Below are 72,089 nucleotides of genomic sequence, written 5' to 3' on the forward strand. Positions count from 1 at the left end.
ATCAAAAAGCTTGTCTACATGTTATTATAATTACATATAATTACGAGACTTTATTATGTTTTACTTTAAAATTTTAAGCATTGAAATTGTATTGGATTAGTGGTTAAACTCTCATATTTCATTTCAAGAATTGTGTGTTCAAATCCTAGTAACTATACATTGTTAATATTTTTGATTGAGATTATAACCATGTGTATTAGAATCTTGAGAAGAGTGCCACGTGACACCGTTCTTTTGATAGGAACACCTTTTAATATATTTGTATAGATGTGCTATTTTTTACTCACTACTTCTCCAATTTATTTATTTTTTCTTATTTCACCCAAAAACTTAAACTATGTTTAGTTTACTCTATTTTTACTAATCTGAATTTGTATTTTTTTGATTTAATCTGAATTTGTTTTTTTTTATTTAATCTGATTTGAACTTATTTTTTTCTGATCTGATTCGAACTAATATGAATTTATCTAATATGATTTGATCTGAACTTATTTGATGTGAACATATATGATTAGAACGTATCTTTTATAAAACATGTTATCACTAATATTTTTATTACTCTGTATCTCATTACTAGTAATCTAGTATTACTATTACGATATTACTATCATTTTATTACTATGCACAACTTTTAATAATAATAGCATAATTAGTTTTTTTTTTAAACGAACACATAGTATATGACCATATAATTAAAATATAAGAATAGATATGTTAGGTTAAAAAACATATTGTTCATTAGGGAAAAAAAACATATTGTTCATGTTTAAGATTCGTTTCACACAAGAATTTAGGAAGTAATGAAAAGAACATATAATGAATAACACTAAACGAACATATATTGAAAGAGCACACAAAATCTATTTAAAGAACACGTTCTAAAAATAAAATATAGGGTTTTTTTTATATTGATGACATGTTTGGATTTAACCAGCAACATATTTCTTGTTATATCAATCAATTGTTCTTAATTATTATAAATAAACCTATAAATATATATAAGTCTTGAAAAAAATTGTTAAATATTCTTCTTATATGGTTATCCATATCTATATAAACTTTATTTTTAAAGATAAGTTGAAATCCCTTATAGGGGAAAATTTGAAGGTGATACCAACATCATTAAGTTATACCATACTACTCATGTTTTATAATATTCAAATAAAATTTGTTAAAAACAATAAACATCATATACTATTGTCATGTTCTTTACATGTACAACATCAGAAAGAACATCGCATATCAAAGTGTTAATTATAACAAATATAAAAAAGAGCATGTTCAAATATCAAAAGAACATTCTTCTTCTTGAACACAAATAGCTTGAGATAGTGATATCAATGACATTTATAATAATAACAAGGACATTAATAATAATTACTAATATTAATAATTAATAAATACAACAACGACAATAAGTAATCCTTTTGAACAAATATACATACTAGTAAATAGTAGTATTAATAATAATTGTAATCGTATAAAGTAATACTAATAATAATAACAATAGCACTAGTAATACAATAATCATAATAATCATCATCATAATCATGATACCAATAACAATAGTAACAATAATAACAATAATAATAAGTTTTTTAATATAAGCATGATCTGCACTTATTTTAATCGATCTGATTTGAACTTATCTGATCAAAACTTATTTTTTCTGATCTTATTGATATGATCTGAAATATATAAAAATAAAGTAAACTGAACATAACCTTACAAAATCAGTACTAAGATATTTTGACTATTCCAACTTATTGATGACTCCAGTGGTTTAACCATTATATTAAATCTTAGTTTTGATTGAAGAAAAAAATCTACATGGTATTCCTATATTTTAGACTTTCGTATCCGCCTATTATACTCCATTTGTTTCCAAATATAAAGTATGAAAAACATTTTTACGCATATAAATTATTTAGTTAGAATTAGTTATATTTACATTGGTAATATGCGTCGACAATGTTTTTCTAAAATCCATGCATTATCTTTGTGGTATTGAAGTCCTCAAAGATGAAAATTTTAAGAGATGATCAATCTCCAAATATGTAACAGCTCGAAAAATTTCAACCTTAAAAAAAAAATATATATATATATATATATTTCGACCATTCTACCTGTGCGCACCAACAATATCATATGTGCATATTCGTAATGTTATCATAATTAAAATTATCATATGATCATTGAAAGACAAATGAAAGTGTACAATTACCTAGGGTAAAGGGGTAGTAATTTTTCCTCGGAGGATGGAAGGAGTAAATGAACTCTAGGAAAAAGAAAGGGGAACCAAGTTCTATCTTAGATTTGAGACCTTGAAGTAACACCACTATAAGGCCCATGAATAAAGGAAGAAAACTCTAAAACTACTTGTAATATACCCTACCATGTGTGGGCTACTAGTGTACATCTTTTGGTTGGGTTAGGAAGGGATTTTTAGGGCCCAAACACATGGTCAAGTGAGTTAGGAGCTGCTGGACAGCAACCTATAGAATAGAGGATATCTCATTTAATCTTATGAGAAAAGTGAAAATTGGTATTACAAATGAGTGGGAAACAACCCTAAGTTGACAACCCAACTTCCAAAGCCTCTAAATTGGACTGAAATAACATTGCCCACTCCTCTTCTTTCCTTGCATGCAGCACGCCAGATTAGGAGGTTCATCTCCTCCTTCTTTTTCCTTCTTCTCTTCTTCCCTTAAGCTCATTTCTTTGGAAAAATTACTTCAAGGGACTCTAATTTAGTATTTGAATGAAAATTTTGCAGAAAAAGGAGTCTTGGAGTGAAGATCCTTGTAGGAGAATAAGAAGATTTTGAAGAATCATCCTCATAAAAGGTAAGAAAAATTTAAAGGAAGTAGAAGAGTATATTTAAAGTTGGGATGTAAGCTTAGCTCATGAAATTAATTGCATGCATTGATAAAACTATGTAGGAACTTGGATTTTGAAGTCTTTGGAGGTAACAGGAGCTTAGAAAAAAGGATTCAAGTGATAAATTAAGAAGATTAAGGTACATAAGAACATCCTTTTTACTTACTCTTTTTAGTTTTGGTGAAATTTTGATGCGTGGTATTTCAATTATGTTTTTTTGGATCAAATTGATGAAAATAGTTCATGCATGTTAAATTTTGAGTTAAGATTTCACTTGCATGTGGTTGATTTTGAATTATAAATAATCTTGATGTTCATCCATCAAAAGGGGGAATTAAGGAAGTCACTCAATATTATAGTGGAATTTGAATTTTGATAAAAGTATGTATTATTATGCAAATATGTGGATAAATGAAAGTATATATTTTATTTTATAGGTGATAACTTTCTTTTACATATTTAGAAGCCTTTTCTTCATTCATATTTTAATAAAGAAGTTCTCTTTAAAGAAAAGGAAAAATTGTTTTAAATAAGCCAACCTTTGCGTGGTCTTCCAATTTCAAGTCTAACTTTTGATTATTCCTAGTCAAGTTAGGCTTGTAGGGCTATTTTCTTCTTTTAAGTTTTAACCTGTTTGTGACCTATTTAGCAGGTTACATGTGCCTTGTGTCGCCAAATGATTGGTTTGTTTTTTTTTTCTCACTAACCCATCCTCTTGTCATCTTTCTCTTCCCTCTTCCTTAGACCACCCTCACCCCTCCCCTCCCCCTGCACTCCCACCAACAGCGTCCCCCACCCCATTCCTCCCCTCCCCTGCCCCTGCTACCTTTCCACCAGCAGCACCCCCACCCCACCCCTCTCCCACCTCGCCCACGAGCACCCTTCCTCCTCCCCACGCACCCCCACCCCCACCCCCACCACCACTCCTCCCCCCATCTCGCCCAATAGCACCCTTCCTCCTCCCCACGCACCCCCCGTGCCTCCCCCTCCCTCACTCTCGCCGGCACACTCATCTCCGTCCTCCTCCCTCACTCTGGCCGGAAGCCCGCAGCCGTAGTCCTTTAGATCAGCCGCCTCCTCCGTGTCTTTCTGGGCAGAAACGAGGGTGGGAGAGGGGGAGGCGCGGGATTCGATTCGAAGGGGTGAGGACGGGGAGGCGCGGTCGGAGCGGTGGGGGAAGGGAAGCGATTTTACGGTAAGGAGGGGGAGGTGCCTGATTCGAAGGGGGAAGGGAAGGGGGAGCGATTTTCCGGCAGGGGAGGGGGAGGCGCGGGATTCGAAGGGGAAGGGGAGGGGAGCGATTTTCCGGCGGGGGAGGGGGAGGCACGGGATTCGAAGGGGGAGGGGGAATGATTTTCCGGCAGGGGAGGGGGTGGCGCGGGATTCGAAGGGGGAAGGGGATGGGGTGGTTGGGCTGTTTGTGGGTGGGGTGGGGATGGTGTTGTTGTGGGTTAATGGGTGGTTTTCAGTTTTTGGGTGGGTTAATGGGTGGGTTATCAGTTTTTGGGTGGGTTAATGGGTGGGTTAATTGGTAAACTTTTTTATTTACCAATTTATCAGGTTACCGGTCATTTATCCTAATTAAAGTTAATGGTGCTACAAAGTTGACTTGACTAGGAATAATCAAAAGTTAGACTTGAAATTGGAAGATCACGCAAAGGTTGACTTAATTAAAACAATTTTTCCTAAAGAAAATTCTTAGGAGTGTAGTAAAATGATGAGTATTGTTTTCGGATTTCATGTGACCTGCTACTGTAAAACGAAGTTTTGACCCCCGAAACGTGGTTTTTAGCCTTTTACTATTTCACGAGAAAATGTTCGTAATGAAAAACTCTTGAGGATAGGTTCTGAAATTTCTCAATTTGGACTCCTGAGCAGAAAGTTAGACCCATTTTAATTCCACTTATTTATGCTGAAATTTCTGACGAAGGTTTTATATGTTCAAACTAGTTTACTTTGTAAAGGAGGTTTAAATGAGCAAGCTAGGTACTTAGGTATATACATAGTTTGTACAACCAGCAAGGTTTGACTACTTTCTAAAAAGTTTTACCTCTCATCAACATGGAAAATTGCAAATATTAAACGAGAAATTTCACGCAAAGTTTAGGACATTAAAACAATGATAACACTAAGATGAGTGTGACTCCTCCTCCTCCTCTTATGGATGAATACATGTTCTTTTAAGTGTGGTAGTGGTGTACTGTATACTTAAACTACGGATGTAAATTAAATAAACTATAAATGAAAATGGGTAAAGGCCGGTACCTAGTAAGGTATGGTATGAACAACAACCCTTGGAGGATGGGTGATCTCCTTTCGAACCCTCGCTGGGTGGGTGAAGTCCAGCAAATAATAAAAATGGGACATGTCCTAGTTAAGGCTTGCAAGCATAAGATTTAAAACGGTGAGGTGACGACCTCCAATAGTTTAGAGATAGTCGGCTCCTGTGAGGAGCCCTCTCTATCGTGTTCGCTTTACCCAAGTATATTAATGTTTTTATTTAAGGGAGTTGAATGACTCGAGTGGACGAGTGGTGATCTTCATGATGTACATTTTTATCACTCTAAAGTTTTGCACAAGAATAGTAATTCCAGTATTGGTAAATGTATTATTTGTGAAATGCATTGATTTTATTTTAACATGATTGGATTTCATGAAATGTAAGCCACCAAACATGAATTTAGGGGTGGACTTTTGTACTCAACTGTTTGTTGATATTTGTTCTTGAACCTGTCCTGGTGGGGGCAAGATTGTAATTGTTGCAGGAAGATCAAAGGAGGTGGGGGAACTACTTCTTTAAGTTTGCCATGGTCGTGTGGGTCGACACCATTTTGTGGAGTCTTTTGTTGTGTTGCTTCTTAGTCGATCTCCTTCTTTCACTGGAAAGAAATTTGATATATATATATACATATATGTATAATTGTATAAGTATTTTGAGTGGTTTTCTTCTAAGGATATAAATCGGTGGTTTGTAATAATAATGTTTATAAAATGCTCTATCTTAAGTATGCTTGTTACAAATCTAGTATCACCTGCAACTTGTGATAGCTCCACTTGGGTTAAGTACGTGTCCATGACACACAAAAAGGTAATTATGATGTTTGGAATTTGTGGGGCTGTTACAAAATATATGTTTTAACTTGTAATAAGAGCATATTATGTTTATCTAATTCATGTGTTATATTTGTAGTTTTGAATACTGACTCCATTTCAAATTAATCTAAACACTTTACTTTGGGGGAGAACCAAGGAACGAAAAAGTGCAAAAGTATGAGAGATAAACTCAGAAAAGGTGGAGTGAGAAACTGAAAAATGATAGAGAGAAACTAAAAATTGGGTTAAAATATTAAAAAGTGGAAGACATGGGTGGAAAAAGAGGAGAAAGTAGATGTAACATGTTAACAAAAAAAAAAAAAAGCAACAATGTGTATATTAAAAAGAAACAGACTAAACAGGCTAGTAAGTAGATATTAGGATTATTATTTAGGGACATATTATATTATGAATATTTCCAATAAATATTTGATTAAGATTAGGAATAAGATTTTTTAGAGAGAGTCAGCTAATAGGAGTCCTTTTATACTCCTTTATATATTGTACTCGTTGTTGAACAAGACATCAATATAATTATTAAGCTTTTATTATTTTCTCCTCTCATAAACTTAACATGGTATCAGAATTTTCCAAAATTTTGGATTGGTACTACGCTTCAGCACAAAACTCTTACGGCCGGTGGGTGTTCATAAAAATCCACCGGCCGGATTAGATATCTATTCCTAAAATAGATTTTGTCAAAAATCTTACTCCTTTGCTGCTATTGTTTGCGTGGCTTCCATGGTTGTTGATTGTTTATTCAATTCGGTCTTTCTCATTACTTTTGCTACTTTGCTTGCCTTGGGTTTGGCTTCTTCATGGTTCCATCTATTTGACTTCTTGTGCCACTTCAGTGGGTTTGTCAAGCTTTATATTGGTGGCTATGGCTTGCTACGTGGATTCTTGCCCTTTTGTGTTAAGCGTATTCCATGCCTTTGATGGGTGTGTTTTTATTATTGTTGATCCTCAATTTCTTTCTTTGATGGCATAAGTGTTTGCTCGTATCACCTAAATTATTTCGTACAAGGTTCGACAATAATAGTGTCCTCGGCTATTTGGTTTTTTTCGGCTCTCCCAATGTCGTGAGACAAAAATTATTGGTTCTCCTTGTGCCATAAGACCTTATGCCATGTGACAGAGTTTAAATGAGTTGTGAGCGCGGTTTTGCTCTGAAAAACCATTTGAAGCGAGCTCGACTTTGCTCAAGAAAAGTCAATATTTGTTGTGAGCGTGATGCACTCAAAAAAAAAAAAAACATAAACACTACGGGTACGAAATGAATGACGTTTCCGTTTTGTTAAAGTATTTGGTGAGTTCGAAAAGATCGGCATTCTCATCAAGAAGAATAAGCAATTTGCGGGTTTAAAACGAATGGTGTTCCCGTTCAATATATTTGTTTCAGTAATGTTTTTTTTTTTTCAATCGTAACACGATTGTGGGAGTGTATTAGGAATATTAGAGTATCATAAAGATATAATAATATCTTTAGGATATACTATTATTTAGGAATATATTATGTTATGAATATTTCTAATAGATATATGACTAAGATGAGGAATAAGATATTTTTTAGAGATAGTTAGCTAACAGGAGTCCCTTTATACTCCTACATATATTATACTCATTATTGAACAAGACATCAATATAATAATTAAGCTCTTATTATTTTCTCCTCTCATAAACTTAACAGTAGATTAATTTAAAACGGAGGTAGTGTTATATATATTTTAATTTTAAGATTGAAATCGATCAAATAAGAAAATTTTAATGTCTTAGACTATATATTTAGTTCACTTTATTTTTATTTTTTCACTACAAAAAAAAGCTCGTATAGCAACGGAAAGTTAGGGACGGATTAAAATCCGTCCCTAAATTAGGGACGGATTGTAGGATCCGTTTCTAATTAGGGACGGATACATAAAGCCGTCCCTAACTAGCGACGGATCCTAAAATCCGTCCCTAAATTTAGGGACGGATTGTAAAATCCGTCCCTAATTTAGGGACGGATCCAGAAATCCGTCCCTAAGTTAGGGACGGATTTTACAATCCGTCCCTAAACAATTAACTCCTTAAACCTTAGGGAAAACAATTGCCTTTAATGGGAAAATTTAGCTACGGAAATGAAAATCTGTAGCTAATTTAGCTACGGAAATGAAAATCCGTAGCTAATTTAGCTACGGAAATGAAAAACCGTAGCTAAATTATTAGCTACGGATTTTCATTTCCGTCGCTAACTTTAGCAATTTTAGGGACATTCTACGAACTTTCACAAAACAATTTGATTTTGAAAAATTAGCGACGGATTCTGGAATCCGTCCCTAAATTTAGCGACGGATTTTGAAATTCGTCCCTGAATTAGCGACAGATTGTCAAATCCGTCCCTAATTTAGCTACGGATTTTAGAATCCGTCGCTAATTCTTCCAGTACATATAAACAGATTTTACCGATACATATTAACAAGTTCGTATGCAGAGTAATTGGTTGGACCTTTAGCTTATGACTTTGAGGTTACGAGTTCGATTCCGGAGAAGAGCGCATCCAGTTCGATTACGAGTAGGGACGGATAACAGTTAAATCCGTCGCTAGAAATTGGTGATTAAGAGTAAAATCACCACAACATTTTTTTTTAATTTCATTTTAGGGACAGATTTGTAATTTCCGTCCCTAAATTTAGGGACGGAAATGAAAATCCGTAGCTAAATTTAGCTACGGATTTTTATTTCCGTCCCTAAATTTAGCTACAGATTTTTATTTTCCGTCCCTAATTTAGGGACGGATTTAAATTCCGTCCCTAAATTTCCGTCCCTAATTTAGGGACGGAATACAAAGTTCCGTCGCTAAATTGATTTAGCGACGAAGGTTTTAGGGACGGACAGAATCCGTCCCTATATCCGTCGCTAATTCAATTTAGCAACGGATTTTGCCTATTTAGCGACGGATTCTGTCCGTCGCTAAAACGAGTTTTTTTTTGTAGTGTTTTTTGAAAGCTAGTTCACTTTATTTTTACTGATATTATTTGATCATCTAAACTTATTTTTTGTAGTTAGATCTAATCGAAACTTATTTTTCTAATTGATCTAATTTGAAGTTATCTTTTATAAAATATTTTATTATTACTAATATGATTATTATTACTTTTATTTCATTACTATTATGATTATTATTACTATTATCATTTATTACTATCACAACTTATAATAATAATTATTATCATTTTTTTTATTAATTTTATCATTTTTATTATATCATTACAACAACAACAACAACAACAACAACAACAACAACAACAGCAACAACAACAGCAACATCAACAGCAACAGCAGCAGCAGCAGCAGCAACAACAACAACAACAACAACTACAACAACAACAATAATAATACTTAATAGTAATGATATAATAAATAATAATAAGAGTAATTAGTAAAATAAATTATACCAACATAATAATAATATTTAACAAAATGGTTATAAAAGAATGGAGCTGAACTGAACTAAACTAAATTGAACTGAAGTGAACTGAACTGGACTGATTGGATCTGAACTGAACTGAAAATAAACTCGGAAAAGAGGCCCTTATTACCTTACGTTGGTTGGGCTTCATCTTCTAAAATGACAAACAATGGTCCAACCAACTCCAACATCAACTCCAATTTCAATGTCAACAAAATTTCAATCTCTCTTTCTCTCTCAAACACCCAAAATTTGAAGAAAAGAAGAACAATAATCTTCATTTTGTTCCAGTCAATCAAATTAATAAAAGATGACTGCAAATAATGAATCAGAAGCTCCAACTTCTTCATCTTCCACCATTTCAACTACAATTACTGATACTTCTTCACCCCTGATTTTATCAAATACAGAAATCATACGCTCTTTTCTCAACTCGTCATCATCATCATCATCAAATCTCCCTGAAAATCTCCAGCAATCTGCACTTTCTCTCTCCTCCCAACCTTCGATTCCTTACCAATCACTGCGATCCATTTGGGTTTCGTCTGACCCCACAACCAGACCTTCTTTCTCTCTTCTCCTTCGTGGGTCTTCTTTTCTCTTCACCAGCCCTAAACCTCGAGAAAAGGTCTCAATTTTATTTTTTTATTTTCTGGGTACTTCTGTTTTAATGATAATTAAGTAATTTCGTTTCTGGGTATATGTTTTTTTTTTGATTTGGTGAAAGTTGCATGTTATGACTGTATTGGATGTGTATTTTGATAGCTATTGATGTGCAACAAGCTCTACTTTTTCTGATATGATGTTAGTACTCTTGCCCCCAATTTTTTATGGTTTACCTTTCCCCTAATCTACTACTATGTTTTTGGGCTTTCGCTTTTGTATGATAATTGATCGATTTATATCTCTTCATACACTCCTTTCCTCCCTTTTAGTGGGGAGTTTGGTATCTTGAATGAAGTATTTATTATTGGTGCAAATTTTAAGGTTATTGTATATGATTGATAATGCAATCCAAACAGTTTACAGTAATTAGAGGTTGTGATTTTTTGGCTTCAGTGTATGCTTATATGAATGTCAATTGATGAAGCAATTAAAACATTTGTAGCTAATCTTTTTTCTTTCCTAACTGTGTTCATGCTTGTACCACTCAGTTTTGCCTTATTTCACCTGGTTTTTTTGTTGCTATGTAAATGAGCTCAAGGAGCCATTTTGTTGGCATATGAGCAGCTTTTACTGATTAGATGTTATGTCTGATGCTTGTTTTTTTTTTTGGTTATATTAAGAGCGAAGAGCTGAAAGCAAGATTGAGGAAGTTAGAGGTATTAGCTGAGAGAAAAGCATATGCCGAGCTAGTGAAAGATATTACTCCAAAGAAAAGCCCAGAAGAGCCTTTCTCATCTTACAAGGACCAACTTGGATTTGGTAAGTGTCATTCTAACTTTTACATGCTTTAGTCATATCCTCGTACTAATTGTAGCTCAAATTGCTTGGCAGAAAATTATGTACTGTAATTAATGCCAATAGGATATGCATCAAAGTGAAAAAACAATTAACATGCTTATTACTATTTGTTTCTAAGTTGTTAGATTCTTATTAACTACACGTTTGCTTCAACTCATGGAATAGGGAGAGAATGATTTCAAATAAGGAAATGAATAGTTAGAATAATTGTTACCTTTAGGGTCCGTTTAGTTTGACGGAAAATGTTTTCTGGTGGAAAATGTAAATGAATATTAGTTTTCTTGAATTTGGTTTGATGGAAAATTAAGCTAAGAAGGGGAAATTGGAGGTGTTGGAATGAGAAAGTGGAGGAAAATGGTTTCCTTCGTATTTTGAAAGAAAAAATGTTTCCAAAGGGATAAAAACTCTTTTCCACTTTAGTTCTCCTTTTAAATCCCTTATTCAACCAAACAATGGAAAGTGGGGCAAAAGAATTGGAAAGTAGGGCAAAACATTTTCCTCCAAAACAAACACAGCATTAGGGCTTATGGTTCCCCTCTTGAAAAGAAACACTTGTAACTGTGGGAATGAGGAGGGTAACATAATGTGTTACCACATGTAGCTGTAACCATAGGGTTGAGTGAGGTAATAGTTGGGTGAAATAGTTGCTCTCAAGAAATAGAAAATATTACCGCACTCCTTATAATGAACAACATGTAATGAAGATGGCTTTTATTTCCGGTTCCATGTTCCAACACTTTAAAATCTTATACCAAGCATGCTCTAAAGACTAAAGGTGAAGTTGACACTTCAATTTAGAAAGTCAATGGCCAACGCCTGCACTATTGCGGTCATGTGATGTACTAAAACCTGTAGATTTGATATTTAGTCCTTAAAAAGTAAAACTTCCTCGAAATTCCTGCTATGAATTGGCAAATGAGGAGGGGTATATTAGGTAGTACAATTAGTAGTATCTTGAGGAGAAAGATCAGTGAGTTAGTTAGAGGTGCAACACTATAAATAAGATAACATTAGGAAGGGATTTTTATGTTGAAATTTGATGAGAAATTGGGTGAGCTTTTAAGAGTTCAATGCGAGAGAACAAGCCTCTCAAAAGCTTGTAATTATCATTTTATATTGTTGTGATTTCAAGTTATTATTTCAATCTTGTTCTTCTTCCTTTATTTGTGCCATTAATGATGCTTAAGCTATGTTTAGTTTGAGGAAATGGTGATTCATAGCAATTCCTTTGGGAAATTCGCAAGTCCATGTACTATCAAATTGATCCCTTGAGTGTTTCCTTCTTCTGAAAATATACAAATAGATAAAGAGAAGATGCGTTGTTGCTAGGTAGATAGGTCCAACCTTCGGCAGTTGGCACCTCCTTGCTGCCGTTTAGTGACCTGTGTCATGAATAGGGGTGCTTATCGCACGAGCCGAGCTTGAAATGGACTGGGCTCGGGTTGGTTCGTTTACCGTTTAGCTCGGTTCGGCTTGTATCTCGACGAGCTCGATAAGTGATGCTCGGCTCGAGCTCGTGAGCTTCCCTTGACGCTCGAGCTTAGCTCGCGAGTTGAGCTCGAGCTCGATATAAGACAAATAAAAATAAACCAACATAACATTAAACCCAACAAAAACTTCATATTCGACATTAAATAAAATTGTTGACAGATATTGTAGAATTATAGACTAAATTTAACAAGTAACATGAATTAAAATATTTTTTTCATTTTTAAATGCTAATAACCAAATGAATTACTTACAAATATACATAAAAAATCGACAAACTAGATCTAAACGATACAAAAAGAAAAGATATGAATTGTTCAATGTAAAAAATTGTATAAAAGGATACGTGTAATAACTTTTTTTAGTGTTTTAGCCTATAATAACTTCTTAAAGTGATTTAGGTTATAATAATTTTTTAATATAAAATAATAATTGAGCCTGTTCACGAGTTTTTGGAGTCGAGCCGGAATCTGAGCCGAGCTACCAGGAGCTAAGTTGTGACCGAGTCGAGCCCGAATTATTCATGAACAGGCCTAGCTCATTATCGCCCCTAGTCATGTACACCGAGTATTATCTATTAGATGAATGCAATTCTTATGCTTTTATATAAATCTGCAACTAGTGTTACTTGGTATTTCTCTATTTCTATGCTGGGTAAGTGTCTATTTCTTCATCCAGGTCCATGCTTGGTAGTCATTCTCAATCTTAGTATATTTGACAAGCAGCTCATCTAGTTCTCAAGTTTATATAGTGCTATAAGTGGCAATTTTAAATGCACATGATTTGTATTGTTGAGCTGTAGGAGTTATTGTAGATTTGCAGCTTCTCTGTTTTCTGGAACATAACTTGTTTTTAGCTGCTTAGTAGTATTCTGATGAGGTTATAGTCAGTTTGCAATTGCCTGAAAACACCCTGTACCCTAGTTTTTCCACCTTGTGTGCTTGTCTCTGAGTTAGGTCTTTCTCGTGATTATGAGCTGACCAGACTCCACCTAGGGAATGTTTTTCTTAAGGTCTTGACATTATCTTTATGCTCGAGCCGTTGCTGATGACTTCAGGGGAGAGGAAGTGGAATCCTCTTTAAGCATAAACATTTATAGTATTTGCGTAGAAAGCCTAGCAATGGAAGGGGGAACACCATGAAGCGAAACTATAATCTCAATGTTGATGAAGTTTAAGTACAGTTGAAGTATCTTTTTATATTAAGTCAACCGCTCCAGTCTTTTTCCGCTTAGTAAAAAGATGATTTCCCGCCTAATGTCCAAGAAAGCATTGGTGTAGTGCTAAATATTATATTTGAGTGTCTACTGAATGGTTTTGATTGTCCAAACTCGTCGGCCTCTTATCAGCTGATTAAATAGGATGATCTCGATGACCTAATCCTTGGTGTATTATATCAGTCTTTTGCCAAACCATGTGTGATGTGACTATGGCTATTAGAAATCCAAGGCAATAAATTCGCGCTATCTCATTGAAAACACCTTATCTTTGGAATCTGAAATCACCTCAATTTGAACTCGTCATTTTGCAAACATAGCTTTCTTAAGCAAATTATATTGCCATGGTTAAATCTATCACACTTAGTCTGATAATTACTTCTTAGATGTCCCAGTGGAATTGCCATACCCCCATACTCATTACTTGTAGCCAATAGCCATCCAACAGGTAGACGGTCACGCTAATATTCATGTTGATGGAGATTTAAAGTAGTTGCTATAGCAAATACTCCCTCCCTTTCTCAATAGACTTTCTATTTTAATTTTGGCACTATCATAAGACAACAAAATTCCAAACTTTTTTCCAATATGTAAGAAAAATTATAGTTATGTGGGTCTGGTTTGATTCGTCTCATTGAGTTACGAAAATCAAACTTTTATAACATTTACTAATATGTAATTAGAGATATTAATGATACAAAAGGACAAAGGTGCATTAGCAAAGGTGAAAAGGAGAAATGGAAAGTCTATTAGGGGACGGAGGGAGTAAGTAACTCCACATTGTGAATCTAATGGGATACAGAATTAGTGAGGATCACAGTAACTTCTAAACTACTTATATGTTTCATTTGAACCACCTCTAAAATTGTCCTTTATGTTTGGTTATGGTTGAACCAAACCTGCTTCAGGAAATGCATGACATAGATGCCCCGTGTGGGAGTCATTAATAAATGGTGTTAATGTTAATGAATTCTAAGTGTAATATTACAAAGGAAGCACCCTTATAATCTCCATGGTGAGGCAATTGCAGCCCTCAAGTTTGTGTTTTATCCTCTATGAGGAAGCAATCTCACCCCTAAGCTTGTGTTTCTTCTCCAAGAGGAAACAATTTTCATTACCACCCATTACCATCTACAAGGCGGTATTGGATGAGAATGAAAATGAATTTTTTTTTTTTTAAAAAAATACACTTTATGACAAATTAGCATTACCATGGAAATGAACAATGATTTTCTTCACAAATTTACATACAAATTCATTTTCATTACCATCATTTATAACCAATACCAAACGGGACAAGAGTATTATAACGATTTAAAAATAAAATTAAAATGACGAACAAAATGTTGGGTACAATTTAACTTCTCCTGTCTCTTCGAAACCATCCAAATTGGTACCTAACCATTTTAGAACTCCCAAGTATGCTTGCTTGAGAGAGTACAATCAAAAGTTACTAAATCAATGTTTTGGTTATCCAACATTATTAATGTTATACAACTATTGAAACCTCAAAACAAAAACTGAAAACTACGAACGAAACCAAATGTTCTCAGCTTCTTTGTTAATAATACAAAAAGGAGGATCGACATTCAAGCAGATTAAAGTACTTATAAAAATCTCTCATATCCAGAGTTCAACTGGATGTCTTGACCAATTTCAGGCACCCTTCTTGTATTGCTTGTTCTATCTGTGTTGTTTCTTGGTTTTAGCCTCAGTTCCACTAAGATAGTGGCAAATCTTTGCAGGTTTACATGTTGTGGTCATAATGTTTACTGGTTACCTCGTTGGATTCATCGCTTTCAGGGCATTGTTCAACCGCAACCTTGTCATGGTAAGTATTGGTAGTTTCACCAAAAATATACTTTGAAATGAATTAAATGCTTAATGGCAGTGACATTCTCTTAACAGAGTACTGCTGGAGGCATCCTTGGGTTGGTTTTTGGTATGCTTCTGGAAACACTTCTCTTCATCATTAGAACAACAGATCACAGTGATAGATCATCGACTCGTCGTGGGTCTTCTAACTTGAGGATAAAGAAAAATCAATGATATTTTTGCAGCCTGGGTGCCTGTCTCTCTTTCTCTCTACAAAATCTGTATGGTTGTGAAGTGAAGAATATGAGAAATAAGTTCTTTGTTTCTTGTATAAAATATTTTCTTTCTCCCGAAATAAGTTTCAATCTATGACACCAATAAACAAGAGTAAGCTACTTGTAGGTTGTACTGTTGTAGCTAGAGTGTTAGAAGCTTCAATAGATACTACAATTATACTTGAGAAGCTAGAAAGTTAACAACTTTACTTACTTGAGAGACTTTTTTTTCCGGAAAAAATATCCGCACATGTTGTGAAGATTGCTTGGAGGAATGGCAAAGATGGTTTAGGTTTCTTGAAGGGAGCTAGCTAATCTTTAATGAAACGAATTTTTAATGGTTCATGATTCACTAGATTATTTGACAGAGTTTTCTAGGGTTTTTTAACATTATACATTTGTGTTTTTTCATTTTCTACGTTAGTCTTATTAAAATTTCACACGATACTCTTGAACTTAACTTTTTAAATGCACAATGCCCCTACCGCTAATTATACATCATGAATCTTGTTTATCTTTTATAATTCAGTAGAGCTAATCTAATTTGTAAATATTCCGTCTCTAAGGGTTAAATTATGATTATGTTAAATTATATCCACTAAATTCAAAAAAACGAAGTTAACGACGTATAAATAGAATATTCATAGTAAACTTGGGTGTATTATGCTCATGGTACAGTACTCAAGACGACTTTTTGCTCGTTGCTCATCTTCTCTAAATGAGCAAAATTCTACTTCAACTCATTCACTTAAATGAATAGACTTTCCTAAATGGGCAAAAATTTATACTCATTTGAAAAAACGAGGAAACACTTTTGTCCAAAATGAATAATTTTTTTTTGCTCATTTTCTCAAATAAGCATAAGTAGTTTCTCATTTTGCAATTGTTACATTGATTTTAAATATGAAATTAAGTCCGCCATTGATGAACTTTGAATATTCAACTTTTGTTTTTGCCAATTATAAAACACAACTTTATTAAATCATATTTTATAATTCATCAATTTAATTGACCACGGAGGCGAGAAATAATGAAGAAGAGAAAAAAAAAATATGGGGTAAGAGAAACCTAAACTAGTGTTGATTCTCAAATTATCTTTTGTATAATCGATCATTAATTCCACCATGGAAGAATCTCGGACACTCTAGTTTTAATTTTCAAATCTAAAATTAATTCCACCATTTATGAAATTTGTAGTTCAATTATTTGTTTTTGTCATTCATTGATTTCAATGAACGTTGTGTATTTGGAGGAGAGAGATGATTAATACATGAGAAAATTTTGGAGATGAGAAACGAATGAAGAGAGAGAAATTTGGAGGGGAGAATCAATGGAGGAGAGAGAAATTTAGAAGTAAAAGAAACAATAGAAGAAAGAGAAAATGGAGGTAAGAGAAAAATAAAGCTGAGAGAAAATAGAGGTAAGAGAAACAATGTAGAAGAAGAGGAGTAAAAAAGGGAAAGAAATAAGTGATTAGTTTATGAGTAAAGTTTTACTCATTTGGATATTATTACAAAATTGTCCTTGGCTATACCAGGAGCATGATATACCCAGGTGTATCATGGATGGACTCGTATAAATAACGAAAGGAGTATTGTGTATTACAAAAATTATGTTTAAGGGTACTGGATAAAATTTAAAAAAAAGGTTGGAGTACAACCTAAAAACTGAAGAAAAAAAAACACAGAGATATAACATAGAAAAAACCAAGTTTCTATTGTGTTTTAGTAGAAATTTGAGTTTAAATAAAGATAAACCATACTGTTTCAGTGGCTCGTTTGCAATTGTCTAATATTCTGTCCTACTATGTATGAGGAGAGCTCTTTGATTATGAGCTATGTTTTCTCTTTGATAAGCAAGCTAAGAGATTTTGTATAAAAATGAAATGAGCTTCTTTGATAGACAATCGTGTGAATGGAAAGCCAACTAAACTTCTTTTTGTTTTGGAAATATATTACAATAATTAAGGGTCTGTTCGTTATTGTTTTTGGTTTTTGGTTTCTATTTTCAGTTTTTTTTTTTTTTTTTTTGAAAACTAAAAACCAAAAACAGGAAATCAAAAAGAGTGGTTTTGATTTTTAAGTTGTCAGATTTTAGAATCATCATGTACCCAATAAATTGGATTAATTTTTTATCGTTATACTCCCTCCGTTTCCTAAAGATCTTCCCACTTACTGTTCCTACAGATACCAAGGAAAATCAAGTTGTGTAGAGCATGGTGTGAGTAAAGTAGGAGAGAGAAAGAGGTTAAGATAAATAAACAAATAAAATGGGGTTAAAGTAGGAGAGAGAAAGGGAGTAAAATTGAATTAATAATGTAATGGTGGACCATATGATAGTGACATGAGAGAGTAAATAGAGAAATTTGTTTTGCCAAATAAGGAATAAAGCAAAAGAGGGAAGATCTTTTGGAAACACCCTTAAACGAAAAGAGGGAAGATCTTTAGGAAACGGAGAGAGTATGACATATATCATATGACTTTGAATATCTAAAAACCTAAAATCAGAAAACCGCAATAATACCAAATGGGTCCTAAATTTTTGTTCTTTTAACATGAAATTCTCTCATCTAAACAAAAGGTAGGCTGTCCTAAACTTATTTTAGCTTATTAGAAAAAACATTGAGAAAAAGAAGATAAATTCATATTTTATGGTCCAATAGATCGAATTCAACAAAGTTCAATGAACTTTTGTTAGTTTAGGGAAATTCAATGAAGTTAAAAAAGAATTCTTCACCAAAACTGATCTAAATTTGTTTATACTTACAAAAACTTGTTTGAATAATAAATTGAACTTGCTATTAATATATTAAATCTTGAAACAAACGGGCTACTCAAAAATGCATGAGAGTGGGACACAATATGGCAATTCTCTACAATATGGCAACAGGAAATTCCTCATATATAATTTTATTCATTTGAATCTCATATTGCTTGTCCAAGTCCTTCACAATTCACATCGTCACTGGAAATGTGGCACTATCGAATTATTTGTACTTCAGGAAGGATATTATTACTAATCGTATTAATTATTGTATCTATAATGCTTATAAGGTTTATTCATTTTTTTCTTCATCAATCGTTATGAATATTATAAAATAAACTCTAATTGTCAATGTAACTATTTGAATAATTGTTATTGGTCAAAATTAATTTTGGATAATGCTAGTAGTTAAATAATGATTAATCTTATCCTATATTAGGATCTCCATGCAACTAATTAAAATTTATCAAGTTTTGATATGATTAGTAGGGAACTTTAGTATGGGAACTCGACATGACAAAAATACAAATAACCCAAATTTGACACTAAAAATTAGACCTATTTATCATATTTTTTTATGTATTTTTGTTTTCTATGATTATTAATACAATTTTGTTTTGAACACTATGAAATTGACTCAAAGTTTATATGAAGATAGATTTAGAATCTAAATTGCCAACTGCCCTTGATGTTAATAATATTCTTGACAACAAAGTTTTGTTTCTTTAAATATCCATGGGGAATGGATCGGACCATAATTTAAGTGCCATTTCAATGAACTAACCTAACACTAAGAAACCACTAAAAGAAAACCAAGTGCCGTTGAAAGTAACCTTCATATTTCTTCTTCTTCTCAACACTCCCAAGTTGAAGTGTTTGAGCCCACTTTATTGGGATTTGGGAGATTGGTTAAATACAAGTATACAACCCCACAAATTACAAGAGAATGCCAATAATAGAACCAACATGATTGTAGTGGGAGTGTGGGACCTTCATAGGAAACCATAAAAGGGCACACAGTTTGGACAGAATCCCATTTGTGCGGTTCATATTTCTTCGAGGTGAAATCAGCTAAATTGGAGCTCGTTGTTTTTAGGGAGAAAGCCTTGGTAACCAACTGTTTGAGTCCAAAAAAGACTCAAATACTCAAAAAGTTACACAATGGTACCATTATAACCTGGTATTGGTATCACATTGTTATAAGGATTGGTACCAAGCAACCTTACTTTGGTATCAAAATTTTCGGACAATGGTACCAATCTAACCTAGCATTGGTACCAAACAACACGCGCGTGAAATTTCCAAGGCTTAAAATGACCAAATTGCCCCCGTTTGAGTCCCCTAAGAGACTCAAACGGTTGGTTGCCTAGACAAACTCGTTTTTAGGAGCGGAATCAGCATTCGCTTTTGGTGTTTGCTTTCGGAGTTGAGGGGACACTTTTCATCACTTTTCCCGGAATTGTTAAACATCGTCTAGAAATTACTTAAAATCGCGCAAATTTATTTATAGACTATTTTACCCTTTTCCACACGTTTTGCTAGGTTAGATGATCAAACTTCTGGGTTACGCGAAGGTGGTGGTGGTTGTGTGCGACGTGACGTTGCGAAGGTGGTGGTGGTTTTGTTCGATGTGACTTGCGAATGTGGTGGTGGTTCTATGCGACGATGGAAGTGGTGGAGTAAGAGTGGGTGGTGGAGTGAGGTGGTAATTTCAATGGAGGTGAGGGTGGTGGAGTGAGGTGGGTGGGTGGGGGTGGCAGCCAGGCAAGAGGTGAGGGGATGGTGGTGGTGATTTAAGAAAAAAAGAGAAAGGTTATAAATGTAATTTCAATTTTTTTTGGGGGGATTTTAAGTAGTTGTGGGGCGATATATAGAAGTTCAGCTTTTCCCTTATAGTATAATTACTATTTGCTTTTAACAAAATAGTGTTTTCTTTTCCACTTCTTTTTATAAACGTAAAAGGAAAAATGAGAACATCCACATCAGGAGACTTCTAATACGTTATTTATAAAGATGGAGTTTAGAGCTAGGTTATTTCAATTTTCTAATAAAAGAGGAGTTCATTAAGTGATTGACAATAATCTGCTGCTTTTTTTGCTTATTTGTAGATGTATTTGATGCTCTAATGGTGGAAGAAAGAGAGAATTGTTTGAATATCTTTGATGAGGTTGATGATTTGCGAAGGAGATTCCCAAATGAATTGAACTACATTGATGACTAGTAGGTTATCTCTATCAATGTGTAGGTTTTTGATACCTTCGGTAATGGCTAAGAAAATGCCTTGTTGTAACGTTGTAACATTTGAAATGTAGATTTGGGATTTCCCAATTGTAGGAGCATGCCTTGATTAGAGCCCCTTCGCTTGATAGTCGCGACTGATGACTCAGCTGCAGCTGAAGAGGAACAAACCGAACCATCAAAGTTGAGTTTGAAGAAGAGGAGGAGCTAGGGGGTCAAGCTATCAGCGATTAGTGATGTGAGTGAGGAGTGAAGGGGTGGATAGGAGAACTACAAATGTAAGGTGAAATTGTTGAGTAAAAAAGATCAATTGTAGTCCTTAAAGACCATTCTTTATGATAGAAATTTGCTTTGTGGTTTGATAGAATACTATTACGTTTTTTTTTCCAGAGACTTCATAGTAAGAAAACAGATTTAGCAATTAGATTTTTCCGTAGTTTAATAGTTTGAAGGGTGGAGAGGTGATGTTGATCCGGATTATGGAATTGTAGTGAAATTTTTGACTTCATAGAGATTCCAAAGGTGTCTAGTAGTGTTACAAAGGTAGAACAAGTTATCTAAAGTTTCCTCGTGGTGATTGCAAATAACAGTTTTCTTTTTAACTTACTTTAACTTCTTTCTAGAAAAGCAAAATTAAAAAAAAAATAATTCAAATTGATGTTTTAAATTACCTTTTATGTAAGTAAAGTTATTACTTCCTTTGTTTAGTTTTAAATACAATAAAGGAATATTTTATATCTCACACCAAAATACCCCTTTGCTGCATTTTAAAATGAAATGGACGAGTATTATAGATAGTGTACTTAATTTTCCACCCAAAAACACAAATGCTCCCTCCTACCTATTCACTCCGTTGATTAATTGATACATTATCTTATGCATAACAATTTACGCAATGTCACTTTCAAGCTTTTTGTAGAATACTTTTAGACCACGTAAAATAATAAGGAAAAAAAAATGAGAAATACTACTTTTTGGTGGAAAAAGAGAAAATTAAATATAATAGTATTACTTTATGATGGACCAAGTACTCCAAATAGAAAAAAATTAAGTAATATAACAATGAAAAAAAATAAATATTAAGAAAAACATAGTAATTAGAAAAACAGTTTTTTCACCAGTTACACCTAAGGTTTCTTATTATTTACCTGGCACCCTCGAGTTTTCCAAAATTCACCAAGTACCCCTATGACTGGGAAAATCATCAAAATACCCTTAATGACTAACGATCGTTAACTTATGTTAGTCATTAAGGCTAAACCAACGAAATTAACCCCTAACTAACGTAATTAATACTAATTAATCCTAATTAACTCTAATTAGACCTAGTTAATAATTTTAAACCCTAATTAACCTATATCTCTCCCTAACCCCTAACCCCACCACCTGACCCCACCCAAATGTCCTAACCACCTAAATCCCACCACCCTTAATCCTCCCACAACCCCTGCCCCTCCCCACCGCATCCCCTCCCACCACCCCTGCCCCTCCTCTCGCACAGCACCTCCGCCGCCCCACCCTCGCACAACGCCTCCCCCACCCTAACCTTCGCGCAACGCCTCCTCACCCCGTCGAATTTCGAGTAACGCCTTCCCTGAGTCAATTTTGACATTTTTAATATGCCCTGAGTTGATTTTCGACCGGGGGTAGGGGGATCCGTGAGGGGTGGGGGTAGGGGAGGTGTTGCACGAGGGGAGGGGATGGGGGAGGGGCTGCAGTGGGGAGGGGCAAGGGTGATGGGAGGGTTAAGGGTTAGGGGTTAGGGTTAGGATAAGAGTAATGTTAGAATTTAAGGTTACTTAAGTTTTTCTAGGATTATATTTAACAAAAAGTTGACGGTACGGTTACATCAGATATTTTTCCAAACTACATGGATACCTGCATACCTCGTATTCCGTCCGTCCCAATCTAGTTGCTACATTTTGACCATAGGCACTATTCACGTCATACTTTGACTATCTTTTACTCCATATACATAAGAAAAAACATAGTTATGTCGGATCTTGTTTGATTCGTCCCTATTTGTATTTTTCAAATATATAATTTTTATAATTTTTTCATATATGTAATTTAATATATTGGTGTTTGAAGTTGCATCTCATAAACTGTTATAAAGCAAATGTACTAATTAAATTGGAACAGATAGAGTAAATTTTGAAAAATACAAATACCAAATAAATACTCCCTCCGTCCCATAATATAGTGCCTATTTCATTTTTGGTGGTCAAACTTTAAAATCTTTGACCGAATATTCTCATTTGTATATATAAAGAAACATATTCATGTAGGATCTTGTTAGATTCGTCTCAATGTGTAGTTTCATAATATCAACTTTTTATATTTTTTATCAATAAGGAATTGAAGATATTAAAGGTCAAAGTTACATTTTGGAGACCGTGAAAAAAGAAACAAGCACTATATTATGGGACGGAGGGAGTATTAAGAAACCTCAGCAGCACATGATGAAAAACATTTAAAAAACCGAAGGAATACCTCTTAAAAAAGTCTATCTATCCATGGGAATCTGTTCAAGTATGGGCATTCGTCGTTCTGTCCCAAGTGTCAACACATGACTCCTCCAAATTAGATGATCCATGTGACACGTATACCCCTCCCCTACTCAAAATTCAGTACAGGAGTACTACTGTTTTTTTTTTTACCAAAATAAAGAAAAAGAAAAAACTTACATCTTCTCTCTCCTCCGCCGCCTCCTACGCGTGTGCCTAACGCTCAGGAAATCACGTGAACTCCATCACACGTGTCAACTTCCTACTCATTTCTACTCATATTATAAATATTCCTCCCTCAAAGTCCACTACCTTTACTCACACCTTTCTACACTTGAAGAAGAAGTACCACTTTCTTCCAAAAACATCCATGAAATCTGCACTTCTAAGAACCGGTTCATTCCCGCTCCAACAACTAAACCGGACTCCCTCACAAACGGGAATGATTACCATTCCTTCCTCCCCAAGAATCTCACTCCGGTCAGGAAATAACAATACTATCTTTTCGGGAATCAAGAGGTCTAACTCAGATACCGAGTTGAATCGGTCAGAGTTGATCAACTCTCGGGTTAGCCGAGTCGGGTCGGTTTCTTTCCCGGATTTGGGTATCATTACTGAGGAGGAATCAAATGGAGGAATCGGAATTGGGATTGGGAATGGGAAAGGGAATAACTATGGGGGTAAAGGAAAAGATAGTAACAATAGTAGTAATAGTAACAGTAATGAAAAAAGTGGGATTCAAGAGTATTACCAAGAAATGCTGAAATCTAATCCTGGGGATTCCTTGCTTTTGAGAAACTATGGGAAATATTTGCATGAGGTAATTTTTTTCACATTTGCAGCCTTTTTAATGGGTAGATACTAGATATATAAATGTCATATGTTGTTGTACATGTAGAACTTTTAGTATCTCACACGGCTACATGTGATGTGTCTATGACTCTATCAGACTATTTGACACGACCAGATCACTAATTTTCGTTACGGATTTTTCATCAAGCACTCCTAAGAGTTTATGAAATGGTTGGGTACGTATATGTTTAGCTAATTATGTTTATTTGTGAATTGTGATGATTGGAATAAAATAGGTGGAGAAAAATGTAGAGAAAGCAGAGGAATGCTATGGAAGAGCAATATTAGCAAGTCCAGGAGATGGGGAATTACTGTCTTTATATGGAAATTTAATTTGGGAAACTACAAAAGATGAAGATCGAGCTCAAATTTACTTTGATCAAGCTGTTAATGCCTCACCTGATGACTGGTAAATTTCTTTGTTTTTCATTATTAATATTTTTGTCACCTTTTTAATTACTTTGATCAGTTTTTCAATTGTTTAAATTGGGTTTATTTATTTGACTTTGATAGCGTGGTTTTGGGATCATATGCCCATTTCCTGTGGGAAGCAGAGGAAGATGAAGAACATGGTGAAGAGTTTAAACATGAAAATGCTGCTGTTCCTGCTATTATTGGAGCTTACTAGATGCTTTAGCAGCTACGTAAAACAATAATAAAAGATGGATTAAAAGAATAACATAAGGGGATATATAGAATGTAAAAATTTGTGCAACTTTTTTGTTTTGTTATTTTTGCCAGTTGCCAATTATGACTTTTATGAGATGGAGATGAAAGAGCCAAATTAAAGAGGATGATATATATGTAATTTTCACTAACTTTTAAGTACTACTTCTAGGTAATAAAACTGAAAGGAAGAAATATACAAGAGTAGATGTTTTTTTCTAGTATTACTACTATATATTTTGTACAAAGTATATGCAGAACTTCTTTAAGTAGAGATTTTATACGCAAAACAAGCTAAGATTACATGCCAGAAATCATGTCTCTATCTCTATCATACAGAACTAATAGAAATATTAGCATCTTCTTTAGTTCTAAGCTAAGTTTTTGCGACCAATGTGATCAAGATCAGTACAGTCTACTTTTCAAAGACATATGCTAGAAGTTTGGTAAGGCCATAACAAAGTTATGAGTTTTTAGCTCGTAAATCCACGGTAAATCATTGGGTTGGGAAAAATGGGCACTGGGTTGGACTAAAATTTGAGGAAGTTGGTGAATTTTATAGTGATCATTGCCAATTTTTTTATGGTATAGAGAAGAATTACAGGAGAGAAATATCAAATACTACTATGAGAATTGAGAAAGAGAGCACAATATTTTGCTTTTACATATGCAAGAGTACAACTGGACAAGTACAAGGGAGTGGATAAAGTAATTCAAGTATTTTGACATCTGTTTTTTTTTTTTTTTTTTTTTTTTCAGAAACTTTCATAACTTAGTCATGCAAATTACAAAGATCTATACAATCCTTCTCATAATAATTTTTACAACAACTAGGGGGAGAGGGATATATTGGGGAAATATTAGTACTAACACTCTACCATTGTTGAATTTATACTATTGTGGAAGAAAGAGAAAGAAGATGGTTGATAACAAACGACTAACTGCTTTTATTAATTCCACAATGATTTTCTAATACATAAGTTGAATATATAGCATATAAAGACAACAATAAAAGCTTAAAAATAGGATCCATGATCTATCATGATCAAGAAATCAAGGGCCACTAACAACAAAGTTTTCCTCTGCCCTCTCTCTACAAAAACCGGCCTAACCCCAGAACTCGCCGGAGATCCGGCGCCGTGTAGGTTTTCGGCGGGTCTCCGACGAGTTCCATCGTTTTTTATTTGCCTTTTCTGTCGATTTTCCATGGATTTCCATAATATTCACACTTCTGCCTCGTCGCCAAGAATTTCATTGGTCTCGTCGGGTAGTTCTTCGGCCTCTTTCCGTCACTCGTCGCTCTGCTTTCCGGTCGCATCTTCTCCATCCCGCCACCAGTCTTTGATCCCGACCTGTCTCCGCCGTCTCCACCGATCATCGTGAGTTAGTTTAGTTTTGGTTTCCCCTCCCCCTCCTCCCTGTTTCGTGGTTAGGTGTTTCTCCCCCTCCCCTTAGTTATCAGTTTTGGGCCTCCCCTCCCCCTCCCCTTAGTTCTCAGTTTCGGGCCTCCCCCTCCCCTTATTTATCAGTTTTGGGCCTCCCCCTTCCCCCTAGTGTTGTTTCAGGATAAACGTCAAGGTACGGGGTTTTCCCCGGCCTCCCCCTCCCCCTTAGTGTTGTGTACGGTTTCTCACGGTGGTTGTGCTTTTCCCTCTTCACCTGGTGTTGCTGTGGATCTTGGAAGTGCGTTCCCTTTTACGTTTAGTTTGTTTTACGTTGTTGAGTTTTTGGTTGGATTAGTATGGTGGTGGGGTTTGTTAAATCCATCTATCTAGGTGGTTGGTTAGGGTCAACGATTTCATGTATGGGGTTTGGTTTATCCGGTTTTCATAATCGGATTATTTTTCGATATCTAACCTTGGTTAGATCTCAATCTCGCTTGGTAATGGTTTCATTTATCATTGCCTTGACAAAACGATATCTGAAGACGGCTCCCCAATTTGTCAAATGGGTTTATAGCGCGTCAACTCATTTGACCTTCTCCATGGTGGAGTGGTCTCAAAAAAATACCCATTCAAAAGGGTATTAAGTCACATACAAATGTGACTCTTTCAGGAAACTTGACCCGGAACTGGTCCTGTAGCGAGTTCATAATCTCGCTGTTCGTTGGTTGCCCCGCTCGTGAAATCAGACCTCTCCTCCAACTGCTTTTAGCAGGGTTCTGGCGCGCATCATCCCCAAAAAGAAGCGTCATTCACCAGATCAAGTATTTTTATTATCGTTTAAGTTATGTTTGGTTTTGTAGTTGTTGTGTAAGAGCGAGTCCAGCTCAGTTTAATTTCTTTAAGTTCATTTGTTTGTTTTTTAGCATTAGGATGTAATTCTATTTTTAATTAATGCACATTTTTCCGATAACACTCTAATACTATTTGACTCGGTAAATCTCAATAATAAGAAGACAAGAATTGACCCAACTAACTCATAATACTTAACAACAAACTAAGCATCCCATTAACTTAACAATAACTAAAATTTGAATAAACTTGCACACGACTTTTTTTCCGATGTTGGAACAATAGCTTGCACAAACACCATGGATAATGTATGCTTCTATGAACACTAGACAACACACACTCATATTTTAGAAAAGCTTGTCTTCTTTTTCAACACAAAATTGGTTTGTTCCCCTTGCTTATCTCTTTGTTTATTCCAACACCGGTCTTCTTTGTTACCATACCTTTTGCAATAGTAGCATTAAATGTTACTCATAGATTGACGTTATCCTGTGGATTGAACACGCCCTTCACTTTTTTCGCAACCTCGACTACCCATAGCATGAACCCGATCATGACCACAACCACGACTTTTTTCATAATGACATTCATTTAACATTTCCCCCATAACTTGGAAATAAAGCTTTCTCCTCGACATTTTCATTCATAGTTTTATCCATTCTCTCCTCATGAGCCATCAAGGAACTCATCAAATGAGTAAGTTGATAGGTCCTTAAACTTTAAAATTGAAGTTACAATATGTTTATATTCAATATTAAGACTCATTAATACCTTACCCACAATCGTCTCATTTGAGATATTGTCACCATATATTTTCATTTGACTAATAATTGAAATTTTATACAAATAATCTTGAATTGATTCTTTCCTTGTCATCGATGAAGTCTCAAATTGAGTAAAGTTTGTAATTTTACAACAATTACCTTCTTAATTATCCCCAAAATATTCTTGTTTGATGATCTCCCATGATTTCTTTGAGGTTGAAGCAACGGAAATTCTTGGGAAAATCTCATCATCCAATGCCGATTGGATAAACAATAGAGCATTCGCATCTTTCTTGAGATTTTCTCGTAAATTTTGATATGGTAAGTTGGAGCCTCCTTGGGTTCTTCATACCCTTGCTCCATCATCTCCCACAACTCTTGAGACTTGAACAAAATCTTCCTCTTGAGACTCCATAAATGATAATTTTTCCCTTCATATTGGATTAAGGGTTGAGACACATTACCAACATTGTTTGCCATGGACTCACACACAAAACTCTCACTCAAAAGAAATATGTTCTCACTCAAACCAATGAAACAATACTTTTTTTTCCACTTAAACTCTCTTTTCTTTTGTTTAATTTGTGGATCTAACCCGGTGCTTTGATACCATGTAGAATTTTTAGTAGAGAAAAAAGAGACAATTGGAGAAATTAAAAAGACTATATTTATATATTTTTCACACATAAATGAATAAACAAAGTAGCCTTTAAATAGGCATACAAAGCACTACTAATAATATGAGCCACTAAAGAGAGAAATTAAGAACATACTCACTACGTATCCCACTACTTGCTATCCCACTAAATAAATCATTATATAGACCACTACTTGTTAGCCCACTAAGTAAACCATTATGTAGACCACTACTTATTAGCCCACTAATTAATTATTAACAACTACTCCTAACTATTATTAGAAAAACTATTTGACTAATTTTGGAGCACAATCCAACAACCATCACCCTACATTCCTTTTCTATTGCATCAGCCACCAAATTATATTCCCGCTGACAAAACTCGATGCGAAAATGGGGATTTCTAGCACTACTTGCCTTGCACATATGAATAAGATTGAAATACTTGTGAGATCCACCACATGTTTACAATCGGAGTAGATTACTACATATGTCAAATTGTTCTCCTCCACTACTCTCATCCCTTCGATGATTGGTAACAGCTCCGTTGTTATAACGTCAAGAGCATGAGTTTGTCTAGTAGAACCCATCAACCACAACCACTAATGAGACCTCAAAACTACTTCAATATCAAGCTTATGTCAATAGGATATATAGGACGCATCAACATGGACCATCACCGTTGCTCGTCGAACTTGAAAGCGATGAACCTTGTGAACCAAATTAAACAATTAGGAACCTGTTCAGCAAAGTTTACCAATCATCTTGCATGGTTTTTTAACGAATAATTATTTATGTATGAGAAAGTTGCATACCTTATTATCTAATTTCATCTATGTTTAGAGGAATTACCATTTATTCATTGCTATATACTAACTATTATTATGGATTCAAAACATCTCTTTATGTGTTGAAACCCATTAAAATGTCCACTTGTAAGTGTCCCACATTGGAGAAAGAGGAGAGAATAAACCACTTTATAAGATTAGGAGTTACTCCTCCTATCACCAATTGGTTTCAGGATGGAACCTCCTAGCTTGTAAGTGGGCTAAACTCTCTTCCTCCTTATTGGGTTACCCAAGCCCATTTTCATATAATCTGAAATTTAATATGATATCAGAGCCCGGGTTGCGGGTCTCGTCTAAACTGTGTATTCGATCGCTACTAGATAAGGATTTACCTCGACAAGATGTCCAACCCCTAAGAGGATTATTGCTTTGACCTTTCTAGTTAGCTTTAAATTCTAAAGACACTCACAAGTGAAGGGTGTGTTGAAACCCATTAAAATGTCCACATGTGAGTGTCCCACATTGGAGAAAGAGGAGAGAATAAACCACTTTATAAGATTAGGAGTTACTCCTCCTATCACCAATTGGTTTAAGGATGGAACCTCCTAGCTTGTAAGTGGGCTAAACTCTCCTCCTCCTTATTGGGTTACCTAGGCCCATTTTCATATAATCTGAAATTTAACATTATAAGCTTAAATAAGCCTCTAGAAAGTGGAACAAAGAATTGTCTAAGTTTATGACTAATCATGGTTTTATTCAAGCCTGCCAAGATTATTGCTCTTTACAAGGCACCTTGACGGAGAATTTGTTGTAATTTTTGTTTATGCTGATGAAATAGTTTTGAATTGGTACAAGCCAAACCCATATTGATAGCGTGAAAGTTATTTTGGATAAAAATTTCACTATAAAAGATTTGGGCACATTGATGTATTTTCTAGGAATTGAGGTGCTTAGGAATTCTTCAAGTATTCTTCACAATCAAAGGAAGTATATCTTAGACATTGTTAAATATCTTCAATTACATAATTGCAAACCAATAAATGCTCCTCTTCCTATAGGTCTTGGGTTATCTACTGATGAGGGAGAAGTTCTAGATAATCCTGTTTTTTTTACCATGCCTTACTACTGATCAAGGGTCTTCAAGAGAAGCAAGAACTGCACTGCAGTTCGCTGAACTCGCATTCATGAAGGAATGTCCCTAACCATTGATTAGCTGATACGAGAGATGGAGTTAAACTACACCAGTTATAGAATCGGACAATGGACCGAAAAGTAATCAAGATTGGAAAGAAGAGCTGGCAATGGAACTTACAGACAACTTGTTGGCAGACTCTTGTACTTGAATATTACAAGATCAGAATCTTTCTTATGCTACTCAGCCTCTTATTCAGTTCCTCAACTGTCCTAGAAACCCTCATCTACATGTCGCTGTGTATGTTGTAAGATACCTTAGAAGCATTGTTGATCTTGGTCTATTTTATTATGCCAAAAGTGATATGCAACTCAAGGCATACAATGACGATGATTGGAGATCTTGTGGTTTTAGTTGTAATCCTTGAGTGCTTTTTGTGTTTTCTTGGGCTCACGTACATTTGGTTTCTTGGATGTATTTTTAGTTGTAAATCCTTGAGTGTTTTTTGTGTTTTCTTGGGCTCACATCTGGTTTAACTCAGACAAATTAGTTACAATAGTTAGAACCACTACATTCTCCAATCCCCCAGTTTGAAACTCGAAATGTTATTATCATTAGACATCAGTTTGGTTTAAACTCAAATCAAGCTCTGAGCAAGACGCCTCAGAGAAATAACAAATAATTGCCCACCAGTCTAATTTAATATATGTTGTTTGTTCTTTGCATTGCTTGTGCTCATAGATTAATATTGTGTTTATATTTTTTGTGCTACTTGCTTTAAAATCCAAGTGACTCAAGTTTACTTGGAGAACTATTGAATCATATGACAGATTAGATTTTCTACCCAGAACTCCTATTTATACAGATGTTGTCCTTTGAAATCCCGTTAACTTAATTTTAGTACACTTCAATTCAATTTAGTTTAGCTGATTTCTTATAGTTTTTGTTCAATCAACTTCAGTTCAATACAACTCAGTTTAGCCCAAGAATAGAGCCTTTTTTCCATAATACTCTTGCGGCTTGCCCCCTTTTCCTTACTCTTCTAGTCCTCCCACCTCTATCTCTCTCTATCAACATTTTCTCTCCTTAGCGCACCACCACCAAAGACACCGGGAACTTAGTCCGACAAACCGACGTCAATGACAAACCACTATCAAACGCCTTCAACCCCTTTCCTCACCATTGTGAACTCCTTCAACAATTGTCAACAGTTGCCAACTGTTGTACTACCAAATGTGATATATAAAAGGTCTCAAAAGGTGAAAAAATAAAATTGAGGTCTTAAAAGGTGAAAAATTCAAAAGGTAAGTCCATGAATGTATCTTTAACTCTAATTATATATATATAGTAGTATGTAGGAACCAATGTAAAATAATTGTATGTTGTAATTGGAATATTACTAGCCTCACATGCACGCGATGCGTGTGACGATATATTAACATCAATACTAACATCAACAAGCGTTAGAAGCACTAATATTATCTTATTGTAGTTTAACTTAATTATTTGCAATTTTTTTTTCAATGTGCTATAGGTTGATATTCTTAGATGATATATAATATCTTTAATATATGTTTAATTTATTGCGTAACATTACAGTGAAAAATTGGATGGTATAAGCTTATTTCTTTAATATATTTTAATTATGAACATACTTTTAAATTATATGTCTAATAATCATGACATATTTCTACATAAAATAAAATGATGAGATGGATTATCCGAACGATAAATTATCCTAGTCGACACATAAGACAATTATAAAAGCTAAAAAAATAAAAAGATAGACTATCCTCTTATTTCTCTTGGTATGTTTATGGATCGTCGTTAAAGTATGGTTTTTTAAATTGTAATTGCATTTAGAAGTCTATGTAGAAAGAAGTTTTGTAGTTCTTACTTTGTACTTGTTTGGATTGCTTTGGTAAGATCAGTCTTAAAAATTTCTCTTTTTAAGCATATTCTTTTTAAAAAGGTTTTATGCATACATTACATCTACCATAAGTCAGGTAATCTTAACTTTTCTTATATGGTGTCCCCTATAAATTTACTTTTATGTCTTTCAATAAGTGAAGGGAATAAAAGCAATTTTATATTAAAGAACATAAAAGTAATTTTATAAGGGAGACTATAACTCTCCCTTGATTTATATAATAAAAACATAAAAATATATAAAAAAAAGGATGATTAAACCATGTTCTCTAAATGGCCTCCTTTACTTAACTCAGTTTCTAGGCCCAAAAAAGCACGAACAAAACAGCTTCACGGTATTTGACGTTCGCTATTTACTATTTTCGTTGTCCAAAGACCAAACTCTCAGTGGCGGAGCCAGGATTTCAAAATCGAGGGGTCACAAAAAAAGACAAAGGATATTCAATATTGAAAATTGTACAACGCAAACACACATTGTCTAATATTCATTGTCATACATTCCAAACTAAGAAAAAATTACATAAACAAAAATAAATAAAAATTACAAGTGCATTCGGATAAAAGGCTTGCTTATATCTACTGATAGATTAGCCAATACGTATCCGTGATTTTGTGTCTGCAAATAGCAAGTTGTCACAATTTTAAACCCCTCCACCGATACCACCAAATACCAATAGTCTCCATCAAAACAAAAGCACCAAACCAAGAAGGATAGATAACAGAAATAACACATTCGAATAGTAAATATACCAACATGAATAAACAATTACCAGCCATGAAGGTCTTCATCTTTTGGAAACGATCAATAATACTTCTTTTTCAAGAAAATTATCAATTAATTAACACTACCTAATTTATACAAATTTACATCTCACAATTTCGACATTCACAAAAATAAAAAAAAAACAACAACAAACTAACTAAATGCATCAATCACTACATATTACACCTTACAAATTCGAAAATTCACACATATATACAAATATTACAATTAATATCAACCAACTAATATTTTAAATATACAATTTACTAATTTAGGAATTAGAAAATAAATAATGTAAAAGAATTAAAATTTAAATTCTGTAAATAGTTCAGCAGTAATACCTGACGCCTGATGGCGATGGCTGCGGGGCGCGCGCTAGTCGGAGGAGGCTGCGGTGCTGTGCGGCGGTGCCGGTCCGGTGCCTGAATGTTGACTGGGCTGGACGGAGGAGACCGTGAGGCATGAGGGTGTGAGGTAAAAAAAAAATCTTAGGCGTGAGAATTGGGAAAGGAAGGAGAGAGAAATGGATAGTTTTCAAAATTAAATGATTTTTAATTTAATTTAAAATCTGATAAGAATTGAGAGTTGGGAAAATTGGGAACCACATAATTAATATATGGAAGTGGCCAAGTGGGCCAAAAAGAAGTATCAAGAAATTAGCTGTTACCTACACATACTGTACGCTACCTGCTGCGAGTTCCTTTTTTTTCTCGAAAAATCTTTAATTTTTTTTTAATTTCCGGGGTTAGGTGACCCCACGTGCCCCAAAGTGGCTCCGCCACTGCAAACTCCAATATTGTGATTCAGGATTTCTGGTGCACAAATAGGACTAGCCTCCTTAGAATTTCCTTAGCTTTTTTTTAATTAAACAAAAGTGTTTTCGTATGATCAACATATGCCCATCCCGGAAATGGGAGGGCTTCGAGCTCGATTATTTGGCTCGCGGTTGGATCTGGCCCAACTCGATTTTTTGGGGAAAAAAGGGCAACGAGTGAATTATTTTTTGAAGGAAAAATTTTATTAATTGAATGTCAAACAACATTTATATTATATATTAAAGAAAAACAAGATGCAATCAAACAAGGTTAAATCAAATTTGTTTTGGAAGAAACTACAATGAACCACATCAAGCAATACACCGCATCCCCTTATATTTGCTGATCAAGCCGCTATTGATGAGAACTCTATCATTCTGACATAGTTTGGGAAGAACATTCTTGATCGTGTCATATTTACCACATCCTAGATTCTAATACCTTCATTTTTGAGTCTCGAACTTCAGCCAATGAGAACAATTTCTCATACCTAAAAATAAAAAACAAAAAAACATACTCACAACTTCCATAGGAGAGAAGGAGATCTCCACAACAAAAACTAAAATATTCTCATAAAGAGATACTAATTTATTCAACAAAACAAGAAAAAGAACTAAAAACTGAAAATAAAAGGAGAAAATGGGCTTACCATGGATGAAAACATCCATGACAGCCCCCAACTGATGAATAAATGGCAGGGGAGGCTACTGATGAATAAGAGGTATGGGAGGATAAGGTTTTAGAGGGCAGCGAGTGACTTAAATATGAAAAATGAAGCTAATTTTTGAACTGGCCTGAAAAGCCCGCATGGCCCAACCCGAATTAACGGGTTTTGGTCGAGAATTTTGCCTGAGGCCCGGTCTGCCTAAAGCTTTGGCGAAACATGCCACTTTTTTTCCCCAATATTTGGCATGTATCATGATCACCTCTACATCGTATATCTCTATTATATAAGGGAAGGGGGGGAGGTGTGGTGTCCCCATTTAAATATACTGGTTTACCTCCTTTTCTTTCTAAATTACAAGACCAATTTCAACCAAAACGAGACTTCAAAAAAACTGTTAGAAATACAATTGTCTCTATTTTATAAGGGAAGGGAGAAGGTATGGTGTTTTCCTATAAATTTACGTAATTGCCCATTAGATTATTAGTAAATCAACTACTCTACCAATAAAAGGATGAAAGAAAGTCAAACTCATATAAAATAAAAGTAACTAAAATTGGATGCAATCAAGTTATAATTAAGCCACAAAAAAAATTAAGCACAAGAATTAGTACATTTTTTTGGACGAGGCACAAGAATTAATATATTCTTGTTGAAAAAAGTAAAAAAGAAAATTGTATCAATCAAATATTTGATCAATCAATACACAATCAAGTAGTATTACATCAGAAAAATACAAGTAATTAACAAAGTGAAACGATTTATTTAACACAAAATACTTTGTCGATAAAAATGTAAGAAATCCTAAATAAATCTAGGTAACATTATTTTATTGCTCACCACTTTTAAATTTTAAAACCTTAAAGAAAGTATAAATAAATAAATAAATAAAAGACGAGTTAACAGGTTAAGTGATATAGGCTTAACGAATGAAATCTAGCTAGCCAAAAAAACAAGAATGTCTAATGTTCAAATTTTACCCTTGCTAATTCCCAAAAAGGGTAGAATGTGTGTTTAAAAAAAATGAGGCACGCATCGAGTGCGTAAATTGCTAATACCTTCTATGCGTATGTCACTTGCATGACTTATATTTTATATTCTCTAAAGAAAACTTAAATATAATTTTTTTCATTATTTTACCAATACGTGAAATCTCTAAACTTTTATGATTGTCTAATTATTCCCTCTTTTTTTTAGTTGCACCATCTGTCAATTTAAGTGTTTGCTTTTTTTTTTCCGCCATTTTTGTTTTTCAGCAAAATTCTTGGGGTTATTTTTCTTATACCATCAACCTTATACTTCATATATTAATAGATGGGCAAAGGGGGTGTCTATCCTTTTTCATAAAACTTAAAATGCAAATGGTACAACTTAAAAACTGACAATTATTAAAAAAAAAAAATCTCAATTAGTGCACTTTGACTTTCCTTTTACTTTTTTACGTGCGTGCCTTGGCTACATCTCTCTTACTAGAAAGACAAAACTAGTAGGATGTTATAATGTTATTTCTTTATTATTCTTTTTCCAACTTAAAAAATGTCATTAGAGTAAACTAAAAAGCTGTTAAAAGTTGTATTACTAATAATATTATGTTTTTAAACATGAAATTTCGTATTGAAATTTAGAAGGGAATTGTTTTTTTTGATATGGAGAATTACTCCTCTAAAATCATAGTTATAATTTATGTGTATATGTTCATGATTGTTAATTTTTGTATTTTTTTTATTTATTAGGAAATTAAGTTAGCCCAAGAGCTAACTCCTACAAAGCTACTAGCCTGTAGGAAACACCAACACATTGGCTGGTAAGGCATGCATAGCATGCTAAGAAAATACCCCAGCATAATGCTGGGAGTAAGGATCGAACCCCTGACCTCAAGGGCCAAAGGGGAGCGCTCTACCCATTTGAGCTAACTCCTATCCTTATTGTTAATTTTTGTATAGGTAAGGGATATCGCTTCTTACTTGCAACACTTCATGAAAGTGTAGGTATTACTTTGATGAGTTAGGCGCTTTGTTGTTTCCTACTCATCTACTTGACATTATTGTTGATATACATATATATGTTATTCTACTTCCTCCAAAATGGAGGAAGTTACTTACCTAGGCCCCCCTAGGTAAGTAGAGCTTTCCATAGGAAGTTCTACTTCCCATTATCAACCTAACACAATTTTCCACTTCCTAAAAATTTCAAATTCATGGAAAAAATAACTTCCTAGAAAGTATGACTTCTCATATACAACCAAACAAGGCCTTAGTATACAATCCAATTCCCGATTTTGGAGCATTGTTTTTCTTCAATTTCAGGTTTTGGAAAAGAGAACTTTTTGGAACACTTGGTGATGGAGACTTTAATGAATAAGATCAGTCATATTATATGCTTTTATAGTGTTGGTGGTGCACGTTGGCAATACATTAGTGGTGGAGAGGTGGTGAAGTATGATGATGAATGGGAGCTAATCTAGTGATGTTGATACAGGTAAATGGTATTGAGTTTAAAATGTAAAAATTTCAAATTGAGCAAGCTCCAATTAGTGAGGTATACATTATGTTATGGGCACATTAATATAGGGGAACTACAAAAGGATTTGAAGAAAATCACTAGAAATGCAATCAAATATTCAAGTTAGGGATTAAGTTTCCTTTTACTTTTAGATTTCTCAGAACCGTTGTTCTCAACTATCAAGATCCATACGTTTCGATTATAAATAATAGCATTGAACGGTTATCATTTTACTCAAATCCTCCTAAATTTTTTCAGCATATTGGGTTTGCTCTATTCTTTTACAATGTTGCTATCATTTATTCTACATCTATAAACTTGCCATAACTTTTTTACTTTCTACTTCTTTCTCTAACGTCTTCATTGTTTCATCATATGTCTCATAAGAATTGTTTTTGATCCAATCCACACGAATCAATAAAAAAGGATTTTAAAAAAATATTATGAAAGTTAAATCACTTGTAAATCAATAATTCTTCCATCCCATATTAATTGTCATGTTTAAGGAATAAAAATATATAATAAATCATCATAAACTGTATTATTTTCCACATTTTATTTCACTTTAGACCAATGTAAATTGAGATTAGTAGATTATTTAATGCTTTTGTTATTTTATTTTAAACTTGGCAACTATATTAAGACATTCAAAAAAATTGACAACTAAAATGGGAATAAAAAGAATATTTAGTTTACTTTATTTAGAATTCAAACTCATTTTCTAGATTTCTTTTGAGTGTGATTTCATTTTTCAAATGAGTTTACATTCTCTTTTTTTAGGCTATAACAAAATGCTTTTCTAGGTTTAATTATGGCTCCGTTTGGTAGGGCGTAAAATATTTTCAGTGTAAAATGATTTTCATGGAAAACAATTTACAATGGAAAACACAATTCCAAATTTAGTTTTCCGTTGTTTGGTTCGATGTAAAAAAAATGATGAAATGAAAGGAAAATGAAAGGGAAAGTAAGGAGGTAGTGAGAGGATGTACAAGAGAAAGAAGGAAAATAGTTTTCCCTTCATTTTGAAAGGAAAATGGTTTTCCATCCTTGGGAGAGTAATTTTCCCCAAGGGAAAATAGTTTTACACTCTTTTGCCAACCAAACAATGTAAAACTGAAAATAGAGGAAAACAGTTTTCCGGGAAAACGTTTTACGCCCTACCAAACGGAGCCTATATAAAAGATCATTTCCATCCAATTGAAAAATGTTCAGTCCAATAATTCCCATTTTAGAACGAAGCTAAGGCCAAGGCCAAAGTTGCTATAACAAACAGGCAACCCGCCCAAAAACGAAAAACGGGCTTATCGACCGCCGTCTTCAACCTTCTAAACCCCAGCTTCTCTGTTTCTTCGAATGCAAACTTAACAATGGCGAAGAAATCAAAGGAACACCGCAACAAAACTTCAACTTCTAAATCTGAAGAAAATCCCGCAACTCCTAAAAACATTCTCAACAAATTATTCGGCGAAATCTCAGATGCTGAACCCTCTAATTCTTTGTTTTCCTCAGAAAATCCCTTCCGCAGAAAACCGACGGAAGTTTCAGAAACCCTAAAAATTGCGGAGGTTGAGAAACCTGAAATTAAGATAAAGAAGAGGAATAAGGACGAAATTGTTGTAGAGGAAGGTAAGAAATTGAAGAAAGAGAAATTGGGGAAAAACCCTAATTTGGGAATTGTTAATGGGGAGGAAAACAATGTGAAATTGGAAGAGAAGGAGAAGGAGAAGAAGAAGAAGAGGAAGAGAGATGAATTGGAGAGGGATTATGAGGTGAAGAAATATGGAGTTGCTCCAGAAGTGGTGGAAGAGGAGAAAGAGAAAGTGGTGGGTGGGAAGAAGAGGAAGGCCATGGATAATCCTGCAGAAATGATGGTTTCTCCAGAAGGGTATGATGATGAAAGTAAACTTTTGAGGACTGTTTTTGTTGGAAATTTGCCTTTGAAGATCAAGAAGAAGGTTTTGTTGAAGGAGTTTAGTAAATTTGGGGAGATTGATTCAGTTCGAATTCGGTCTGTTCCCACATTGGATGTGAGTTTGTGGCATATTAATCTTTTGTGTTTTTTTTTGGGTTTGTGTTTTTTTTTGGGTTGGTGTTGTTAATGTGATAATTATATCTATGATTTTTGTTGTTATAGAGTAAGAAGCCGAAGAAGGTTCAGGTGATACATGGGAAACTCAATGAGGCAGCTGACAGGTACTTTCTTCAGTTCTTGTTGCTGCATTGCTATGTGCTGCAGTAGATTATTCCATTATCTGTCTGTGTTACCTTCTTGTCTTGTTTTAATTTGCTAAACATGTGTTGGGGTGCTGGTAATTTTCGATTGATGTGACTAGTGATTCGAGTTTCATCCAGGGAAGTACTTCCTCAATATGTGATAGATGTCTGTGAGTTGCAATAATGATGTATCGTATTGGAAGGTTTTCTGTAGTGAGATGTCAGATTAGTGTATTAATGTTGTTGATTGCTTTGAGTTAGTATTAAATAGATAGTAGTATCATTTAGGATTTGAGACATTCTTCATTAAGTTGGAGAATGTAACTAAGCCAATGATGGATTGGGCGTGGACATGGTGTTAGGAAGGAAAACTAAAATTTTGTTGGTCTGGTATTAGGCAAATAGGTTTGAACAGATAATCTTTGTGAGACAGTCAGCGTAGGTGTTTGTCAATTGGAGATATCTGAGTGGTGGTGGCAAGTGCTGCGGTGGTTGCTGATGGTGGATTGTGAGCTTATGAGGTAGCTATATGATGTTGACTAGGTCTAGATAGTTTTGCATTGGTGATAGTTTTTTCAACTCTGACCTTATTGGAGACAATCCGTATTCTCTCGACAGCGAACATGCACTATGGATTTGTTTTCCCCTCCATCTCCGATTCTGTCTTGGAAAACTCATCCTATGGTGGGTAATATGGTCTTTCTCATTCTTTGCCTCACATACAAAATGGTCCATAAGAAAGAAGGAGACTGTTCTTGTACTTGTGGACTTGTGGTTAGCTTTTCATTTTTGTTTTTGAGAGAGAAGCAATATTGATTCGATAAAGGGGTTAAATATCTAGAACGTAGTTAATTTGCATGGCTAGTTTTCTGGATTGTCTTCAGTTGGCCATATATTTGAGTTGTCCTTCATGATATTTTTTTCTTCTCCATGTGTATTTATATTGTCCATATGCAAATTTTTTCCCTCTCTGATGGAGTATATTTGCAGTGTCAATGCCTACATTGTTTTCAAAACAGAGCAAGCTGCTGAAGCTTCCTTGGCCCATAATATGTCTATGGTATGCAATTTGGTTGGTTTGAAATTCTTTTGCTATTGATTATTTCCTTTTTTTCCATGTTGATATCTGTATTTGACTGTATGTCTTTTTTTATGACCCATATCTAACTTCGGTTCAGGTTGGTGGAAATCATATTCGTGTTGACAGGGCATGCCCACCTCGGAAGAAATTAAAAGGAGAGGATGCTTCAGCTTCTCTTTATAGTAACAAGAGGACACTTTTTGTGGGTAATTTGCCGTTTGATGTGAAGGTATATGCTTGATATGCTTGTCATCTTATGCCTCCCGTATAAAACTTTATATCTTGCTCATGTTACTAATTTGATCTTTGGCTTTTCATCTCAACAGGACGAGGAACTTTATCAGTTGTTTTGCAGTATCAAGCAGCTGGAATCTAGCGTTGAAGCTGTTCGAGTTGTCAGGGATCGTCACACAAGTCTAGGGAAGGGGATAGCTTATGTCTTGTTCAAAACAAGGGTATGTCTTGTGCTCTGTCTCTATCTATATAATATATACCAATGTACCATATGTTTGAGGAATAATAAGTTGCTGCTTATAGATGTTATAGTATATTCTGGAATGTGGAGGACGTTCTGAAGTGGTTTCCTGTGTTTGTGCATTTCTTATGCTTTACTATATAAGCCTCTTTTGCATTTTTAGCGTGAGGAAAGTTGTGTTGAGGGCTTGAGACCAAGGTAAACGACCCTTGTTAGGATAGTTGGAAAAACTATGCAATGTGATAGAGACACAGAGTAGACCGTTTGCGATCTTTCACCTAATGTTTAGGTGTGGGCTGCAGGTGTCAGGATTAAATACTCAGAGCCTCCTTTCGGATCCAATTTCTTTGTCCCCGCCATGCTAAGCGCATGTAAACCATGGGAAATGATGTATCTACTGCACAAAATATGTCACATTAGTCAGTCTGCTGTTATTGATTAGTGTTAAATTGTTGAAAGCACATATTTGTACAATAACAGCCCGTTTGGTAGTTGGTTATAAATGGTGGTAATGAGAATGAAGAAAATCATTGTTCATTTCCAGGATAATGCTAATTTATCGTAAAGTGTCTATTTATCTTAAATTTTCATTTCCATCGAATACCACCTTGTAGGTGGTAATGAAAATTCCTCCCCTTGGAGAAAAAAAAAAACAAGCTTAGGGGTGAGATAGTTTTCCCATGGAGAAAAGAACACAAACTTAGGAATTGAAATTGCCTCCCTATGGAGATTTTAAGGATGCTTCCCTTGTAATATTACACTTAAAATTCATTCCCATTACCACTATTTATTAATGACTACCAAACAGGCCATAAGGGACTAAGGGGTATAAAACAGAAGGTAATAAATTTTTGTGTGCAGATAGATATTGGTTTGTTACCTTGGAATTTTGATTGAATATATTTTATGTAACCAAACTTTTTCTACTTGGTAATGTGAAGATATATGTGCATTAATCTTGTATTTGGCACCCATACTAGTGGCAACACGGATGGCTTAAATTTGCCAGTCTCATCTTCTTTGCTCCCCTTTTGGGTGATGAGGGTGTGCTAAGATTTGTACTCCTTGATAGACCTAAACTTGGCAATGTGTTTGCCTAGAAGCTACTCTATGGACTTTGCCAAACACAGGTTGTGGCAACTAGGCGTGTTTACATGCACTAAATTATTATCTTTTCGTATTATGTCCTCACATTGCTTACATTTGGGGGACCTTGTATGAATGGATGCTAGTATGTATGATTTTATGTATACTAAACCACTGGGTAAGGTGTTTGCATCACAACCCGTGGCTTGCATCACTTGCTATGTCCTGCTTTTCTGTTTGATGACAACACAGCTACTCAATTTTCATTTGCTTGATTGTTGTTCTTGCTCCTTGTTACCAGGAGGCAATAATAATATGTTTGTTGTGATAATTGCCTAGAAGCGACTATATGGACTTTGCCAAACACAGGTTGTGGGCTTGTGGCAACTAGGCGTGTTTGCATCCTTGCACTAAATTATTATCTTTTCGTATTATGTCCTCACGCTGCTTACGTTCGGGGGACCTTGTATGAATGGATGCTAGTATGTATGATTTTGATCTTTTGCTGTTATAGGAGGTTGTATGATTTTTTTATTTATTATAGCCTTCTTTGCTCAGTGTTGTGAGCGGCAGGCCTTCTGGAAGAATTAAGGTTTAGACTCTTCATTGGTTTCACTAGCGAGCTTAGTCTTTTTGGTCTTTCTTTGAGGTTGCCCCTTCCGCAGAAAATTTTCGTCATAATTTTTCTTCACATTATGTTTTTTAGTCACGTGATGTACTTTTACATGTGAATTTCTTAGTTTCAGTCTCAGCATAGCTTCCGCCCTTTCTTGCTTTCTGCTTGAATATGATTATGATTTATTGGGTTTCGACAAATTTCATAACGATTGTCTTTTTTTTTTTATACAGGAAGATGCTAACTTTGTTTGTAAGAAACACAAACTGAAGCTCCGAGACCGTGAATTGAGGATTTCTCATGCCAAGTCAAACACTCAATCTACACCCTCCAAAACACCTTCCATAACACCTTCCAAGAGGAGAAGTTCATTTTCTGGTGACTCAGAAAGCTCCCCTGCTAAGAAGTTTTCAGCAGGTCCAAAGACTCCAAGAGGTCGCTACAAGTTGAGTGTCGGAGGTGATACCTCATATCAAGGTTTACGTGCAAGTAAATCTGGCGAGAAAAAGATGACTCCCTCTAGAAGAACTCCTGCTACACCAGCTGTCGTGAAATCTGGATTGAAGAGTGGAGATAAAATCAAACAGAGAAAGGATAAAAGACCATCAGTAGCAGCCAGAAAGGCAAAAGCAAATGCTATGCTGAGTGGTGGTGCTTCCATCAAAGGAGGGAACAAAAGGAAGATGGATGCTAGAACTCCTCTCAGTTCTAACAACAAGAAGAAGGCTAAGAAATCCAAATGAAAGAGCTGTAGTGTTTAACGATCGTCTGTCCATTGTTGCTCTTTGAAATATGTTCAAGTTTTTACTCAAAAGGAGAGATTGTTGTAATTTGATCTGAGCAGTCGATACAACCTTGTATTAGGTTGTGCAGTTTTCTACTATACATTGTAAACTGAGCATGACTTTTTGGCTAAATATGAGTTAGTTAGATTTTTTTTTTCCATTAGTTTAATGAGGCATTTTTGTAATTTAATGCTGTGTGGCCAATAACATTCCTATCACTAAAATTTAGCCAAATGGAGTTTTTTTTTCTTCGTAAATGCTTAAAATGCTGAAGTTCTATGTTACATCTTTTCATTTTGTTGTGAATGTTGTAATCGAGCTTGTCCATTTCTCCCTCACTAATATTGAAGATTATAATTCTATTGCACCTTATGAGCTTGTGGATATGTTTTTCCTATAGATTTTGCTCACTTTTTAGGCTTTTAGCAATGAACTACTTGCCCCTCATCAATAAATCACAAGTAATTGAAGGGTCTTTTTTTTTAGAGGATTTGGAAGGGTCTTTTTTAATTAGAGTTCAAACAATCCTTAGAATTTTAACTTAAAAATTTTCTACTTAGGCATCAATTAAAGTTGTGGAAATTTTGAAAATTTAATTAACCAAATATTAAAAGATATACTGCTATCATCGAAAATTCTAGATGAAGAGTGATTAAAGTATAGAGGGTCTGCTATTTTTCTTGTCATTGACGTGGACAATAAAAGTTCAAGCATGAATGCGACAAGGACCTTCATCGACAACTTGAACATTCAAGAGAGTTAAGATATGAACTGTTTGAATACCTTGAATCTATATTGTAGTCTGGCTCCAAATAACCTAGCAAAAGTGTCTCACTGCCTGGTCAGTGAATTAGGGTCCAGGTCGAAGCGCCCTGGATTGGGGGAGCAAGGAAGCCCTCAAAACTTATAACATATGGGGTTTGCTTTCCGTTTTTATGTATTGGCCCTTATTTATGGCCATTATGTTTAGGCAAATTAGAAGAGCACTATATAAACCTTCTCATTAACTCCAGCCTAGCCGTTGTTTTGTTTTATGTACTTTCCCTCCTTAAAGATAATAAAAAAAATGAATTATCCTCTGATTGTACAAGTAGCTAACACTATGTTAGTAAACCACGTTAGATCCATACGTCGGTTGTTATATTTAATTCTTTGTTGCTTTATTGCTCTCTTTATAACAAACTGACATTAGAGACGAATCATTAGGGTTTGCAATTTCGAGAACAAAGATGTCTGCTTTAAATGTGAAGAGCGACAAATTCACCAGAAGCCGAATTACGACAGATTAAGATGTGAACCCTGCTGAGACAATAGGGACGGTGGGAGCCTCTATATGGGAAATCAAAGAATGAGGGCGCGAATGACAACGATTAAGTAGTTTAGAGAAGGCCTATTCGACAATCATGTCTGTTATTTCTCTAGTAACACTACAAGAGGAGGAGTGAAGTGTATGTGTAGTAATACACCTACATTTTGCGGAATTATAAAACTAAAATAGAAAAGCAAGCTAAAGGAACACGAGAGACTTTAGGAGGAAACACTTCTTGGGCCCTACAGGAAGAAACAACCTCGGCCACAAGGGGTTTCAAACTCGACTCTTTCACTAATTAGGCCAAATACCTTTATTACAACCTTATTATACTCAAGGCCACAACTTGAGTTCCTAAACTCAAGTTCCTTGACAGCTGTTCCTCTCAACTTCACTTGAAATTATCTTTTTTTACTTGTTTCACTCAAAGCTTCTCTTATACAGGATTTCACTCAAAATCCCCTTACCGCAAAATCAAAATTACAATGAACATTTAACTTAGTGGAATAGAGTAAGAAGACAAATGAATATATGGCTTGTAAGAGAATTAAGGCACTGTCATTTTAATTACTTAAATTCACTTAATCACTTAGTCAATCACAAAAACTTGATTAAAGTATATTTATAGTAGTCATTGTATAAAGCGTGGGATTAAACATATATTAGTGGCTTAAAGCATTAACCTATGTTGTTCCTTAGCTTGAGGAACAAGCTCAATGATCTCCCACAAACACCATGTTCAATTTGAACGTGTTTAACAACCCAGTAACGACTTCCTACATTTTAGTAGTTACATGTGCATTATTTCTTTATTTTCGCTTTTTTCTAATGGCTATTTTAAATAATAAAACCAAATTTAAATCCTTTTAACAAGTAATATCTAAAAAGATTTTCCTTAAAACAAAAGGATTCAATTTTCAAATAAGATAAATATTTTACATAAAAAGGTTTTCTTTAAACCATAAGTTAATCAAATAAAATCTTTAACTCCATCTTCCTAAATTTTAGCCTTTAAATGGTAATACCGTTACACCTTATACCATTAAACATGTTCCTATGGTTGCTACTAAGTTCCTTTATTTTAGATCAAATTTACCAACATGTCAGTTCCTTACAAAGTAACAAACAAACATTCTCTTTACGTAGCCAGGTTTACCAAATCTTACTCGTTCCTTACATAGGAACTAAAAGATAAAAAGCCTTGCGTGGTTCTTTTGCTCCAATGTAACTTCAGTTTCAAAACCTTGAGCATCTACCATTAGCCTTCAAAATCCAATGTGATTTCTTCCTTAGGCTTAGTATTCTCTTTACTAAATTTGTTGATACCTTGCAGGTTTCCATTCACCCAACACTTAGTGTATAACTGAGTTTGTCTCTTTGTTCCTTTGTCATAATAAAAACTAGGGTTCAACAATATTGTGCTTGGTTGATGACATCATCACCGAGATCACTAAAGAAGATATCGTTTAACCATTAAGTTGCTTTTGAAGCAACATCTGTGCACTGTGTATGCAGGAAGGTATGCCCCATAGTGATCATTTAGATCAATTTAATACTAGCTTATTAGATCCGCGTATATATGTTAAAGTAGATGACGAAGATGCTGCCCTAATTTCTTTGCCTTTATCATTTGAAATTTTGTGGATTCTTTTGTTGTTGGGAAAGATAGTCGGTCTCTGGAACAAGTAAAATGTTCTCTCCATACTAGAGAGGTCTGTCATAAGGCACCTAATTCAAGTATAGAAAATCAGGCACCGAGATTAGTTGTTACAGGGGTAAGGGACAAGAAAAAATTGGTAAAAAGAAGTCGAACAATAAAAATTTGAATACTAAGGGTCCAAAAACTAATGATATTGTAATTACTAGAGTACAAGGAGAAAGGGGCGTTAGAAAAAGAATGTCCTAAGTAAAAAAAAAAAAGCAGGACAAGAAGGAAGGTTATGTTGCTTTGGTAGAAATTGACACCAAATCTGAAGAATATAATCTATCCTTAGTCGCCAATGAACAATCACATCACAAAGATGTGTGGCAGCTGTATTCTTGGGCATCTTACCATATTTCTTAGTAGGGAGTGGTTTTCAACTTATGAGAAGATAGATGGAGGTAATATTTCTGTGACTAATAGTGTTGTTTGTAAGGAAGTTGGAATATGCTTAATTATAGGATAAGGGCACATGATGGTTCTTTCTTTACCTTGAACGAAGTTATGCATGTCCCATTAATGATAAAAAACTTAATATTGTTGACGTTGTTAGATAGCAAGGGTTCTAAGGTGCTTTTGGAAGGTATAAAACGTGGTACTTTGTATTTTTTGCAAGGTTCTATTCAGGTTCTATTGTTGTTGCATCGTCTGAAGTTCACAAGGATGATATGCCTAAAATGGCATATGAGGCTTGGTCACAAATATGTGGTCCCTCTTGGCCCCTTTCCCATTTCCTTTTTCCTCTTTTTCCTCCTTAATACAAGGTGGATACTATATTCTGATATGTCTGATATGATTTTGGGCTTTTCTTTAGTGGGCTAAGAAAAATAACAATGCTGTAATTTTCCCCCAAAACGTTTTAGGGGCCAGGCCTTGGCCTACCCCTTAAATGTATGTTCGTGTCGAAGAGGAATTTTCTTTGTGGCCACAAGATCAAGGATCTTGAGTTTTGCGAACACTGTGTGTTTGAAAAGTTACATCACAACAAGTTTCCAAATATTGTTCACATAACAAAAGGTGCACTTGATTATATCCTCTAATCGTTAGGGTTCTTCTCAAGTTAAATCTATTGGAGTTCATAGGTGTTTGTGTCTATGATCTATGATTATTCAATAATGACTTGGGTAATTGCGATGAAGCATAAAAGTGATGCCTTCAAGAACTTCAAGCACAAGGCATTATTATTAGTGGAAAAATCAAACTAGGAAGAAGGTCAAGAGGCTGCAAACTCATAATGCACTGGAATTTTGATGGTCTAAGTTTAATGAAGTTTTCAAGGATGAATTGCACGTCATCATACTATAAGGGATACGCCACAACAGAATGGAGTTGCAGAATGCACGAATCAACATTGTTGGAGAGTGCAAGGTGCATGCTCTCTAATGCTAAGATTAGCTAGAAGATATTAGGCAGAACGAAGCGGTAAACATTACATGCTATTTTATTAACCATGGAGCTTATACATCTATTGATTGTAAAATACCTTATGATGTGTTGTTGGTAAGCCTGCAAATTATTCTTTGCTGAGAGTTTTTAGTTGTAATGTTTGCTATCTTGCAAGTGAGGCTATAGATCTTGGTCACCATCAACAAATAAAGTTATATTTAGTAGTAGTGTAATGGTTGATGAAAATTCTATGCTTAACCCCATTGTAAAGTCCATTACATCAGAAGAAAGTGGTCAGGTAAATAAATAGGTAGAGCTGCAAATCACTCTTGATGAGAGTGACACACAGCACCAAGGTGGCCGGAGAACATTAACATGATGCTACACAAACTGATCTCACTCACTTACTTTCTCATCTCGCATAATTATGTTGCGAAAGCTCTCTTTCTCTCTCTTCTCCCCGCACCTTATCACTCGTTTGCTGTTAAATTTTGAGGTACACTCTTCTTATTCTCTCATTATCTTCTTTCTCCCTCTTCAAGCGCCCTTTTTCTCTCATCTCTTTAATTACAACTTCTTCTCTTAGTTCAATCTCAAATTCTGTGTCGTTTTTGGCTTTTTTTTTCTTTCTGGTTATTATTAAATTGGTTTCAATTTGAGGTATGATCACCTTTTAATCCAACTTCAGTTACAATGTGGTTTTCAGATTAAGTTTAGGATTTGAATTAGAACTATGTTTAGATTTGAAGGGAGATTCATATTTCTACTTAATAATCGAATTGAAAAGGGTTATTTTGACATCGTAGTCGTTAAACAAAGTCTTAAACATCATAATTTGTTGTGTTTATCGTTCGTTTTTTTTAGAACTCTACAAACCTTTTGTGAGTCAGATAATTCACCATAATAAATCAAATAGTAATAAAATTCAAATAAGGGTTCTTTATTTTGAATTTTATAGATTTTGATTAATCATGATTTAGTTCATAATAGAGTAAAATGATTTAGGTTCTTTTTTTTTGAGGGGGGGGGGGGATTATTTAATGTTGTTGATTAAGGTATCACAAAACAAACATTTACGAGGTCAATGAGAATCCAACCAAATAGTATTGATGTCATTAATCAATTAATAAGCTAGCCCAATCAAACCCCTAATTTCATAACCAAACACTCAACTCATCATGTTTGGATTTTCAACTAAACTCTAACCAATAAACTACTTCACAAACATGAAAAAATAAATATATTAAAGAAATTAAAGACCAATAGCATGAAATTAAATTAAGTACTAATAGAATATTAATACAAGAGAATAGAGTAAAAACAAATACAAACTAAGCATAAGAAATTAAGAACAACATAAAAATAAAGTAACAAAAAAGGAGAGAGAGATAGAACAAAAAATGCTTATTGATAAACGAACAGAAAATTTCATATCATCATTTCATGCTAGATGTTTATCCAAAATATTCCATTTTTCATTGATTTTCTCATATTTCAAACTAAACTAGACAGGGACGTTAATCCTCTTTCAAACCCTAGACACAATTCGAAAAGATAAAAAGAGAAAACAAGGGGTAATAAAACCCATCAGATCAACCCCTTCTTTTTCGCTGCATCATTTCAAGGGATTTTACTCCCTACTCGTGCACCACACCAACACCGAGCCTTCATTTGTCAGCGCCTATCAACAAAACAAGCCATTGAAACTCGTTGTATCATCATCAATCGACGACGCTGATCAATCTTGTGTTGAGATTCCTTCAAAGTAGTGGGTCATTAGTTATGAGTTAAATAATGTTGTTAGTGGAGGATTAACTTCCTTATTATTAGCTATTAAGTTTTGCATTGTATTGGTGCACTAAGTTAGAGTAGTGGGGTGTTATCAACGTAAGTAACATTAGTTGTTACTCCCTCCGTCCCAAAATGTAGTTCACATTTTCCTTTTTTCACGGTAATTTATGCAAGTAGAATATGAGAAGGATAGTAAAGATTTTTTGTTTATTTAAATAAATGTTGTATGGGAAAAGATGATTTTAGGAGAGAGAGTGGAGTATAATTGGTGAAAGAGCATTACTTGTAACATTTTGGTTGAATAAATAAAGGGAAAAACAAAATTCAAGAAGCAAATAAATGATGGGACACAGTTTTTCTAGACAAATTACGGAAAAATATAGAACTAAATATGGAAATGGGAACTATATTTTAGGACACCCAAAATGGAAATGAGAATTATATTTTGGGACGGAGGAAGTATGATTTAGGAGTTGTAATTATTGTTGCCTGATTTATTGAAGCAGGTTTATTCCCAGTCATTTGAGAAGCAACAAATATAACCAGTAAGTTTAGTTATTCTTGTTTTGTGTATATTACACTTTTCTCTTATAATTTTAATGTGGTATTAGAGCCAAATGATCCATAGGGTCTGAAAAATAAAGGAGGCTAATGATGAAGAAGAAGAAGAAGAAGAAGAAGAAGAAGAAGAAGAAGAAGAAGAAGAAGAAGAAGAAGAAGAAGAAGAAGAAGAAAGAGTATTCCAAACCAAAAAAAAATTTTAAAAAAAGTTAGGAGAGAAAATTAGAAAAAAAAATTTGTGAGTGTGTATGATTAACCATGGCAAGTTTTTTTTTCTTAGATGTGTGGATATTTTCTCTTTTATCCCATGAAAATGGAGTATGAATTTTGGTTACTATAAAAAAGGGAGACAAGTCATTTGAGGTGAAGGGCAATCTTCACAAGAAAATCAAATATTGACAATCTGATAATGCTAGAAGTCGTAGTCAACATAGAGATGATTTCCGAAGTTGTAGTACGTAGTCGATGTGATCAAATTTGAGAAGACAACGAAGAGCATTTTGGAGAGAATTGCTCCATTTATTAAAGGTTAATGAGAAATGCATCAACAAGTCTGAAGATTGTAATGAGAAGTGCATTACATTAAGATGAGAAGTGCTTGCATGTCAATGGAGAGAAGTGCTCCATGAAGGTTGGTTAAAATAAAGAAGTGAAAGTATTGGGTCAGACCGTCTGACCAATGCTTACTGTCAGACGGGCTGACGGCGCCACCGCTGACGGCGACATTGATAGTTCGGACTTGGTCGGCAACGATGAACTAAGAGACCGATGCCGAGAACCAAACGGCAAGGATTGGCCCAAAATACGCCAGATTTTTCAGTGGGTTGAAGCGATTGGGTGCTATGTTTGGAAATAATGGTTCCCAAGGAATGAACATAAATACCATGAAGGATCATAATCAGGCACAACCAAAAGTGGCTCAATTTCAGTTAGACAATGGGTTTTTAGGGCAAGGAATGTCGATGAATGTGAACAACAATCCACAACAGAAGCTTCAGTTTCAGATGGGTAGCTCGGTTTTCCAAGGAACAAATATGAACCCAGTTGAATAGTTGGAGAATTTTTCATATGAACCCAGATGAATGTGACCATGGTTATTTGATCTTCATTCTTTCAGATGGTAAGTGTTTTTTTTTTAATATTAGTTAGTTGTTAAATGAAAGAATAATAAAACTAAGAATCCCAAGTTACTCTCATTTAGACCTAAGTTACTTTCATTTAGACCTAACTTACTTTCAGTTAGACCTAAGTTACTTTATGTTATTTCCCTAGGAACACTACAAGAGGGGGGGGGGATGAATTGTAGGTGTAGAAATAAACGTAACTTTTTGCGGAAATTAAAACTTAAACGAATAAACAAGCTAAAGGAACACAAGGGATTTTTACGAGGAAAAACTTCTTGGGCCCAACAAGAAGAAACAACCTCGACCACTAGGGATTTTAAACTCAACACTTTCACTAATTAGGCCAAACAACTCTGTTACAACCTAATTCTAACTCGAGCCATACCTTGAGTTCCTAAACTCAAGTTCCTGAGCCACTGTTCCCTTAACAGCAGTTCCTCTCAACTTCACTCGAAGTTTTCTCACACATACAAGCTTCACTCAAAGCCTCTCTCTTACAGAACTTCACTCAAAGTTCCCTTACCCCAAAAACCAAAATACAATTGATCGAAATAAGCTTAGTGGAATTAGAGTAAGAAGGCAAAGAACAAATGGCTATTATGAGAGAATGAAGGCACTGACACTTAATAAGTTAAACTCACTTAATTACTTAGTCAGACACAATTTGGAACTTATCTAGACTTCTATATTTATAGTGTTAATCATGAAGAACGTGGGATTAAAGCTAGAGTACATGTTTAGTCCATTAACCCATGATGTTCCTTCCCCTAAGGAACACGTTTCACATCATGTCCCATGATCCCATGAACTACAAAATGAACGTGGATATTTTTCAGCCATTACTCCTAAGTAATAGGAGTTCCTTGAGCTTTATCCGAAAATCAGTTTTATAAAAACTCTTTTTATCTTTAAAACTGAATTTTTAATCTTTAAGAAAATAATATCTTTTAAATAAAATCTTTCTAACAACCGGATATTTATTTTCTTATTTTCCGAAAAATAAAATCTTTTTCTTAAACAGATTTTCTTTTTAAAACTGATTTTATCATTTGAAATTAGATATAACTAATTTCTATAATTTAGGCATGACTTACTCAAATATCTTTTTAACCGTTACAATATTTACACGCCTAAGTCTAGTTCCTTTTATTAACGAAGTTCCTGAAACATATTTGCTTAGTGCCACTTAGTTTGTTCCTTACAAAGGAACAAACTCTCATTCTCAAATAGACTGCCACAGTTCCTTACCATTCTTTCTTTGTTCCTTTACATTGGAACTAGAAAATAAAACGCCTAGCTTCTATTATTCTTGATCCAATGCTTGCTCCAGTATCAACATAGAAACTTCTTTACTTAGCCTTTGAAATCCTCTCTTGACTTCTTCATTGACTTCGTATTCTCCCAGTTCCTTGCATTGATACCTTAAACACCATACACTTAAATAATTCATTAGTTCACTACTTAGTTTGTTCCTTTGTTTCTTTGTCATTATCAAAACTAGGGTTCAACACTTTCACTTAGACCTAAGTTACTTTCAGTTAGACCTAAGTTACTTTCAGTTAGAGGTAACTTACTTTCATTTAGACCTAAGTTAATTTCATTTAGACCTAAGTTACTTTCATTTAGACCTAAGTTACTTTCAATTAGACCTAAGTTACTTTCAGTTAGACCTAAGCTACTTTCATTTAGAGGTAACTTACTTTCATTTAGACTAACTGAAAAAAATGGAGACTAACTGAAAATAAATTAAGACTAACTGAAAAAAAATGAAGACTAACTGAAAAAAATTAAGACTAACTGAATTTTTTTTGAAACCAACTGAAAAAAAATTGAAACCACCTAAAAGTCGTCCGACCAAAGATTATGGTCGGACGAGTCCGACACAATACGTTCTCAATAATGAAATGTGTATGTATTTATGTGGAAGAGAGCAAACTATTCTTAGTTAAGTCAATCAAGTTTCCGGCATTACATGTTCAATTCCATAGTAAAATGGACGTCTGAGGACAAGTAATGAAGATGATGGTAATTACCGGGAGTGCGTTGAGATTCCTTCAAATTAGTGGGTCATTAGTTATTGGACCAATAAATGTTGTTAGCCGAGGAGTAACTTCCTTATTATTAGCTAATCTCTATTATATAAGAGAAGAGGAGGGGGACACCAAAAATGGTATTTTCTTTTATACCTTTAAGTAATAAAATACAAATTCATCATCTTTTATCATCATTGATTTATTAGCTTTCAAAAAACAGAAGAAAAATATACAATGAATTTTATGACATCATCATTGATTTATTGGCTTTCAGAAAACAGAAGAAAAATATAAAATGAACTTTATGAATAATTTTTCGTATATATTAGTATGCAATTGACTTTTTTATTTGTTTTCGCACGCATCGCGTGCATATAGGACTAGTAAGTTTTTATTGTATTAGTGCACTAAATTAGAGTAGTGGGAAGTTATCCAACGTAAGTAACATTAGTTACTATGTTTTAGGAGTTGTAGATGTTCCTTAATTTATTTCAACAGGTTTTTTCTAGTCATTTAAGCAGGACCGTCTTAAATATTTTAGAGGCCCTGTTCTAATCTTAAAAATTAGGCCCTAATATAAAAAAATGCAATTTTCATAACAAAAAGTATGAATTAAATATATTACTCCCTCCGTCCCATAATATAAGTCCTGATTCTGTTTTTACACCGGAATTAAGGTAAACTAGAATCTTGTTTTATTTAAATAAAAAGATTCATTTTTATTGGAAAACACTTACATTGTTTTTTTTTTAACAAAAAATAAAAACTTAACATTAATATTGCATATTTTAATGTGTAGAGGAGTCTAATGGGTTATGAGATTCTATTTTATCATTAATAATGGTGCATTGGAAGCTGAAATTATGAGGACTTTTTGGGAGTTAAATTATTTTCATAAGGGTATTCTAGGTATAATTATTGATTGAAAATAGAAACAAGACTTATATTTTGGGACACTTTAAAAGGAAAGGGGACTTATATTATGGGACGGAGGGAGTACCAAATTGCGATTATATTCTTACAAATTGAGTCCCCCAAAACTTAAAATACTTTATTTAAATGGTAAATAAAATCTCATTGCAACTTGAAGCTATTATTAACCTTCTACTTTAATCAATTACTAACCAATAATTTCAATCTAAAAACTTAAGGAAAAAATCTCTTTGATTTAATAAATTCAATTGATGATGGACATTATACACAAATACTACTAAGCCTTAAAATATTACATTACAGCAGGCTTACTTAGCAAGTTAGTACCTGTCACCGTCTTCGTCAAAGTGGAGCAATTAGGCTACTGCCAACATTCTAACAATTGCAAACCATAAAATCAAAGAAAAAAATTGATAAATTAATAAACCCTTTGTCTCTTACTCTCTGCTTTCTTCGACCTTCGTCACTCAAATTGTCAATTCCCATGACTCCCCCTGAGTGAATGAGTGAGAATGAAGACACAAAATACGCATGCCGAGATTGACAACGAAGAAACAAAAGGTAGCTTCAGTCTTCTCGTTTCTTCTTCCCCAAAGTTTCCAGAAACCAAAATATAACAGAACTTGAGGTATGAATCTTAAATTCTTTTGTCTCAGAATCAGTTGGTAATTGATGAAAAAATAGATTGAGTAGAAATATATAGAGTAAAAAAAATTAGCAGTAAACTGAAGATTGGATAGGGAAATCATAATTGATGATCCATTGTTCATAGAGAATGAGTAAGAGAATTTTGGAAAGTTGTAGAAATTGAGAAATTAAGAATATGGAAGATTTTCAAAAGATGATAAATTTTGGAAAATTGGACCGAAAAATTAGGGAAGTTATGCGCTGAATATGGAAGATATCAGTTGAGAAGAAGACGTTTTTTTTTTTAAAGGCTGGGCTTCAATATTTGGGCCCTTGAAATTTTGGGGTCCTGTGCTGATGGTCTGTTTGCACAGGCCATTAGCCGGCCCTGCATTTAAGAAACAAGAAATATAACCAGTAAGTTTGGTTACTCTTATTGTGTATATTACTCAATTCTCTTATAATTTTAGAGAACGTATTATGTCGGACTAGTCCGACCATAATCTTTGGTCGGACGACTTTCAGGTGGTTTCAATTTTTTTTCAATTGGTTTCAAAAAAAATTTAGTTGGTTTCAAATTTTTTTCAGTTAGTCTTAATTTTTTTTCAGTTAGTCTTAATTTTTTTCAGTTAGTCTTCATTTTTTTCAGTTAGTCTAAATGAAAGTAAGTTACCTCTAAATGAAAGTAACTTAGGTCTAAATGAAAGTAACTTAGGTCTAACTGAAAGTAACTTAGGTCTAAATGAAAGCAAGTTAGGTCTAAATGAAAGTAAGTTACCTCTAAATGAAAGTAACTTAGGTCTAACTGAAAGTAACTTAGGTCTAACTGAAAGTAACTTAGGTCTAATTGAAAATAACTTAGGTCTAAATGAAAGCAACTTACTTCTAAATGAAAGTCACTGGTGACATTGGCGCGGGTGGTGTTTTGAGAAAATTGGTACTCCTAATCTTCTTCTCTTTCTCTCTCCTTTGCGAGTTAGAAAATATCCATTCACCAAAAATTTTCTGGGTTCATTGTCATCAGTGCTGAACTTCATTCATCTTTTTTTTTATAAGTTTTTGGTTCATTGATTATGGCCATTGAAATAGGCAGAGATTACAACCATTAACCAAGTTTAGGCCTGATCCCATACACACAAAAAATACCACTCCCACGACATACATACAACCTAAACCCAAGCCAAGAACTCAGAATCACGAACTAAACCCTTTTCGCCAAGATGAACTTCATTCATCTTGTATTAAGGATAGAGTGCAGTCGAGCACATGAGCACGCCGCCATTAGTAGCACCGCAATTACGCACCAACACCGCATCGTAGTGATTGGCGGGCAGAAGGAAACTATTTGGTCTATGACTTTTGCGGCAGCCATTTTTGAAGAAGAAAATTTTTGGATGGGTGGGAAACTTGATGATGACTGGGAGATTTTTAAATTTAAAGAGAGGGATGTAATATATATATATGGTATCGACAAAGTAAGAGTTTCTGGGTTGTGAAATGTGAATGAGCAATCATCGGGGTTGAAGAAGAGAGGAGGAGGAGGGAGGAATTTTAGTATTGGGTTGGGCTTGTCTGACCATAACTTATGGTCAGACGGTCTGACCCAATACTTTCACATAATTTTAACATCTTAGTCATCTAAGTTTTCCCAAATTAACTATCTTCTAGGCTCTGTTTGGTAGGGCATAAAATATTTTTCTGGAAAACTGTTTTCCTCTATTTTCTATTTTATATTGTTTGGTTGGCAAAAGAGTGTAAAATCATTTTCCCTTGGGATAAAATTACTCTCACAATGAAGGAAAACCATTTTCCCTTCAAAATGAAGGGAAAACTATTTTCCTTATATCTTTTGCACATTCTTCTCCCTACCTTCTTACTTTCCCTTTCGTTTTCCTTTCACTCCATCATTTTTCTTACATGGAACCAAACAATGGAAAACTAATTTTGGAATTGTGTTTTACATTGTAAATTGTTTTCCATGAAAATCATTTGACACTGAAAATGTTTTACACCCTGCCAAACGGAGCCTTAATGCGCAACCATGGCCTCTAAAAGAAGAAATTGTCCTTTATTTCTCAGCATCTAAACATATGATCTCACCCCAAATTATAGTCGTTCGCTCTGAGGTCGGTCATCACCCGCTAATAATCTCGGGAACTTTTCTGTTTTTGTCGAGCTAGAACGGACTGTTAGCTCTGTTATACGGAGCTCTCCTAATAATAGCTAGGTTAGAGGGTGGAGAAGAGGCGATGAGTTTGTGCAGGGTGATGGTGGTGTTACGGTGAAGTGGTGCATAAGGCAGGGAGTTGGAATGGGTGCTTTGATGGAGTTGATGTGGTGTTGATTAAGGATGGGTGTGGTGTAGGATAAGTGCAATACATAGTATAGGCTAACTTCCAAATTTCTTGGCCAAGTAACATAATCGTCTCAGCCATTGGATTTCGAAATGCTCGCCTACACATAAACCAATTATCAAAACATGAGAGGAGAAACCAAACATTAAAAAATAAAGATAATATAAAATAAATGATGAAAAAAGAGCGACTAAAAGTAAATAGAAATAGAAAATTAATTTCATAAACTAAACCAACTCATCCATAAAACTATTAAGATAATGAAAATAAATAAATTATGATATCAAGAGGTAAAAACTAGTAACTGAACACTAATTAAATAAATTAAGCTACAAAACATAAAAAGAAGAATTAAGGTTTAAAAAGATAAAAATAAGAGAAAATAGCATAGAAAATAACCCAAATACTTTTTTATAAGGTAAGGAGAAAAGAAGGTTAGGAGACCCTACACATGAGGGGAGCTCCAACCTTATCGTTTACAAAAAATAGAATGAAGAGCAGAATGAGTACAATCATCTATATTAAACTGAGAATCAACTAAATGACCGACGTTGACAATCCAATCTGCTGCTTTATTTGCTTCCTGTAAACATGACGAATAGCCCATGAAGAGAAAAAACGAAGAAGAGCTTGGATTTCCTGGATGATATGAGCAATCTGTCAAGGAGGAGACCATATACCTTCTACTGAGTTTATGACCATAAGATTATCACCTTCAATTTGGAGCTGACTGATATTGTTTCGGATAGCTAGGTGAATCCCTTGTTGAAGAGTGACACAAATTAAGAGTGACATAAATATCAAATTGCCAAGAATCGTGCATCATATGGACTTGAATCTAGTTTTCAGGTGGTCATAAATGACGGTATTGTATTCCTATCTCCTTTTTTATTTCTTTATTCTTTAACTTTCACTAATTGATTATCTGGTAGAGCCTCTACTAATTATCATCATCTCATTGTTTAAAGACTACATTTTGAAACAAGTGAATATTTAATTAAGATTAGCAACGTGACCTACTTATTTTAATATGGATTGGAGTTATCAATGCGGTTTTATATAGTTATAAATTCTTTTTTATGGATATATATAGTGAGACATAGAATCATGGGACTAGTCATTTCTTTTTCCATCCCACTTGTGGTCATCACGACGAAAGTGGATTCAAAAGGAGCCAACTTTGTCAACTAATTGTGTGAATTACCTATTTTATTAAGCCCATATTCTTTGGACTAAAGTTTATCACATTTTCACAGTTTAGCTCTATTTAATTCAATTAATTTTTTTTACTTTCACATTTTAAACTTCACAATGCTGAATTTAGTTTCATTAACTTCAGTTTAGTTTAGTTCAACAAATTTCAGTTCAAAAAAATAGGGCCAAAAATATTAATATTATGTGGGATTGGCTCATCGAAAATATTATGTTTTGAATTGTCTATGTCTATCAAATAATCTACCACTAGACAGGGCTGTCTTGAAGATTTTGGGACCCCGGTTCTAACATGAAAATTGAGCCCCTAAATTTATAGAAAATAAAGATGGAAGGTTAGAGTTCTGAAGATAGAAAGTTAAAAATCTAAAGATAAATCATTGATAAATTTATTAAGGATGAGAAATAAAGGTGTTTTTTCTTCAAATATTATTGGGCTCTTTGCACACCTCATTTACCCCTCTGCCACCAGATAATTGTGTCAATCTCCAATAAAAAAAATGCTAACTATAATTGCAATTCGAAGTCATTACATCAACTGCTATTGTATGATTGTATCGATCCAGGCTATATATTTTACATAAAATAATGGAAAAGAAAGAAGGTACTCCTTCCGTCCCATGATATAGTGCTTGTTTCTTTTTTACACGGTCTTCAAGACGTAACTTTGACCTTTAATATCTTCAATTCCGTATTAATAAAAAATATAAAAAATTGATATTATTAAACTACATATTGAGACGAATCTAACAAGATCCCACATGAATATGTTTTTTTATATATACAAATGAGAATATTTGGTCAAAGATTTTAAAGTTTGACCCATCAAAAATGAAATAGGCACTATATTATGGGACGGAGGGAGTAGTAGGTAAGCCGAGCTCTGTTCTCAAACAGAAAAGGAGCTCAGGTGTGAACTAAAGAACATACATATGCTATATTGCTATGCTCATATAATAATGGTGTACCTAATTCTGCTTTAGTGTTGTTTATATCTAAACCGTGTTTATATTAATTATATTAAACATGGTTGCATGATTCTCTTATACTTCTAGTCTAGATCATTGAAGTGTGTTCATAGCACCTTCGTACGTCCTTCTATGAAAAACATCTTATAGAAGGAAGAGAAACCACATGAAAAAACAAATATATCCCTTCATCAATTAGCTAATTACCCATTTAGGCATTTACAAATTAAACCTCTTTCAAAACCTTAAAATACTATGGTTTCCAAATCAGCATTGTATCAATGCATTTTGATATTATGTTTAGGAATACCATTAATTGTAGTTGCATCTTCATCAGTTGATCTTACGACGCATATACCAATAGCAAAGCTTGGGTGCCAGGAAACCTGTAAAAATTCAACCATCAAAATTCCATATCCATTTGGCATTGGCACCAATTGCTACTATGATCCATGGTACGAAATCGTTTGCAATGTATCATCATCTTCGTCTTCTTCTTCTTCTCCTTCAGGTGTTGAAAGACCGATTCTAAAAGCTTTCAACGTCGAGATTTTGAGTCTAAGAAGCTGTTTAAGTGGTAACTGTGATGTCTCTGATTTAAGACTAGAAATTGCAACTCCATGGAAAAATATATGTACTTCGGAAAAACAAGTCATAATGGACATGGATAAGAGCCCTTTTAGGATGTCAAGTATAGGAAACAAATTGGTAGTCAAGGGTTGTCCAAGTGTTTCCACTCTAATGGATAGAAAAGGGGAAACAGTTGGAAGATGCACTTCAGTTTGCGAAGGAAGTAACAACAGCAGTACTTCAGGTGATCAGAGAAATAGCAGCAGCAGTTGTGATGGACTTGGGTGTTGTACGATATCACTAGACGATAATCAACCATATCTGGGCCTTGATTTTTATCAGATAGCTTTAGGAAATAGTTCGAATTCGAATAGAGCAAATCAAACTTGTGTCGAGTTTGCGTTAGTGGAATGGTTAATAATGCCAGAGGAGGATACTGATGTTTATGATAATCTCCCAAGAGACAATCTAGTGCCGACTGAACTGCACTGGATGCCCCCGGCTTTACTTGAAGAAATTTTTGTTAGTAGCAAAAATCACAAGAGTAGTGATTTCTCTTGTAAACCCTTTTGTGGTGTATATGATGAAATTCAATGTGTTAATATCTGTACCTGCAACGATGGTTTTGAAGGAAATCCGTACATTCCTAATGGTTGTCAAGGTAATTAATCTTATCAACCTTATAGTTTGTTTCTTCTTGGGCCTTAATATAAAGCATGTTTTCTCTTTATTGCATACATCATATCATTTGCATTGTTGCTAATTTGTATTTGTTGTTTTTCAATTGTGTGTAAAGATCCGTGCAAAGTGGGTTCCAACCATTCATCCCTCAACTGCGAAAGAAGGGCATTAGCAATAACTTCAAAGCCGGTTCTAGGTAAACATATACACTCACTTTGATTAATTAGTGTAAATACTAGAATCGTTTGAATATCACTAAAAATGAATATTGTTTGCAGGACTTATGATAGTTTTGGGGTTAGTGATCTTGCTTCTTCTTTGCTATGGCACATACCGTCTAGTTAAGAGATGGAGGAAAATCAAGCAAAGAAATAAATTCTTTAAAAGAAATGGCGGTTTACTATTACAACAACAGATGATCTCTGAAGGTGGTGTTGTAGAGAGTACTAGAATCTTCACAGCACGTGAATTGGAGATAGCCACTGATAATTTTAACTCGAATAGAGTCCTCGGGCATGGTGGTCATGGTACAGTCTACAAAGGCATGTTGCTTGACGGAAGAGTGGTGGCCGTTAAGAAGCCTACAAAGGTAGATACAAATCAATCTGATCATTTCATAAATGAGGTAGTTATTTTGTCTCAGATCAACCATAGAAATGTGGTTAAATTACTAGGATGTTGCTTAGAGACAAAAGTTCCTTTACTGGTTTATGAGTTTATAACAAATGGGACACTTGCTAAGCATATTCATAATCCTAGTGAAGACTTTCAAATTACTTGGAATATGCGTGTGCAAATTGCTGCTGAAACGGCAGGTGCTCTTGCATATTTGCACTCATCGTCTTCTACACCTATATATCATAGAGATATCAAATCTTCCAATATACTTTTAGATGACAAATACAGAGCAAAATTATCAGATTTTGGTACTTCAAGGGCGATGATGGTTGATCAAACGCACTTGACTACACGAGTACAAGGCACATTTGGGTATGTGGATCCAGAGTACTTCCAAACCAATCAATATACTGAAAAGAGTGATGTTTATAGCTTTGGAGTAGTTCTTTGTGAACTTTTAACAAGTGTAAAGCCAGTCTCTAGGACTGAAACCGGAGGATGGAAAGGGTTGGTAAATGAGTTTCTTTTCCACTTTGAAACATCATATTCAGATTTACACAAAATTCTAGATGCTCAAGTTATAGACAAAGCCAATGAAGAAGAGGTGATAATGGTAGCAAATCTTGCGAAACGATGCTTGAATTTGAGAGGAAAGGAAAGGCCTACAATGAAAGAAGTTGCAAGTATATTAGAAGGAATCAGATCATTCAATGTGCCACCTGCTTTAGAATTAGAGCTGAAAACTTTGAAGAAGGGTGATGTGATTATGGAAGTGGGAAACATAAATGATGACTATGTGAGTTCGACCACTTCTTCAGAGGAGAAGATTGTAAGCGCTTCGACCTCTTTCGAGATCCAACCATTTGTATACAATTCTGTATAATTGTTGCTAAAAAGGCTACTCCATCTACTTTTTACCAAGTTGTAATTCTGATTAATGATTTCTACTTTTGCCTTTGATTGTCAGCATTGTGCAAAGAAAAAACCATGTTTATATAGTTAAGTTTTACATACCTTCTAAATAGTGGTATCTCTTTTTAGACACAACTAACTGTGACAACATTAGCAGTTAGAACAGTCAACGCAATATCCTGCAAATAAATTCTTTATATCCCAAATAATGCACCGAATTTAAAAGTTCAATTTTTTTTTTTTTTTGTCAAGAGGAATACATTCATGCAAAATAAATGTTAAACTCAAGAGAATATTGGAGAAAACGGCTTAGCTTGTATTGATCATCACACCAACAATATATACGTACAATACAAGGAAACCTAAAACTCCTAAAAGATATACTCCTAAAACATAGGATATATATTCCAAATATACAAGATATACCAAATATACAAACCCGACTCATAATACTTCCCCTCAAGTTGGAGCATGTAAATCACGAATGCCCAACTTGCGTAAGAGAAAACCAAATTGATGTCGGCCAAGTGCTTTCGTAAGAATATCCGCCAATTGATGATTCGTCGAGACATAGGAAGTAGAGACATTACCCTTCAACAACTCATCTCGAACAAAGTGACAGTCTACCTCAATATGTTTCGTACGATCATGAAACACCGGATTATGGCAATATGAAGAGTCAATTGACTGTCACAAAATAACTGCATAGGTTTAGAGTGACCAATGCCAAGAGAACACAGTAAAGCTTTCAACCATTTCAACTCACAGGTGGTGACAGCCATAGAACGGTACTCGGCCTCAGCTGAAGATCGAGATACAGTGGGTTGTTTCTTAGTCTTCCAAGAAACAGGAGAACAACCCAAGAAAACAAGATAACCGGTCAAAGAACGCCGAGTCAATGGGCAGGCGGCCCAATCACTGTCACAAAAGGCAGTCAACCGCAAGTCTGTCACAGGGCGTAATAAAATACCTTGACTCGGACTACCCTTAAGGTAACGCAGAACCAGAAGAGCGGCATCCCAATATGAGGCCCGGGGATCACTTAAGAATTGTGCCAAAACATGCACCGAGTAGCTCAACTCAGGACGAGTGACAGACAGGTAAACCAACCGTCCAACCAACCGACGATATTTATCTGGATAAGCGAACTTCTCCCCCGAAACAAGTGCAAGACGATGATGCTGCTCCATCGGAGTATCAATCGGTTTGCATCCCAACATGCCGGCCTCAGTCAGGATATCCAGAGAGTACTTGCGTTGAGAGAGAAAAATACCCTCCGGACTACGAGCAATCTCAACACCTAAGAAGTACTTAAGCACACCCAAATCCTTCATGAAAAAACACTGAGACAAATATGTCTTAAACCGAATAATTGCGTCATGAGAGGACCTTGCAATAATCAGATCATCTACATAGACAAGGACATGCAATGAAACACTGCCCTGGATATAGCTGAACAAAGAGTAATCAGCGTAGGAATTCTTAAAGCCAAAATTCCGCAAAGCAGTAGACAATTTTGAGAACCATTGTCTGGGTGCCTGTTTCAAGCCATATAAAGATTTTCGGAGACTGCAAACCTTGCCAGGAGAAGGAGTACCATAACCCGGGGGAAAATGCATATAAACTTCTTCATCCAAATCACCATGAAGAAAGGCATTATGAACATCCATCTAATGCAATTCCCAATTCAAAGAAACAGCAACAACAAGAAAAAGGCGTACCATACCCATCTTAGCAACGGGAGCAAATGTCTCGTTATAATCAACACCTTCAACCTGACGATTGTCACGGACAACCAACCGTGCCTTGAAACGCTCCACCTTGAGGTGTATTTGATTTTTTAAACCCAGCCACTACCAATCGCCTTCTTACCAGGAGGAAGGTCGACAATGGTCCAAGTACCATTACGCTCAAGAGCATCAAGTTCAGCTTGCATCACCTGACGCCAAGCCTCACACTTAACCGCCTCTTTGAAAGAAGACGACTCCTTTCCCTTGGTAATCGCCATCAAAAAACATCTGTGTCTCATAAAAAAATTATGATATTCAACATGACAAGCTATAGGGAAAGGTTTACCTGAAGAACAAGATGGAGTAGGAGAAACAGTTGATGGAGAGGGGTCTATATTTGTCGTAAGAACAATATTTATGACATAATGACGATGCCACGAAGGGGGACGTTTCTCACGATCCCTACGACGATGACCCTGTGACGAACTCCCCCTCAAATCTGATGACCCGACATCATCGCCAACATTACCAACCGAAGGAACATCAATAGAACGGGGCTGTCCAAGGGCAAGAGAGGCACCCTCGGACAGCATCGCACGAGGGTTGGCAGCAGCACCAGGCATCCTCGGCAGTGGGCGCTGCGACCGGGCCGCGATTTGGAGCTGAGGACCGCGGGTGAGCCGCAGAAGCTGCTGGAAGGCGCAGCGAAGAAGAGGACGCAGCAGGGGGGGTCCGCGGTCTGGGCGCGGTGTGACGCGAGATCCCGCGGGGGGCTGCGGAGCTGGCTGTGGGTGTCGTGGGCTGCTCACGTTCGACACCCAAAGCGACATAATCACCATGCTCATCCTCCCAAACCGGTGGTGAAGCAAAATAGGCTTCCCAAAGAGCTCGTTTCTCATCCGGAAGCGAGTGAAGATAGGGGAATTTGTCTTCGAGAAAGTGAACATCTCTACTTACAAAAAAATCATTCGTCTCCAAGTCAAAGAAACGCCACCCTTTTTTGCCATTAGGATAACCAACAAAAATGCACTTTCGAGACCGGGAATCAAATTTATCCTTTACACGAGGACGATTTGCAGCATAACAAAGACACCCAAAAACGCGTATATTATCATACGATGGAGCTTGACCAAATAAACACTCATACGGAGTTTTATTAATCAAATAAACAGCAGAGAGAACACACTCACCCCAAAAATACTTAGGAAGCTTGGCTTGAAATCGAAGGGCACGAGCCACATTCAAAATATGACGATGTTTACGCTCCACCCTGCCATTTTGCTGAGCTGTGTCAACACACGACGTTTGATGCAAGATGCCCTTTGCAGCAAAAAATGACCCCAAACTGAGAAATTCTTGTCCATTATCACTCCGCACCACTTTAACCATGCGGTGAAATTGCGTCTCAACCATAGCACAAAACTCACGAATCAACTGAGCAGTGTCATATTTACCAACCATCAAAAAAACCCAGGTAGCACGAGAAAAATCATTAACAATGGTTAAAAAATAATGTGCATCACAACTAGACGCAATTTTTTATTCGGTCCCCAAATATCACAATGTATCAAGTCAAAAGTATCAGATGCTTTATTGGAACTTAATGGAAAAGAGTTTCGGGGTTGCTTCCCCATAAAACAAATGTCACAATCAAACAAACAACTAGAACTAGAAGTACTATGATGACTACTAGTAACACCCGGAAGAGAACGAACAACTTGCATTGACGGATGCCCGAGCCGCCTATGCCACAACAAACTAGCATCTGAAACAACTACTCTATGTGCCTGCAGATTCGAGCACGAACCGGACGAAAAATATAGACCCCATTACACTGCTCCCCCGCTCCAATCAGGTTCCTCAAATTGCGATCCTGAATGATGCATAGCTTGTCAGTGAACATAATAAAATAAGATTGTTTTTCTAACAATTGAGACACAGACAATAAATTGCATTGAAGAGCAGGGACATAAAGAACATTATCAAGAGTTAACCCATCAGACAAAATAACTCGTCCTTCTTTCGTAGCAGTCGTGCTCTTTCCATTAGGCAAACCAATAGGCGAAGAAATATCAGACAAACTAGTAAATAAATCAATGTTACCAGACATATGATTCGAAGCGCCGGTGTCAATGAGCCACTCAACAGAATTAAACGTACCAAGTTTAGTGCTATCGGAAGCATAACCAGACTTTGAACCCTTTAAAGCAGCCAGTAGCTCCTTCCATTGAGTATCAGAAAGCGTAGGTACACTCCCACGATCAGAATCGGAAACTGGCTCATTGGCGCCACGAGCAGTACTACCAACCGAACCAGCAAAAGCACCCCTGCCCTTACCAGTCGAGCGACCACCACGACCGCCTCGACCACCACTGCCACCATGGCCTCCACGACCCCCATTAAGGAAGCCATGAAGAGTGTAACAATGGTCCTTATCATGAACAACCCTCTTACAATGACTACATTCCAAGCGATCCAAAGAATGACCAGAAGCGGAACCTATAGCATTGAAACCAACAGAGGTAGGAGAAGTGGCCTCATGAGCCGCGGACACAGATTGCTTACGCTCATCAGCAATAATTTTAGCGTAAGCAACATTCATAGTAGGCCAAGGATCACTCATCAACAATGTGGACACCACGGGACCAAACTTCTGAGAATCCAAACCAATACAAAACTGATGCAACATCGTAGTTTCATGCATTCTAGCATATTCAGCAGCAGCGGAGCAAGTACAAGCAGGCAATTTCAAGTAACTAGACAACAGGTTTTTGCAGTTTATTTAATTCACCATAATAAATTGCAACAGAACGACCTCGTTGTTTACAATTAGCAATAGCAGGCTTAATCTCAAGAATACGAGTGTTGAACCCTAGTTTTGATAATGACAAAGAAACAAAGGAACAAACTAAGTAGTGAACTAATGAATTATTTAAGTGTATGGTGTTTAAGGTATCAATGCAAGGAACTGGGAGAATACGAAGTCAATGAAGAAGTCAAGAGAGGATTTCAAAGGCTAAGTAAAGAAGTTTCTATGTTGATACTGGAGCAAGCATTGGATCAAGAATAATAGAAGCTAGGCGTTTTATTTTCTAGTTCCAATGTAAAGGAACAAAGAAAGAATGGTAAGGAACTGTGGCAGAATATTTGAGAATGAGCGTTTGTTCCTTTGTAAGGAACAAACTAAGTGGCACTTAGAATATGTTAAAGGAACTGAACTAATTAAGGAACTAGACTTAGGCGTGTAATTAGTGTAACGGTTAAAAGATAATGGAGTAAGTCATGCCTAGATTATAGGAAATTAGTTATTTCTAATTTCAAATGATAAAATCAGTTTTAAAAAAAAAGAAAATCTTTTTTGGAAAAGATTTTATTTTTCGGAAAATAAGAAAATAATATCCGGTTGTTAGAAAGATTTTATTTCAAAGATATTATTTTCTTAAAGATTAGAAATTCAGATTTAAAGATAAAAAGAGTTTATAAAAACTGATTTTCGGATAAGCTCAAGGAACTCCTATTATTAGGAGTAATGGCTGCATTTTATCCACGTTCATTTATAGTTCATGGGATCATGGGACATGATGTAAAACGTGTTCCTTAGGGGAAGGAACATCATGGGTAAATGGATCTAAAACGTGTACTCTAACATTAATCCCACGTTCTTCATGATTAACACTATAAATATAGAAGTCTAGATAAGTTCCAAATGTGTCTGACTAAGTAATTAAGTGAGTTTAACTTATTAAGTGTCAGTGCCTTCATTCTCTCATAATAGCCATTTGTTCTTTGCCTTCTTACTCTAATTCCACTAAGCTTATTTCGATCAATTGTATTTTGGTTTTTGGGGTAAGGGAACTTTGAGTGAAGTTCTGTAAGAGAAAGGCTTTGAGTGAAGCTTGTATGTGTGAGAAAACTTCGAGTGAAGTTGAGAGGAACTGCTGTTAAGGGAACAGTGGCTCAGGAACTTGAGTTTAGGAACTCAAGGTGTGGCTCGAGTTAGAATTAGGTTGTAACAGAGTTGTTTGGCCTAATTAGTGAAAGTGTTGAGTTTAAAATCCCTAGTGGTCGAGGTTGTTTCTTCTTGTTGGGCCCAAGAAGTTTTTCCTCGTAAAAATCCCTTGTGTTCCTTTAGCTTGTTTATTCGTTTAAGTTTTAATTTCCGCAAAAAGTTACGTTTATTTCTACACCTACAATTCACCCCCCTCTTGTAGTGTTCCTAGGGAAATAACAATTGGTATCAGAGCTAGAACTCACGTAAGATAGGAAACCCTATTGAGAAAAATCCAAGGAACAATGAATACCACCGAGAAACTTGAAGAAGGTTATTCCACTCAAAGGCCTCCTATGTTCAATGGGAAGTACTACAACTATTGGAAGAACCGCATGGAGATATTCATCAAGGCTGAAAACTATCAGGTATGGAGAGTCATTGAAGTTGGTGATTTCGAAGTCACAACTACAAATGACAAAAATGAGGTAACTCTTAAACCCCTCTCTGATTATGACAAATCTGATTTTGAAAAAATGGAAGTAAATGCCATGGCTATTAAATTATTGCATTGTGGACTTGGACCCCATGAACATAATAGGATCATGGGATGCAAATCCGCAAAGCAAATATGGGATTTACTAGAAGTAACCCACGAAGGAACTAATGAAGTTAAAAGATCGAAAATTGATTTACTTATGAATCAATATGAACTGTTCTGCATGAAATCCAAAGAAAGCATCCGAGACATGTTTACTCGTTTTACTAACATTATAAATGAGTTGGCTTCTCTTGGAAAGTTTATTTCATCTGAGGAACAGGTTCGAAAGGTTCTTAGGAGTCTTCCTAAGGACAGATGGATGGCTAAAGTCACTGCTCTTCAAGAAACAAAAGACTTCACTAAGTTCAACTTAGAACAGCTGGCAGGGTCACTTATGACTCATGAGCTTCACCTTGATACTGAATATGGTGAAAGCTCCAAATCAAAATCAATTGCTCTCAAAGCAGATGATGAAGATGATTCGGACTCTGAAGAAGAAGAAGCAGCCCTCATGGTTCGAAAATTTCGAAAGATGTACAGGAACATGAAGAATGGAAACTTCAAAGGTAAAACTAAGAAATTTTCTAACAAAGCTGCTTGTCATAAATGTGGAAGTACAGATCACTTCATCAAGGAATGTCCTCTTTGGGAAAATGACAAAACCAAAGAAAGGAACAAGGAACGCTTTGCTGAAAGGAACAAAGAATCAAAGACACCTTTCTCTAAGGCAAATGTGCGCAAAGCTATGATAGCTACTTGGGGAGATTCAGAGACGGAAGAAGAAGAGGAACAACCAACTGAAGAAACAGCAAACCTTTGCCTCATGGCAAACACTGACGAAAAAAGAAGATGAAGAAAAAATTGAGGTTGGAGTGAGGGGAACAACACATGGTATCTCGATAGTGGTTGTTCCAAGCACATGACAGGAGACAAAACAAAGTTTCTCTCACTCACAACCTATGAAGGTGGCAGTGTAACATTTGGTGATAATAAGAAAGGTAACATTATTTCTATGGGTAAGGTCGGTAAGTCACCATTACACTCCATTGAAAATGTATTTTTAGTTGAAGGTCTAAAACATAATCTATTAAGCATTTCTCAATTCTGTGACAAAGGAAATACTGTAAAATTTGATAAGGAAAAATGCTTAATCATCAACATTAAAACTAAGAAGGTTATCTTGGAAGGAACAAGGAAAGGGAACACATACATTGTGGATCTAGACCTTGTTCCTCAAATCAATTTAACTTGTCTTAGTGTTATTGAAGATGATTCACTTCTATGGCACAAGCGTCTAGGACATGCTAGCTTTTCATTACTTGAGAAACTTAGATCAAAAGACCTTGTTTTAGGATTACCATCTATAAAATTTCATATTGATCAAGTTTGTGATGCATGTGCACGAGGTAAACAAGTAAGATCCTCTTTCAAATCTAAAACGATTGTAAGTACCACTAAACCATTAGAGTTAATCATATGGACTTATGTGGACCATGAGAATTCAAAGCAGAAGTGGAAAGAGGTATGTACTTGTGATTGTAGATGACTACTCTAGGTACACTTGGGTCGTTATTTTTCTCTCTAGTAAAGATGAAACTTATGATGAGTTCCTTGTCTTTGCTAAAAGAGTTCAAAACCTAAGTGGACATAAAATAATGCACATTAGATCAGATCATGGCAAGGAACTCGAAAATTATAAATTTGATGACCTAAGCAGAGATAATGGCCTAGATCATAATTTTTCTGCCCCTAGAACACCACAACAAAATGGTGTTGTAGAAAGGAAAAATAGAACTTTGGAGGAAATGTCTAGAACCAGGTTAATTGCTAGTGAACTTCCAAGGAACTTTTGGGCTGAAGCTGTTAATACTGCTTGTCACATAATTAATCGTGCCATGATGAGACCTATCATTAATAAAAATCCTTATGAACTTTACTTTGGAAAGAAACCAAAACATCACCTATTTTAGAACATTTGGATGCAAATGTTATGTGCATAATAATGGAAATATAATCTTGGAAAATTTGATGCAAGGAGTGATGAAGCAACATTTCTAGGATATTCCTCACATAGTAAAGCTTATAGAGTATATAACAAAAGAACTATGTGTGTTGAAGAAAGCATTCATGTAATCTTTGATGAATCTGACAAACACAATCCAAGCATACAGGTTGATGACTATGAGATAGGGTTAGTGATGTGTTCATTATTCATAGATTATTTACTCTAATCCCCTTAGTTTTGATAGTCGATTTGGGCTCTTTTGAGCTCTTTTCTTGTGGATTTGATGTGTTTGGAGCTCTTGTCGTATTTTGCAGGTTTTTGATGCAGATTAGGCACTTTGTGCATTTATATGAGTCGCGACACGGAAGTCTAGCACTCACACATGGTCCAAGGAACATCCGGAAAACCACGCAAGCATTTCGGTTGGATTCCACGAAGAAAAAGCTAAGGAACAGATTCCGCCCGGTCGACCGGGCGGTGTGGCCCGACCGGGCGAGTCTTCGGACTTAGCTGCTGATTGAAATGGAAGCTTGAACCGCTTACGCGCCCGACCGGGCGAACTTTAATACTTGGGATTTTTCATCTTTATATCGCCCGGTCAACCGGGCGATCAGACGAAGAAAAACGCTTACGCGCCCGACCGGGCGGAATTTTTCCTTCGTCGTAAGTTTGCGATCACCGTCGCCCGACCGGGCGGATTTCGCCCGGTCGACCGGGCGGACTCTCAGGACGCGAATTTTCGGGTTTTTTAGCCGGTTTTGTAATTAGTATAAATAGGGTTTTAGTATTTTCGTTAAACCTATCTTATTTTCTACGTTTTTTAGGGCCAAACACTTAGTTTATTCTCTCTACTTTTGTTGAACTTTTACATTGGAAGATTATATAGATCGTCGATTTCCTTTTCCATCGTTCTTCAATCATTTGGTATTCTTCTCTACTTAGTTTAATTTCATGAATTCTTTTACTTTGATTATGTTTATCGTTTTCAATATCATCATGAGTGAGTAGTCTATTTCTAGGGTTTAGAGAGGGAAGCCATGTTTATACCTTTTTTATTGTGATTTGATGTTCTTCAATAATTGGATTGAATTAGAATAATTCCTATTGATTTGTTATACTTGCTTAATTCATGTAATTGCGCAATATCATGAGTTATGTTTAGCTAATAAGAATTAGAATCGAAAGATCATATTCATTAGAGGCTTATTACAATAGGTAGATTTGATTATGTTGAGCGACCGTACTGGCATATGTTAATCTAGGAGTTGTTAATGCCTGACCAAGGATTAACGAATTACTTCATTATTTGAATCTCAATCCAAGTGTTGTTGAATTATATTATATTGATTAAACTGGTATAAGCATGGTGGACCGATCGATTGCCCTAGGCTTTTAATTATTTGATAAATTTCCATTTTTCTGCGTTCTAGTTTAGTTATTAATTACTCAATTATTTCCTCTCTGGAAGTAGTTAGATAATTGAACATAAATCTGTAGAACTCCTCTCCCTGTGGATCGACCCGTATTTGCCAGTTTCTGCTAAACAGACACCGTGCACTTGCGGTATATTTTAAAACCCATCAAGTTTTTGGCGCCGTTGCCGGGGAGACGGCTAGTTTCTATAGCTTTCTGATTAATTATTTGACTATTTCTGCTGTCTCATTGGAACTTCAAGTTCCAATTGAGGCCATCTCACTGCACATTTTTCTTTGTTTCTTTTATGCCCAGGTCTAAAAGAACAGGTTCTCCAGTTCAGACTGATCCTGATCTTGAGAAAACCATCCGGCAGCTCAAGAAGACACAACAGAAGAAAAAGCAGTCTGCTAATCAGAAAAAAGCCACGGAAGAACC

The 72,089-nt window shown here is 35.2% G+C and overlaps 4 protein-coding genes across 4 annotated transcripts; all 4 read left to right on the top strand.

Annotated features, from left to right (window-relative positions):
• The first annotated feature begins 9,593 nt into the window (after positions 1-9,593).
• LOC104908170 (hypothetical protein) lies at positions 9,594-15,984 on the top strand. The gene is made up of 4 exons (XM_010697253.4): positions 9,594-10,052; positions 10,711-10,849; positions 15,338-15,423; positions 15,501-15,984. The coding sequence occupies exons 1-4, from the start codon at positions 9,735-9,737 to the stop codon at positions 15,639-15,641; spliced, it is 684 nt and encodes a 227-aa protein (XP_010695555.2). The 5' UTR covers positions 9,594-9,734; the 3' UTR covers positions 15,642-15,984.
• Positions 15,985-23,504: 7,520 nt separating this feature from the next.
• On the top strand, positions 23,505-24,935 carry LOC104908168 (hypothetical protein). Its single transcript, XM_010697251.4, has 3 exons — positions 23,505-24,010; positions 24,279-24,451; positions 24,556-24,935. The coding sequence occupies exons 1-3, from the start codon at positions 23,561-23,563 to the stop codon at positions 24,668-24,670; spliced, it is 738 nt and encodes a 245-aa protein (XP_010695553.2). The 5' UTR covers positions 23,505-23,560; the 3' UTR covers positions 24,671-24,935.
• Positions 24,936-38,130: 13,195 nt separating this feature from the next.
• LOC104908166 (uncharacterized) lies at positions 38,131-43,353 on the top strand. Its single transcript, XM_010697250.4, has 6 exons — positions 38,131-38,963; positions 39,071-39,129; positions 40,141-40,210; positions 40,329-40,460; positions 40,558-40,686; positions 42,642-43,353. The coding sequence occupies exons 1-6, from the start codon at positions 38,304-38,306 to the stop codon at positions 43,149-43,151; spliced, it is 1,560 nt and encodes a 519-aa protein (XP_010695552.2). The 5' UTR covers positions 38,131-38,303; the 3' UTR covers positions 43,152-43,353.
• A 15,871-nt stretch (positions 43,354-59,224) lies between these two features.
• LOC104908165 (wall-associated receptor kinase-like 6) lies at positions 59,225-62,454 on the top strand. Its single transcript, XM_010697249.3, has 3 exons — positions 59,225-60,424; positions 60,560-60,640; positions 60,723-62,454. Exons 1-3 carry the CDS (start codon positions 59,449-59,451, stop codon positions 61,943-61,945), a joined length of 2,280 nt encoding a protein of 759 aa, XP_010695551.2. The 5' UTR covers positions 59,225-59,448; the 3' UTR covers positions 61,946-62,454.
• Positions 62,455-72,089: the final 9,635 nt, after the last annotated feature.

This window comes from Beta vulgaris, chromosome 5 (assembly GCF_026745355.1).
Source record: "Beta vulgaris subsp. vulgaris cultivar EL10 chromosome 5, EL10.2, whole genome shotgun sequence".
NCBI classification, from domain to species: domain Eukaryota; kingdom Viridiplantae; phylum Streptophyta; class Magnoliopsida; order Caryophyllales; family Amaranthaceae; genus Beta; species Beta vulgaris.

Excerpts from the sequence above, each read along its gene's own strand:
- LOC104908165 (XM_010697249.3), top strand. The coding sequence starts at position 59,449 with ATGGTTTCCAAATCAGCATTGTATCAATGCATTTTGATATTATGTTTA. Across the intron at positions 60,425-60,559 it reads CATTCCTAATGGTTGTCAAG|ATCCGTGCAAAGTGGGTTCC; the intron begins GTAATTAATCTT and ends TTGTGTGTAAAG. Across the intron at positions 60,641-60,722 it reads AACTTCAAAGCCGGTTCTAG|GACTTATGATAGTTTTGGGG; the intron begins GTAAACATATAC and ends TATTGTTTGCAG.
- LOC104908168 (XM_010697251.4), top strand. The coding sequence starts at position 23,561 with ATGAAATCTGCACTTCTAAGAACCGGTTCATTCCCGCTCCAACAACTA. Across the intron at positions 24,011-24,278 it reads ATGGGAAATATTTGCATGAG|GTGGAGAAAAATGTAGAGAA; the intron begins GTAATTTTTTTC and ends GGAATAAAATAG. Across the intron at positions 24,452-24,555 it reads AATGCCTCACCTGATGACTG|CGTGGTTTTGGGATCATATG; the intron begins GTAAATTTCTTT and ends TGACTTTGATAG.
- LOC104908170 (XM_010697253.4), top strand. The coding sequence starts at position 9,735 with ATGACTGCAAATAATGAATCAGAAGCTCCAACTTCTTCATCTTCCACC. Across the intron at positions 10,053-10,710 it reads GCCCTAAACCTCGAGAAAAG|AGCGAAGAGCTGAAAGCAAG; the intron begins GTCTCAATTTTA and ends GGTTATATTAAG. Across the intron at positions 10,850-15,337 it reads CAAGGACCAACTTGGATTTG|GTTTACATGTTGTGGTCATA; the intron begins GTAAGTGTCATT and ends AAATCTTTGCAG.
- LOC104908166 (XM_010697250.4), top strand. The coding sequence starts at position 38,304 with ATGGCGAAGAAATCAAAGGAACACCGCAACAAAACTTCAACTTCTAAA. Across the intron at positions 39,130-40,140 it reads CTCAATGAGGCAGCTGACAG|TGTCAATGCCTACATTGTTT; the intron begins GTACTTTCTTCA and ends GTATATTTGCAG. Across the intron at positions 40,461-40,557 it reads ATTTGCCGTTTGATGTGAAG|GACGAGGAACTTTATCAGTT; the intron begins GTATATGCTTGA and ends TCATCTCAACAG.